This window comes from Myxocyprinus asiaticus, chromosome 20 (assembly GCF_019703515.2).
Source record: "Myxocyprinus asiaticus isolate MX2 ecotype Aquarium Trade chromosome 20, UBuf_Myxa_2, whole genome shotgun sequence".
In the NCBI taxonomy this organism is placed as follows: domain Eukaryota; kingdom Metazoa; phylum Chordata; class Actinopteri; order Cypriniformes; family Catostomidae; genus Myxocyprinus; species Myxocyprinus asiaticus.
The window spans coordinates 3,627,269-3,678,795 of NC_059363.1; the positions used below are offsets into that span (position 1 = coordinate 3,627,269).

Genomic DNA, 51,527 nt, shown 5'->3' on the forward strand with positions numbered 1-51,527 from the left:
GAGAAGTATTTCTAGCAAAAAAATGACATAAATATTGGTCTGTTTCTCACCCACACCTATCAAATTGCTTCAGAAAATATGGATTAAAACACTGGAGTCATATGGATTACTTTTATGATGCTTTTATGTGCTTTTTGGACCATTAAAATTGTGGCACCCATTTGCTTGCATTGTATGGACCTACAGAGCTGAAATAATCTTCTAAAAATCATAATTTGTATTCTGCAGAAGAAAGAAAGTCATATACATCTGGGATGGAATGAGGGTGAGTAAATAATGAGAGAACTTTCAGTTTTGGGTGAACTATCCCTTTAAATAAATGATTAATAAAAACCAACTATATTATTAATTGAAACGTTTAGTAAAACATACAGATAAAACATTTACATACGATGGACATTCAATACCATGTAAACATTCCTTTAAAATATATATTAAAATAATTTTAAAAAAATGTCTATTTATCTTCCTTAACCAAAGGCAGTCAAATATTTTTTTCCATATACATATTTAAAGTTGCCATATTTAAAGAATTAATTTTTTCCAAAAGAAGGCATGTTTTGACAGATTTATGTTACTAGTCGTAGCAATCACTGAGTATGAGACATTTTTATTTGATCCTTGTCAGCTACACGAACGTTACTGAGAAACATCTTGTGACTTAATTAATATTCATGAGATAAGCCTTCGCCATAGTAGGATTCGTGGCGTACATCCGGTTCGGTGTGTACATCTGCAGATACATGTGGATCGTTGTTTTGAACGATCTGCTAAACAACATCTAGGTTCTTGTGATTGGTCCAGACCACAAAAGGAACCCCCGATCCCTTCAACCAGTGACTCCACTCACCCAAAAGCCAGCCATACTGTCAGCAACTTTCTATTGCCGATGTCATAATTCCATTCCGCTGGAGATAACCAATGAGAAAAAAAAAAGAGCAGGATGCAACTTCTCATCCGACGGGGAATTCTGAGATAAAATAGCTCCAACCCGACCTCCGATGCGTCAACCTCCATCACAAACTGGTGAGACGGATTGGGACTTATCAGAATGGGAGCTGAAACAAAGAAGCTTTTGAGTTTGGAAAATGCAGACTGAGCCTGCGAGGATCAACAGAAATGCATTTTGATGGAGGTTAGACTTGTCAGAGGTGTGGCGATTTGGCTGAAGTTTCGAATGAACCAGTTATAGAAATTGGAAATCCCCAGAAATCGCAGGACCACTTTGAGAATCTGGAGTTGGCCAATCAACAACAGCTTTCACCTTATCAGTGTCCATTCAGATACCGTCAGATGAGAGGATGAAACCCAGGAACAGAACCAACCATGTGTGAAACTCACACTTCTCCACCTTAACGAAAAGGTGATTCTCTAGCGGTCGCTGAAGCACCCGCCTGACATGCTGGGCATGGTCACTAAGACTACGAGAAAAAATCTAAATGTCGTCAAGGTATACAAAGACAAACTGGTTAACCATGATGGCTGGGGTGTTGGAAGGCCGAACAGCATGACAAAGTACTCAAAATGCCCAGTAGGGGTGTTAAAAGCCGTCTTCCATTCGTCCCCCTCCCTAATCCGGACCGTGTGGTAAGCATTGCGTAGATCCAACTTTGTGTAGACGGTGGCCCCCTGAATAGTTAGAAAGCCGACGACACCAACGGCAAAGGGTAACTATTCTTCACCGTGATGTCATTCAACCCCCGATAATCTATCCAGGGTCACAAAGAAGCCATCCTTCAAACCAACATAGAAGAACCCCTCCCCCTGGAGAAGAAGAGGAATTAATAATACCTGCTGCCTGGGAATCGCTGATGTACTTATCCATGGCCTCCCTCTCCGGAGCCGAGAACGAATAGAAACGACCTCGAGGTGGAGAAGTGCCAAGCAACAGATCAATCGCACAGTCGTACGGGCGTTGTGGAGGCAGAAAAGCAGCCCGGGACTTGCTGAACACCTCTCTCGTCATAGTAAACCTCAGATAACCCAGTGACATCCACCGGTTCCTCCTGTGGCATAAAACAGGACAAGACTGGGGAGAGAGCAGAAACAAGACAATGAGACAACAGAAAGAACTCCACGACAAAACAGAACTATCTGCCCAGTTGACATAAGGTTATGGTTTACCAACCATGGGTGTCCCAAGACCACTGGAGCTGAGGGTGACCGTATGACATAAAAAGTTCTCTCTTCAACATGGTTGCCTGAAATAAGTGTGAGAGGTGTCATAACATGAGTAACCATGTTGAGAGGTGTTCCGCAGAGAGTTCTGGCTGGGATGGGTTCCTTGAGAGGTGATGGGGTATAGACCTTTTGGAAATTAATTCAGAGTCCAGAAAATTACCTACAGCTCCAGAGTCCACCAGAGCAGTGATGGAAAACACAGAGTTGGAGTGATGTAATCTGGCTGGTAGAAGGGTCTCGTTACTGGGGGATTTTAGCAAAGGAGTGACACTCAGCAGTAACCCCTGTCCTACTGGTGAGCTTGGTCTTTTAACGGACCTGATGTGGCTGTGTGCCCCGGTCGTCCACAGCACAAGCATAAACCATTGACGAGGCGATGGTAGCGTTCCTTAGCCGAGTTTTCCCAACCTGCATGGGCTCATCCTCCGACATGGGTTCAGATGGGCCGGTCGATGGTGGAGACACAGCAGAAGCAACCGGAACCTCCTTAGGTGGAACAGCTCTACGATACCTGCGTCAAATGGAAAGGTGGTTATCCACTCTGAGAGCCAAATCAACTAGGTCACTGAAGCTCTTAGGAAGGTCCAGAGCATAAATCTCATCCTTGACCCTATCGGAGAGCCCATTCTGGAACCGATCCCATAGTGCCTGCTCGTTCCATCCGCACGAGGCAGCAAGGGTGCGAAACTTGATCAAATAGTCCGAGACAGATCCTTCACCTTGACGGCATTCAGACAGGACCCTCGCTGCCTCCGTTCCCGTGGTAGAATGATCAAACACCTTGCAGAGCTCATCGGAGAAAGTGCAGAAGGATGAGCAGCATGGGTGTTGATGATCTCACAACGTTGTTCCCCACTCCCTAGCCCGACCGGAGAGGAGGGTGATGAAGTAGCCACTTTGGAATTCTCAGTGGGAAACGAAGATAGCTGGAGGGCGAAAAACAAGGAGCATTGTGACAGGAATGATCTGCATGTCTTGGGCTCACAGGAGTAGACATCTGGCGGGTTCAGTCTGGGCTCGTAGTGTCTGATGGACGAGACAGCTGTGGGAAGCGCGGTGGCGGCAGCGGTGGTGGTGAGATCGATGCTGGGAGAGGCTTGCCGGTTCTGAAGCATAGATGCTATTTCAGCTATTCTCCCCACCATCTGTTCAATGCCGTGACTGGTGGTGTTGAGTTGATCCTGCTGATGACCGATGGGCACCCCCTGTTGGCTGAGGGCAGCGCGAAGTGAAGTGTCTTCCGCTGAGTCCATTCTTGGCCAGATTGTTCTTTTCACGGTTAATAATGGAGGACCCAGGGATGCAGAAAACACAAAATACAGTTTATTGAAAATAATAAAGCAAATGGCAGTAATGAAAACATATGGCAGCAGATGCAGGTGGCTGGAGATGATGACAGCGGCGGTGGTATGATGTCAGTGATGATCAGAGTGGGTGAGAAGCTAAAGATAAACCAGCAGGTAGATAATCCAGGTAAGAGTTCCAATAAAGAAAGCCCACAAATCCGTAATCCAAACAGGTGATGAGGGCAGGAGAAACGGGAGTGCACTGGGCAGAAAACAAAACAAAAACAAAGGAAAAACACAAGACTAGACCGATTACAAGGGCGAGACTGCAGCGACAAACTCAACGAACAATCTGGTACTGAACTGGTAAAACAAGAGGCTATTTATAGACAGGGTTAACAAGCTGCAGGTTACACTAATGACTTGTGATCGGCGTGAATGAGCGTTTCCATGGAAACATCAATTGCACTGCTCACGAGGCAGGGAAACAATCACCACGAAGACACAAAGGAAAAAACACAGCGAACCCACAAGAACCATGACAATAATTTTATAAAAGCACTTACATTAACTCTTCTGTTAAAACTCATGTATTATTTGAGCTGTAAAGTTGTTTAAATGGTCGTTTTTATGGACGTTGTAGGGTTTACGGCATTACGTTGTCATTGCAACAAAGTTGTACAATTGAAAATAACTTCTTGTGGGTATATTTTTGAAAAAGTGAGTATTTTAACGTTTACTGATTGGCCCCAGTCAAAATTAATTTTTGTGGTAAATATGCCGCAAATGCTGTCGATTGAGTTTATCTTGTATTGAACCTGGAATATTCAGAACACCATTTAAAGGGTCATGACATGAGCAATTACATTCTCCTTGATCTTTTGACATGTAAAAGGACATTGTTCTATTAAAAACATAATGTAAGTTACGGAACTCAAAACTTCCTCCTCACTGCAAAAAGAGCATTTGTTGAAACCAAGCTGCCAAAACGACTCGTTCTCTGCTTCCTCAACATTGTGATGTCATACTGTGGAAGACATTTGTGACCGCCTCCACAACAACACATCAGTGCCTACTTTACCTTACTACTTCAGTAGCCCCGCCCAGTAGTGGTGAACATTGAGATGGCAAGTAGAGAGAGAGCAGGTCAGTCAAGTGTAGAGACAGTGGGTGTTTACTGTCAAGTCTTAAAGGAGAAGCAGCACCAAAACTAGCATTTCTGACAGAGGGTGGAAAATGATCATGTTTTACAAATATATGACTGTTTTTTGTGCAAAAAAACTTTACTAATATTATAAGTGAACCTCAATGAACATATTAAAATAATAATAAAAAAGGCATGTCATGACCCCTTTAAAGTTTTAACATGTTGAAGTGTGAATGAGATTTCAGAGCTTCGGTAGAAGATTTTCAATTTATAACTCATATTTGGATCTGTTCCTCACACAAAGCTATTGTATGGCTTCAGAGGACTTGGAATATATCACACAAATTGTATAGCCTATTTAGGGGGTACTTTTATGGTTTATTTTTTAAGCTTGACAGCATCTGGTCACTATACAGTGTGCTTTCATTAAATGGAAAAGGAGCAGTCTGTGTGAGTTAACTATCATAGAAATCTAACATCAGTCCATTGGGTCCTGGCACTGTAAACAATAGGCCATGCCATCAGTTTAAGTCTCTATTTGAATGGTGATATTTTTGAATCCATATTCAGTCTGTAGTAGTTTGGTCATATCCATCAGAACAGTCTGTGGGTTGGTCTGCTCATCTGAAAAATAATCCGGTCATTTGGGTTAAAACTACTGCGCATTTTAGTAATGTTCCTGAATGTTAACAAATATTAAAATACAGCATATATCTTGCCTATGACAGCATGCACTGAGAGCTGTGTTTCACTCATGGTAAGCGACCACATGTGTAGACTGTGTGTAGATTTAACGCCTCCTACTGATAACAGAACTTCCTTCACAGAGTCAAAGTCAACACCACCAGGGACTCCTACCGATAGAAATGAACAAATAGCATACTCACGTGACAACCATTTCTATATTTGTGATTATACACAAGTCAATCAATCACTTGCCTTCCATGAGTATTTTGAAGATATCTTTCAAGATGGTGAATGTCGTTCCAAGCACAAGTATTGAAAACAGAAAAGTGCATATAGGGTCTGCTATTTTCCATTCAGGCTGTTTGGGCAGAAAGGCAACATTAATTCGTGCATTTTTATTGGGTTATAATATGTATTGCATATACAGTGGCCCCAAAAGGTATTTGGACTCTTAAGACACACTTAAAGTAATTTTGTTAGACAAAATATGGTGGTATTTATTTTAAAGAAAGATAAGTACACTTTTCAGGCAAAACATTTCACAAAAGAGGTTTGTTAGGTTTTAAATGATAAACCAGTAGATAAACTGTTAAAACTATTGTGACACTTTTTTGTTGTCAAATGTTAGTGGAACATGTTGATAGTTAATGTGCTGAACTGGAACTGATTTCATACATTTCATTCAATATGTTTTGATATTTTGTTATCTGTTCAATGAAATTCCTATGTTTTAGAGTGTGTCTTAAGCGTCCAAATAATTTTTAGGGCCACTGTGAAGAAGAGAAAGTCTTAGAATGTTTCTGTATGTCTAAAAAAAGGTTCCAAAGGTAACGTTACCAACCCAAAAGTAAATGATAGTTGCGGCAACCAGCACACCAAAACTTTGCAGTAGATCTCCCACTACGTGAATAAAAGCGGCCCTCACACTGGTGTTTCTGTGCCCTTCTGTGAGGCTGTGAGAGTGACCAGTGCCACTGTCCCGAGAAGAGGTGGCGTGGCTGTGACAGTGGTGCCCCGGGGACTGATGAAGAATCAAAGCCAATCTGATAAAAAAACAAAACAAGGGAACACTGTACAAGATAATATATTGTCCCTGCAAGGGTTTCAAATTAAAGCTGCATCTGTGTCATTTTTCTACCACTAGTGGTGGCACACTCCCCCTGTCTGCCATTGGGTGGGTAAACAGATAGTTCCGCCCCACATTCACGCTATTGGTTGAGTCCAGATTTACTACCAATTTAAACAATCTAGCACAGAAGTGAGGATGTGGGGAATACCCATAAGACCTTGGTCAAAAGCAACTTATGTGGGCATTTAATTACCTGTTAAGAATTCATAGAGATTTTAGTTATTTTTAGTATTATTGATGTTGTTTTACTGTAAATAGCTGTTTCACATAAAGTCACCATTAGTGGTCAAGTTGGATCATGTTCAGTCCATGTAATTACACCTCACAAATGTCAATATGCATAGCCGATGTGCAGCTTTATGTGCATTTATTTGGGGAATGAAGTTTAATGCCTGACCTCAGTTATTATTTTCTTTAGAGCCAAGTAAATTAAGTAGACAGAGTGATATAAACGTTAATTTTAAAACAACTTGCTATTTGTTTGCTGAATCTTATTCGTGACAAATTTTTATGTAAAGTTGAATGAATTGATACATTTGTGTATAGCTAATAAAGGTTTTCTAGTGCTGATATAAAATTACCAAAAGTTGAATGTACTTAAAAAACATGATGCAAAAATGCTATGTATATATTTCAAAGGAATATTCTGGGTTAAATACAAGATAAGCTCAGTCGACAGCATTTGTGGAACTACACAGTATGTTGATCACCACAAAAAATTATTTTGACTCATTCCTCCTTTTCTTCAACTCACCACGTGCCCCACCGAGAGCGAGAACCACATTATAGTGACCACGAGGAGGTTACCCCATGTGACTCTACCCTCCCTAGCAACCGGGCCAATATGGTTGCTTAGGAGACCTGGCTGGAGTCACTCAGCACACCCTGGATTCAAACTTGCGACTCCAGGGGTGGTAGTCAGCGTCTTTACTCGCTGAGCTACCCAGGCCCCTGGGTAATCAATATTTTGCCACATACGCTGTTGATTGAGCTTAACTTGTATTGAACCCGGAATATTCCTTAAGTAATTCCAACACACTGTTGCCCAGGTCGGGGCATTCACATACTGGAGAGATTGTTTTGGACAAAAATGTGTGTACACCCGGGAGTGCAGATGATGTCATCAATATTTTTGGTTCGTTATCCTGGAAGGCAACAATTTGATAAATGCCCATACTGTATTTGCTAAAAGTTCATTTTGCCAACTTTAGGGAGTACACTTGCAAATAGATGAACTCAATTTTAATTGATGATAAAAGAATAAGGATGATAAAATATCAACACTCACATGATGTTCAGTACCACAGCACATCCAGCTGTGATAAGCATGACATCACTGTGTACCTCATAATCATCACTGAAGATCCTCTGAACAGCAAAGAGAACAAGAACCACCGTCACAACCCAAATGAACAGCACAGACACAAGGGCCCCTAAAACCTCTGGACAAGACAAGAGAAATAATGTAGAATGATTTAGAAAGGAAAGAGACAGGCATGAACTGTATAACATGAATGAACGGCAGCACTTACTATTTATCAATAAACCAGTTGAACGGGTCCTACCTGAGCGATGCCATCCAAAAGTGAGATGTTTGGATGGGGGTCTGGAGGAGATCCACACAGAGAAGAGACTGATCAGAATGCTGCTGAAGTCAGTGAGGAGATGAGCAGCATCGGTCATTATAGCGAGACTGTGAGCGACATAACCACCTACAAGAGCGACAGACTATCAACACAATATACAACCACTCCTGCAACACATACAGATCAATTCATATGAGCAATAACATTGCTTGAAAAGTTGGTCTCAAATGCACGTAAACGGAATGTTATTTAAATTTGACATTCTATACACCATATTAAACTATTTTACAGTGTTTTCCCTAATTCTTTAACAGTTTTAGCCTACATGTAGCTTTTAGGACCAGATATTAAATGAAAATCATGGACTATTTGTATTTTCAAAAACCAGTTTGTCACATTGCAGAACTATTTAAATGAACAAAAAGGTATTTAAAAATATACACGTTCCCTTGGACATTTGCATACATTTTAACCTAAAATGAGTTATTTGTGAACTAGCTATTTGTTATCAGTATTAATTTGGTTTCATGAGACAGCTGACTAACAGTTGTGCTTGATTAAAGCCAAAACCTTCAACCAATTGTTTTTTTAACTCTCACCAATGGCTTCTCCGATCATAAAGATAAAACACAGAAGAGATGTAATGAGTAATTTCCTGCAGGCCTGTGTTTTGTCTTGACTCTTGAAGCAGGTGTCTTTAAGACTGTGACACTGAAGCGCTGATGCTTGTGTGTCACGTTCACTCTCAAACTGTGTACTGAGGTAATCATCATCTAAATGATCCAACAGACTAAAAGAGAAAAAAAGAATATTAAAACATTAAAAACAAAGAAGCCAAATTATCAAATTACACCGTAAAAAAAAATATTTTGACATTTAGTTTTATCATGTGGTTTTTTGAGTTGACAGTTGACACAACTAAATTTTCCAGCCAACTTATGTTGCTAATGTTTGTCACCTTAACTCGCTAATCAAAGTCATCTGAACAAACAAAGATCTGGCAGCTAATAATGAGATTAAAGTTGTATTTTATATATATATATATATATTTGCTATTTGCAGGCTTTATTTGTGCTGTTGTTGTATTTGTCATCACTGTTAGTTAATAGTTGTGGGGTGATGTTTAGATCTTATCTTTTACTTGATGTTTGTTGAGTGTCATCATTACTGAGGTTTGTGTATCAAGTGTTGACATCTATGTGCCTCTTCTCTAAGCTTTTGTGTTGCAGTTCTGTCACTCAAGAAGAGAACATCTTACATTGCAAAGAATGCAGGACTGATATGGTATGAAAGTAAGCATCTCTAATTATTAGAGCAACACAGTGACATGCCCTCTAGGTCCGTACAATGCAAGTGAAGCTCCAAAAAGCACATAAAGTAATCCATAAGACTCCAGCGGTTAAATCCATGTCTTCAGAAGTGATATGATAGGTGTGGGTGAGAAACAGATCAATATTTAATTCCTTTTTAACTATAAGTTCACCTCTCTACCCAGTAGGTGGCGATATGCACAAAGAATGTGAATTGCCAAACCCAAAATATGAATGTGAAAGTGGAGATTTACAATAAAAAAGGGACTTAAATATTTATCTGTTTCTCACCCACACCTATCATATCGCTTCTGAAGACATGGATTAAACCACTGGATTACTTTTATACTGCCTTTATGTGCTTTTTGGAGCTTCAAAGTTCTGACCACCATTCACTTGCATTGTATGGACCTACAGAGCTGAGATATTCTTCTAAAATATTTGTTTGTGTTTTGCAGAAGAAAGAAAATCATGCACATCTGGGATGGCATGAGGGTGAGTAAATGAAATCAGTAGTCATTTAAGTCAGTCAAATTCATAAAAAGCCTATGCAAAAAAAGGCACTAAGTATAATGAGCTGAATCAACACACTTTTTTAAAAGTGCATGGCAAAACAGAAAGATTGATTGTGCATTTGAGAGACTTACCCCAAAAGTTCAAGGGAGTCGGTTAGGGCATTGTGCTGCCTGGTGAGTTGAACTTTATCCAAATTCACCATTGAAGTTACTAACAAAATATCCTTTGGAAATATTACAAATAAACAGCGCTCCACTGAACCAATTAAATTCCCAAGATGTTTTTAAAGCATCAAAAACTCTGGTTCCATTTACTGGAGTGGAACACACTGTCTGCAATCAATCTAATGCCATATGCTGCTTCACATGCTGTTGGTATGACGTGAACAATGTGTTGGTGCAGTGTAACCATGTTTAGTGCAAGGTCACATTTCAGAACTACTGATAAAGTAAGGTAACAGTAAGATTTAGAGAACTTGGAAACAGACTTCAACCAACTTTTAACACTTTCAAACCTTTTTGCAACATACACTACCAACATTTCACCGTAAAAAATATCCTGTTCAATTTATGTTAAAAACTGGCAGCTGTGGTTGCCAGAAAATCACTGTAAAAAATCTGGTAACCACGCTTCAGGCTTTACGGGATGTAATTCTGATGCCTGTGTATTTACGGTGCATTACCTTAACTTAATACTTTAACCTTCTGAAACTGTAAAAATCTGCTTTTCACTTTATAATGTATCGTTACTCACTGTAGTAACTACGGAAGGGCACATGATGACATGAAGTTCATCAATAGTGCCTCTTACAGGAGCATTGACCAATAAACATGTAGAGACAGTGCTCGGTGTCACTCACAAAAATACTAAACACCATCAGGGTAACACATGTGAAATTAAAATTATGCAGTAAACATTAATTAAACTACATTAAATATAACACAGAACACCCCAATGTACATAACTGATATTAAAAATTAGAAGAAACATAAAGATTCCCATAAAATATAATGAAATGTGATGGATAACGCAGGGAATTCTGGGAACGCCTGATTATTGTTTTTTTTTACCGTAATTTTAAAAATAATGTACAGTAAAAAGCACATGTACTCTCTTTTTAAACATAATATGAACGTTTACCATTAATTATACAGTAAAATCATATTTTTTTCATGTAAAAAAGTACTTTTTTCAAGTACTGTAAAATTACATGTATTGTCTTTTTAAATATATTATAATTTTTTACCGTAATTTTAAAAATAATGTACAGTAAAAAGCACATGTACTCTCTTGTTAAACATAATATGAATGTTTACCATTAATTATACAGTAAAATCATATTTTTTTCAACATTGTACTGTAAAATTACATGTATTGTCTTTTTAAATATATTATAATTTTTTACCGTATATTTTAAGGTAACTGCCCGTTTACCAATTAACGTTTTTTTCCTGTAGCATTTTTGCAGTCTTTTACCGTTAAAGTTACGGATATATTTTTTTACAGTGTTGGACACACTTGACTTATTTTATATTTGATCCTACAAACCTTTTGTTCTAAAGGCATATACTGAAATGCTTGAAATTAGTAGACGCATATAATGTATATAATATAATATAGTGTGCCGATGAGACTATCTAGAAACACGGCTTAACATTGTTTAAACACAACATAATTCCCATACTCCCATTTGCATTATTTCATAGTTTTGATGCCTTATTATTTTTTCATTATTCTAAAAAATGATATTCTAACCAATTCTGAAATGAGTGTGTGTGTGTGTGTGTGTGTGTGTGTGTGTGTGTGTGTGTATATATATATTTATATATATATTAGTTCACATGGATACATTTAGAAATTCATATTCAAAAGTTGAGTTGATACAGTAATTAACTATATTTATTTATTTTTCATAATTCCTAATCAATATCACAGCAGCAGTTGCATTAAGTTGCCAATGCCAACCATTTCAATTATACACAAAAATACATTCAGATCAATTTATACAGAAGATACGTCAAAACAATTCCTGAGAAATATTACCATAACATTAGCAACAAAAGATTAATCTGCAAATTACCATCTTAATTATCAGACGCTGCATGATGCAATTAAAGTGGAAGAATTACAGCACTATTTTTAGACAAACAGCACCTGTGTTGTTGCTCTATGATCATGTGGCTGTAATAATTGATATGTATTCCATATGTATAAAAATCTCTAACTTCATTTGAACATAAAAAGATCAACATCATGGTACATTATATATATGTAGTTGTGATAGGATTGATTTATATATATATATATATATATATATATATATATATATATATATATATATATATATATATATATAGATTTTTTTTTTTGCCATTTATAATTAAAAGGTTACTGCAGAAAGGCTATTTGTTAAGTTAGCTATACCCTAAAATTTTGTTATGACAAAATAAAGGATATAAAATAGTACTTTTCATTTCTTCTGAGAAATGAAATAATGTTTGATAAAGTATCACTGTACATACAGATGGTAAGGACTAATGTTGGTTTTGTTCTTTTCCATACCGCATTAGAGACACAACAACGTTCCAGTGTATTAATAATGTCCAGTGTAATCTTAATGTCACAGTTCACCCAAAAAAAGAAAAATATGTCATCATTTACTCACCCTCAAGTTTTTTCTTTTTTTTTTTTTTATCCAAATCTGTATGACTTATTTTCCTCCACAAAACACAAAAGGACATTTCTCAGTTACCATTCACTTTGATTGCATCTTTTTCCACACAATGAAAGTGAATGGTGACTGAGACTGTAAATCTGCCCATCATCTCCTTTTGTGTTCTGCGGAAGAAAGAGTTTCATAAGAGTTTGTAACAACATGAGGGTGAATAATGACACAATTTTCACTATCAACAGGAACTGTTGTGCAGTTTAGACATTTGGCACATAAAAACTAATATCACTTAATTATGAAAATCTACCTGTAATTATGGTTCACACATAACATTGTTATTCAGCATATGAGAGATTACAACCAGAGAACTGATCAAAAAAATGGAATGTAGTGGTTGCTGATACTATTATAAAAAAAACGTACGCTTCCAGATAACATTTTATATCATGAGGTCATTTGCTGAATTTTCTATTTTGTCCTCTAGATCAGTGGTTCTCATTTTACACTGGACGTCAAATGGCGAACCAAATATTGTTTATAGTACATAAGTAAACATAAATGCCCTTAAAAGTCCATTAAACATTAAATCCATAACATTAAAATGTATTTGTATTGCCGACCGTATAGGCCCAACAATATGCAAAATCATTAACATGACATTGGTGGAACAGGAAAATTAACAGTCTAGCAAATGGATCAAATAATGGGCTAGTTAGATGTTGTATTAGTATTATATTACTAAACAACACATTTCGTTGTGCCAAAATACGGCAGAGTTTGATTGGATGCAGGATCTTGGATGTCAACTAAAAGATATGGCTATTTTCTCCTGCCTTGTAAAAAAAGGCTATTCATTTTGCTGGTCCATCTATGCACATTAATGGATATTTGCATTTTATTATTTGCATTTAGCAGTGTATCTTTCCCTGCTGTTTGTCAGAGCATATGTGCAACCCATCAGTTGAGAAACACTAATTTAGAAGTATTAGAAAAATAAAGTGTCTCTGCAATTCAAGCAAACATAGGCAATTATAAAATCATGTAAACATAAACTGCATTATTGAGATAAAATGAGCCACACGTATTGCACAGACACTGTGTACTACAAACCACTGACGTACAATTCAACAGCGATATCCTCACCGGGATAACATTTCTACACACCTCATGCTGAAAACAAGGACTTAACAGGGATGTGTCAGTCTTCTTCGAGGGATAGTTCACCCAGCCTTTAGTCAACACTCTTTCATTGCATCATTTGTTATGTTTTTTGAAAAGGAAAAGGAAATGGTGACTGAGGTTGTCATTCTGCCTAACATCTCAATATTCTCCCAAACATCTCCTTTTGTGTTCCACAGAAGAAAATCAAACCGATTGTTTTTGGGTGAACTGTCCCTTGAACAAGTCTTTAGACTTGTTGTTTGTAGGTTGACTAGTATCTTGCCATCTCCACATGTGTGTCTGAAGTTATCAGTATAACAGTGTCTCCATCTACAGGAAAACACAGATTATGAGCATTTTACAGCCTCGTATTTTACAGTTAAATGTTGCAGATACAACTTTGCTGTCCATACTAGAACATCATATGCACCGGTTAATAATTCAGCTGATATTTACCTGAGTTTCCAGTGCTATGGGCAGGAATGGGCATTCCAACAATCACATTGTGTTCTGTTGAACGACACACAAAGCAAGAATATCCATTGACAATGTTAGTGTGTAAAAAGAGCTGCGGCATGGTGGATTGTTCACGTGCTCTGCCATATTGAGCTGTAGTTCATGTGGGTTTGAATCTTACAACATTTCCCGATCCCATTCCCTCTAGCTACATCATTTGCTTTCCTCTCTCTACTGTTCTCTACTGTACTTTCAATAAAAGTGGCCAAAGCCCAAAATCTATATAATTTATTCTTTTCCCTTCTCCTTTTGTTTAAAGATGGCAAATAATGAATGTGAAGAGAGTGAAATGTTCAGTTGTACGTGCAAAAAAGAAAATAAAAAAATCTGATAACATAATAAAATCTGATAATAAAAGTATCATAATAAAACCATATAAAGTCAAACCATAAAAAACATACAACCATAATATTTTACATTTATTATTATAATAAATGTCTGATATTTTTTATATAGTATAATATATTATAAAAATGTAACAGTCAAGAAAACAAAGGTAATTATGAAAATATTTTTCCCTTTTAATCTTACATAAAACAGCATATATTGAAAGTGAAGAGAATTAAATGTTCAGTTGTGTTTGCAAAAAATATAAATAAAAAATCCAATAATATAATACAATATGAGAAACAAATATAATAAAAGCATATTGTTATTATATTGGTATATTACATTTATATATACATTTCATTATTATTACTAAATGTAAAATAATATGAACTACATATATCAATGTTTTCGGAAAAAAAATGGGCTACATTAGTGGACTTTTTTGAGAGATTATTTGAGATTAAGGTTAAGGTTTTATTTCCACTTTTATATATAAATATACATATATATATACACACACACAGGGTTGGGGGAGTAACGGAATACATGTAACGGGATTACGTATTTAAAATACGAAATATAAGTAACTGTATTCTACTACAGTTACAATTTAAATAATTGGTATTTAGAATACAGTTACATTCAAAAAGAATTTTGATTACTGAACCGATTACTTTGCATTTTTATATAATTTGTTTCATTTAATATTTAGACTATTCAGTTGGAACTATTTATCCATATAATTGATGCAATCTGAGGAGCTTTCGAACAGCAGTGAAACACTTTCTTAAGATGTGTTAAGTTCATACTGAAAAGGTGGATATGACGTCATTGAGGAATTTTCCCTTGGGAGCTTAATAGAGTTTCTACAGCTTAACAAGAAAACAGTTAGAAACGCTTTGACAGATGAAACAGAAATCCAATAAATACAAGAATACACACCTTGTCAATGTTTTTTATGAGGTTAGGGTATTTTTACAAGAAATGCTAACCAATGTAGCCTTTAACATCGTATAGAAAGCTACAACCAATATATGACGAAAATGCACGTTGGAGCATAACTTTTTTCTCTAGTAAGACCTTTGATATTAGAGCAAAGATGTACTGCAAAAATCTTATTCTTAATGAGAATTTAAATATTGTTTTTCTGTAAAAATATCAAAACATCCTTAAAACAAGATAAATTTAAGTGCATTTTCTTACTTTATTTACTTGTTTATTGTCAAAACAAGTGAAAAATTTGCCAGTACTGAAGTAGTAATCCAAAGTATTTAGATTACGTTACTGACTTTGAGTAATCTAACGAAATACGTTACAAATTACATTTTACAGCATGTACTCTGTAATCTGTACTTTTTAAAAGTAACCTTCTCAACCCTGTATATATATATATATACTGTATATGATTTGTGGTAATAAGTCTTAGTGCTGTGTTTTATTTATTTTTTATTTTTTAAAGAAAGATTGTTTGGTTAGTGGTCTAAAAATCATATAAACTCAAAATTTTGTAAAAATCCAAATAACTTTACAGATCTTTATTGTAATGGGTTTAAACAATGTTTTCCATACTTGTTCAATGAACCATACACAATTAATGGTCGGGGCCTGGGTAGCTCAGTGGTAAAATACGCTGGCTACCACCCCTGGAGTTCGCTAGTTCAAATCCCAGGGCGTGCTGAGTGACTCCAGCCAGGTCTCGTAAGCAACCAAAATCGGCCCGGTTGCTAGGGAGGGTAGAGTCACATGGGGTAACCTCCTCGTGGTCGCTATAATGTGGTTTGTTCTTGGTGGGGCGTAGTGAATTGAGCGTGGTTGCCGCGGTGGATGGCGTGAAGCCTCCATGGTTGCGCTATGTCTCCGTAGCAACGCACTCAACAAGCCACGTGATAAGATGCGTGGGTTGACTGTCTCAGACGTGGAGGCAACTGGGATTCGTCCTCCGCCACCCGGACTGAGGCGAATCACTATGCGACCACGAGGACTTAAGAGCGCATTGGGAATTGGGCATTCCAAATTGGGAGAAAAAGGGGAAAAATCCCCCCCCCAAAAAAAACCCACAATTAATGAACATGCACCTGTGGAACGGTCGTTAAGACACTAACAGCTTACAGACGGTAGGCAATTAAGCTTAGGACACTAAAGAGACCTTTCTACTGACTCTGAAAAACACCAAACGAAAGATGCCCAGGGTCCCTGCTCATCTGTGTGAACGTGTATTAGGCATGCTGCATGGAGGCATGAGGACTGCAGATGTGGCCAGGGCAATAAATTGCAATGTCCATACTGTGAGACGCCTAAGACAGCACTATAGGGAGACAGGAAGGACAGCTGATTGTCCTCGCAGAGGCAGACCACATGTAACAACACCTGCACCGGATTGGTACATCCAAATATCACACCTGCGGGACAGGTACAGTATGGCAACAACAACTGCCCGAGTTACACCAGCAACGCACAATCCCTCCATCAGTGCTCAGACTGTCCGCAATAGGCTGAGAGAGGCTGGACTGAGGGCTTGTAGGCCTGTTGTTAGGCAGGTCCTTACCAGACATCACCGGCAACAACGTCGCCTATGGGCACAAACCCACCTTCGCTGGACCAGACAGGACTGGCAAAAAGTGCTCTTCACTGACGAGTCGTTTTTTTGCTGAGTTTATATTATGTAATCTGTGGTTTTGTTGTTTTATTTTCTATTTTTTGTGATAGTTTATAAGTTTCCTTTTACTTTTTCTGTTGTATGTGCAATGTGACTTAATAAAAATACAATAAATTAATATAAAAATCATATTATATATATTTTAATATAAACAGAAACAACAGCAGCATGTGAAGAAGAACATTTCCAACAAAAAGTGGTACAGACACAAAACTAACCAAAGAAAGCTGTATATGTGAATATATTTTCACCTGAATCTCCAGGGGCTGGACAGGGAATTGGCTGTCCAATGATAACTGTGTCATGGCCTAAAAAATAAAAAATAAAGTTTTTTAGTGGCAGGTCATAGAAATGTAACCAGTAGGCTGTTCAATTCAAAACTGCTGCAAAATGAAAATAAAAATGCTCCAAATATATACATTTAATATATTATTCTATCCATAATCAGCTCCCAAGAGTGCCCTGTAAATTTGTGTGCAGTCTCCAGAATTTAAAACACAACTGCAGAGGCACCTGTGTTCTGTTCCTCTGTCATCTCAGCCGCGAGTTCATCCGGATCCACATACTGAAAGTTGTCTTCGTTCTCTGGACCCCCACATTTTCCACAGCAGAAACAGCAGCAGCAACAGCAACAGCAGCAGGTGAAAAGCATGCCCAACACGAGCACAGTCTACAGGTAAAGAAGTGCTTATTATTATACCCTATATATACAGTGCTGTGAAATTTTTTTGCCCCCATCCTGATTTCTTCTGTTTTTGTGTATCTCTCGTACTAAATTGTTTCAAAAATTCAAACTAAATCTAACATAAAACAAAGGCAATCTGAGTAAACACAAAATGCAGTTTTTAAATGATAATGTTATTTACTGAAGCAAAACAAAGTTATCCAATACCAACTGGGCCTGTGTGAAAAAGTATTTGCCCCCATAGTTACTAAATCCCCAAATCTATAAAACTACATTTATAATGGGGTTCAGTTGGACTAGACTCACCCACGCCTGATTACTGCCAGCCCTGTTCAATCAAATCAACACCTAAATATAACTTTTTCAGCAGCATGAAGTTGGCTAAAAGGTCTCACCCAGTAGCACACTGTGGCAAGGTCGAAAGAAATTCCAGAAATGATGAGGAAAAAGTTGATTGAAATACATCAGTCTGGGACAGGTTACAAAGCTATTCAAAGGCTCTGGGACTCCAAAGAACCACAGTGAGAGCCATTATCGCCAAATGGAGACACCTTGGCACAGCAGTGAACCTTCCCAGAAGTGGCCGACCTTCCAACATTCCTCCAAGAGCACAGCGACAACTCATCCAGGAAGTCACAAAAAAGCCAAGGACAACATCCAAGGAACAGCAGGCCTCTCTCACATCATGACTCCACCATCAGAAAGACACCGGCCAAAAATGCCATCCATAGAAGAGTGGCGAGGTGGAAACCACTGCTAACCCAGAAGAACATTAAGGCTTGTCTGAATTTTACCAAAACACACCTTGATGATCCTCAAACCTTTTGGGAGATATTCTGTGGAGTGATGAGTCAAAAGTGGAACTGTTTGGAAGACAGCGGTCCTGTTACATCTGGCGTAAATCAAACACAGAATTCCACAAAAAGAACATCATACCTACGGTCAAGCATGGTGGTGGTAGTGTGATGGTGTGGGGATGCTTGCTGCTTCAGGGCGACTTTCAGTAATTGAGGGAAACATGAATTCTGCTCACTACCAGAAAATCCTAAAGGAGAACATCCGGTCATCAGTCCGTGAGCTGAAGCTCAAGCGCAACTGGATTATGCAGCAAGACAATGATCCAAAGTATAGGAGTAAGTCCATCTCTGAATGGCTCAAAAGAAGTTAAATTAAAGTTTTGGAGTGGCCTAGTCAAAGTCCTGACTTGAACCCAATTGAGATACTGTGGTAGGACCTTAAACAGGCAGTTCATACTCAAAAACCCTCCAATGTGGCTGAACTAAAGCAGTTCTGCAAAGAAGAGTGGGCCAAAATTGCACCACAGTGTTGTGAAAGACTGATCTCCAGTTATTGGAAGCATTTGATTGCAGTTGTTGCTGCTAAAGGTGGCACAACCAGCTATGAAGTTTAAAGGGGCAGTTAGTTTTTCACATGGGTGATATATAGGTGTTGGACAACTTTTTTGCTTCAATAAAAAAAATTAAAAAAAAAGATATATTTGAAAAACCTATTTTGTGTTTACTCATGTAGCCTTTGTTTTATGTTACATATTGTTTGAAGATCTGAAACAATTTAGTATGAAAAATATGAAAAAACTGAAACTATAAAATTCAAATGAATAAAAAGCACAAGGACCGCCTGACCTTAAACCAGCACTTGGACATGAGGAAATAATATTTAACGCTGTCTTCTCCAAACTGATCTGCAACGTAGAGGCCCATGGATCCGTACTCGTCATAGATCTGTCGTTTGGTCTCATCGTTGAGGATGGTGTTGGCATTGTTGATCTCTTTGAACTTCTCAGATGCTTCGGGGTTATTGGGGTTCTTGTCTGGGTGATACTTCAGTGCCAGTTTCCTTTAGGGAAAGGGTTTAAAAAACAGCTTTTACAGACAAGTAACATATGACATTGCTGACTGTATGTACCCAATTCAGATGCTGTCATTGTTGTTTTAGAAATACCAGTGAATATAAACCTATTTGGATATTTTAAATAATAATAACAATAAAAACTGATGAAAGACATACCTGTATGCCTTCTTAATATCTTCAGATGAAGCTCCTTTCTCCAGGCCTAATGTCTTGTATAAACTGTCTCCGGCTGTGGACAGCTTGCGTTGAGGTTTGTTTGAATCTGTCATTGTTCAATTCTGCAAAAAGCACTGACTGAAGACCACAAGTGAAGTGAGACATTCATTGTGTGCTTCAAGAAGTAGCTGGACATTTTAATCACACTTAAAATGTATGAATGTCATTGCATTAGGTACCAGAACATCAAGCCAAGGAAGGAAAACATTTCACAAAATGAAGTTTGCTACAATTTAAAATGAAGACTTAAAGTTTTGACTTTCTTGTTGTCAAATGTCAGCTGAACATGTTCATATTTAATATGATGAACAAGTAATCATTACAGTATCTGCTACTTTTCTGTATGTACTATTATTCCAGTTACTGATCACCATAATAGACTCAGTTATTGTTGTTGTTGATGTTCCAACCACATATTCCCCCAGTTTGGTGCTCTGAATACATTTCACTTTAGAAGTGCAATAGTGCTGATTTCAGGTCAGGCCTGTCAAGAGTTCATAACTAGAGAAAATGAGTCCACTTACCGTTTATAAAGAGCAGCTCAAATTGGTTTTTGAGAAGGTTATGCAAGCATTCATTTCCGATATTTACAACTTTTAAACAGCGCAAAGTTGAAATGAGCCATTGATCATGTCCGAGGTTTACACCAGGAAGTAGATTAACTTTCTCTTACGTAAAGAACGCAAAACTGAGAGTGAAACTCTCTCTCTCTGTTTGAGAATACTCTGCTGACTGTATTGAATATAGCACGTTTAGTGAAACAGTTGTCACGAGGTGTTCATACATTTTTGGAAAACATTTACAGCATTAAATAATAATAATAATAGAAAAATTACTTTGAAAATGTCAAGTGGTGTAACATCAAGTAAAATGTTTTAAAATACTCGTAACTGAACACAACAATCATTAATTTTAAAAAGTTTATATAAAAATACAGTACTGTGCAAAAGTTTTGGGCACTTGTGATAAATGTTGCATAGTAAGGATGTCTTCAAAATAATGCCATAAATAGTTTTCATTGATCACTTAATGTCATACAAAGTCCAGTAAACATAAAAAAGATAAATCAATATTCGGTGTGACCACCTTTGCCTTTAAAACAGCCCCAATTCTCCAAGGTACACCTGGACACAGTTTTTCTTGGTTGTTGGCAGATAGGATGTTCCAAGCTTCTTGGAGAATTCTCCACAGTTCTTCTATCTATTTAGACTGTCTCAATTGCTTCTGTCTCTTTATGTAATCTCAGACTGACTCGATGTTCAGTGGGGGGCTTTGTGGGGAACATGACATCTGTTGCAGGGCTCCCTGTTCTTCTATTCTAATCTTTTCTATTTGCAAAAGTAATGTTTGGGAGTCTAACATTTATATTTCCTATTGACACACTAAAGCTGAAGATATAAATAACCATTTTAAGACAAATGTTTTTGTGAAACATCTTATGTGCCTAAGACTTTTGCACAGTACTGTGTATATACAAATATCATGAATTTTCAAGTCAGGAATATCAATTAGTTTTCTTACTCCATTTGACCTAAACAAAATGTAAAACTATCACTTTTGTTTATTTGTTTTCTGTTTAACTTCAAATACAATCAGAAGGGTCTAAATGGGTCCTCTCTTGTTTGTTTGTTTTTGGCCACATAACAATAACTGCTACCTGCATGTTGGTTACACCACCTGCCTTTGATTTGGTGGACAAAGGTTTTTCAAATATTAATATTAGTTTTAAGCTAAATTGTTTCACTGCTTATTTTTATTTTTTTATTTTTTATAAATAATAATAAAGTTTATTCCAAACTAGTTAAGCAAGGTTTTTTTTCTTCTTCAAGAATTTCAGACTTTTACTTTTTTTTCCCCCAGCTTTTTTCATTTACTTAGATATTTATTTTTACTGTCTCCAGAGGGTTATACCATCTTGCCACAGTCACCTTTGGCTTGCTCTGGGGACTAACTAAGGGATAGTTCACCCAAAAATGAAAATTCTCTCATCATTTACTCACCCTCATGATATCCCAGGTGTGTATGACTTTCTTTCTTCAGCAGAACACATTTGAAGAAAAATAGAAAACTATCTCAGCTCAGTAGGTCCTTAAAATGCAAGTGGATGGTGATCAGACTTTTAAAGCTCCAAAAATCACAGACAGTCAGCATAAACGTCATCCATACGACTCCAGCGGTTAATGTCTTCTAAAGCTACATGATCACTTTTGGTGAGAAACAGATTTATACTTAAATACTTTTTTACTGTAAATCATCACATCCAGTCAGCGGCAGTATGCGTGCTCACGTCACGAGAGGGCTGAGTTCACGCAGTCTCTCGTTTGACATATTCGCGTTGGCATGTTATGGATGTAATCTCATGTTTTTTATTGGTTGAGACATCCAGGATAAGCACACAAACACACCATTGTGAGTAAACAAACAGATACAACTACAGATCTAAACCAAAACCAACAAAGCTTCTGTACAGCGTTACTCCTACTAAGTTTACTCAGTTTTAAGCAGCGCTGCTCTTCCAGGTGGGTTGCATGTGCGTCAGTTCTCGCATGAACATGCCAACGCGATTACATCACATGCGCATACTGCTGCTGACTGGAAGCATTGGATTATAGTTCAAAAGTACTTAAATATTTGTCTTTTTCACACCAAAAGTGATCGTTTCACTTTAAAGACATTAATTTAACCGCTGGAGTCGTATGGATGTTGTTTATGCTGACTTTCTGTGATTTTTGGAGCTTCAAAAGTCTGATCACCATCCACTTGCATTTTAAGGACCTACTGAGCTGAGACATTAGAGAGAAAGTCATACACATATGGGATGGCATGAGGGTGAGTAAATGATGAGAGAATTTTCATTTTTGGGTGAACTATCCCTTTAAAGAAAAAATCTTAAGGCATGATTTTCAATTACGCTTTTTATAATGAAGCCCTTCACTGGGGACTTTATGACATTTATTACGCTACGGATATTACAATAGGATTTTCTGTAAAGCTGCTTTGTGAAAAGCGCCATACAAATAAACATGACTGTTACGGACTGATCCAGAAAAAGAAAAATGACCCACATACAAGTAAAGCAAATGAGATCTTTGATCCTTTTTCATATCTTCAACAATCACTCCACAGCGAAGCATCATAAAATAAAAAAAGCAATCAAACTCATTTTAAAATGAGACTGTTTATAACAAAAGGATTAGCTCCCTTTAATAGTAAAAGACTCTTTAGAGATTTTCCTAATGGATTAGGCCTAAACTAAATCATTATAAACCATGGCCATACAGAAGCCTACTGTAGATTAAACAAAAACAAACATATTCCTGCACCTTTTGACCAATTCATTTCCATGCCTTTTCCAGTGGCTTGTATAATGATTTTGAAAAATCATATTATAGATTACACACAAAGTGCAATTACTAGTCACATTACATTTTTTTTTTAGAGCAGATAACTGTATTTACAGCAATTTCCATGACTTTTTAAAATGTATCAATTTCCCAGGCCCTTATTTTCATTGGAAGCTGTGTGCCTTGGAGCTGTCATAAACCTTCCTAAGGTGTTTATAGGCTTTCAGATGTTTTTGTCTAATGTTTAACATGGGCCTTCATTTTATAAGTGGTCATAACCACTGAGGCTTTCTTCTTTGCATCACTCTAAAGTTACACCCACTATATGTGAGTCGTGTGATGTCTTATGATGTCATAAACTTCATATCTCTTCTTCATTCTGTAGCCATGACAATTAACTTCCCCTAATAATAATTACTACAGTATCTGAATAACTGACACTGTGCTGACTGTTGGTTTATATACTGTAAATCCATAGGTATCCTAATGCTAGATAGTGTCACTGATTATACATTGCATAAATCTATGAGGAATACTATCAAGAGGTTCCTATTTTTATAATTATTTTCCCAATATTGTTGTTTTCCTCCATGTGTCGATGAGCCTTTTCAATATCCTCCATGTTGAATGTGCTGTCAATCACAGGGCACAGGGGTGAATCTGTTGACTTAAAGAACGGCAAAACCTGCTCGGTGAAACTCCGGACGAGCTCTGCTTTATACTAGAAATAACAGTACAAAGTAACCTTTAATACATCAACTTGAACATTATTCTACATTATCAAAGGAATAGTTCCAGCAAAAAAGAAATTCTGCCATTATTTACTCACCCTAATGTCATTCCAAACCTGCATTCAAACTGGCATGTTGTGTTTTGGTGTCCATGATGTCAAATCTGGTGTGACGCATCAATGCACCATTATTTGAGTCTGAACTTGAATGAGATTTCAGAGCTTCAGTTGAGGGAAAATTATAAGTGATTATTAGTAACGACTTTAATTTTTTATTTGTTGCTTTTACAAAGCTATCGAATGATTTTAGAGAACTTGGAATATAGTGCACAAGTTTCATGGAGTATGTGGTCACTATAAACTGTTGTTGTACAGAAAAGATGTGCATGAAGATTCTTCAAAAATTCCTCTTTTGTTTTGTACAGATAAAGGGTTTGGAACATCATGAGAATAAATAATGACACAATTTTCACTTCTGGGTTTATGCAACATTAAGTATTCGTGTACAATTACTGATCTTGTCAGAAACATACTTAATGCAAGTATGCGAGCGCAAATGCGAGCGCTTGGCCAACGCATTGCCAACGTGCAGTCCGGTTGAACACGCTTAACATCTGTTCTTGCATTACCGTGGCAGTAACAAACCTCAGTACTCAAGGGGGCGATAGAGTTACCTTCAAAAGTTTGTGCCATTTAACTGGATGTGTTATTATTCAGGTGATATTGACTTTAACTTACACGCTCAGCAATAATCTCTTTGTAGAAGCGGACAGTTCACACTAATGTCTGCTATAGCGCCCCTTGTGGACATGTTGAGAACGCGTACTTGCGTTGTGTTATGAATTGCTTTCTGAAACATTTTAGAACATACAAAATCGAACTTGCGTAGCTAGAAGCATTTGTGTCCGCTTACTTGCATAGAGTATATTTCAGCCTTTGGAGTTTGTAATAAAGTAAACCACTTTCATACTTGTAAACTTCTTGATCTCAGGAGAGTACAAAGAAGATGGCCTCTCTTCCTTAAAAGCTTGCCAAGCAAGTCTCCATCCACTGTTTTACCTCCCAAGGCGCCATATAGCACCCATCGTCCATCTAATGCAAGGCTAGAAACATTCTTTTCCCAAGAAGATCCACCAATGCAGTCTAGAATTATGTCAGCTCCCCTGCCTTCAGGAATAAACCCAATTAAATGTTAAATTATTAATGCATTCAGTTCTGTTTTTAATGTAGATAAATGAGATATGTAAAAAAAAAAAAGCAGACACTAAAACACAAAATGACCAACCTTCAGTGAATTGCAGTACTTTTTCAGAGAAATTATCTTGTTTATAATTTATTCCCAAAGCTGCTCCCAGTTGCTCAGTGAATTGTAATTTTTCAGGGCTCCCGGCAGTCACTATTGGAACAGCACGACACAACCGAACCAGCTGAATGGCTGCAGTGCCGACTCCACTCGCTCCAGCATGAATCAACACCGTCTCATTTGGCTTCACTTTAGCTGGAAAAGACCATGCAGAATGTACTGTAGCAAAAACACATTATGAGAACTAACTTTATTTTTATGACTTTTAATCAACTGGTGTCGAGGTGATTTTTAGTGGATAAATGAAGTCAGTTTCCCTCATGTTTACACAGGTGTAGTTCATCACATTAACTATTAAATATTCTACATACTGTACATTGTTTGTACATAATATTGTACAAAGAGTAAATACTGTTTGACAACCACGAGTGTCCAGATACTTTCTGCCTTCCTACTGAACATATATTTATACATATACAGTGTATATATACATATATATACACTATATTGCCAAAAGTATTCGCTCATCTGCCTTTAGAAGCATATGAACTTAAGTGACATCCCATTCTTAATCCATAGGGTTTAATATGACGTCGGCCCACCCTTTGCAGCTATAACAGCTTCAACTCTTCTGGGAAGGCTTTCCACGAGGTTTAGGAGTGTGTTTATGGGAATTTTTGACCATTCTTCTAGAAGCGCATTTGTGAGGTCAGACACTGATGTTGGACGAGAAGGCCTGGCTCGCAGTCTTCGCTCTAATTCATCCCAAAGGTGCTCTATCGGGTTGAGGTCAGGACTCTGTGCAGGCCAGTCAAGTTCTTCCACACCAAACTCGCTCATCCATGTCTTTATGGACCTTGATTTGTGCACTCCGCAGTCCGCAGTCATGTTGGAACAGGAAGGGGCCATCCCCAAACTGTTCCCACAAAGTTGGGAGCATGGAATTGTCCAAAATCTCTTGGTATGCTGAAGCATTCAGTGTTCCTTTCACTGGAACTAAGGGGCCAAGCCCAGCTCCTGAAAAACAACCCCACACCATAATCCCCCCTCCACCAAATTTCACAGTTGGCACAATGCAGTCAGACAAGTACCGTTCTCCTGGCAATCGCCAAACCCAGACTCCTCCAACAGATTGCCCGATGGAGAAGCGTGATTCGTCACTCCAGAGAATGCGTCTCCACTGCTCTAGAGTCCAGTGGCGGTGTGCTTTACACCACTGCATCCGACGCTTTGCATTGCACTTGGTGATGTATGGCTTGGATGCAGCTGCTCGGCCATGGAAACCCATTCCATGAAGCTCTCTACGCACTGTTCTTGAGCTAATCTGAAGGCCACATGAACTTTGGAGGTCTGTAGCGATTGACTCTGCAGAAAGTTGGCGACCTCTGCGCACTATGCGCCTTAGCATCCGCTGACCCCGCTCTGTCATTTTACGTGGCCTACCACTTCGTGGCTGAGTTGCTGTCATTCCCAATCGCTTCCACTTTGTTATAATACCACTGACAGTTGACTGTGGAATATTTAGTAGCGAGGAAATTTCACGACTGGACTTGTTGCACAGGTGGCATCCTATCACAGTACCACGCTGGAATTCACTGAGCTCCTGAGAGCGGCCCATTCTTTCACAAATGTTTGTAGAAGCAGTCTGCATGCCTAGGTGCTTCATTTTATACACCTGTGGCCATGGAAGTGATGGGAACACCTGAATTCAATTATTTGGATGGGTGAGCGAATACTTTTGGCAATATAGTGTATATATGTTTATAACTTTTTGATTGAAAAGTGTGATTGTGCTATATCTATCTTTTGAATAAATGCCACATGGTTTCTATTTATTTTGTATTTTATTAAGTGCAGCTTAAGTGTTTAAATTCTTTTTAGGGCCTATGCCATCTGTATATTAATATGGTCAAATTTGACCTGTGGGTCATTGACAAATATGGTTGTCCCGGTTGATAAAATATTTTATATATTTAAAAAATGTAGTTTATAACATGTGTGTCAAGTAAAATGTAATATTTGTGTCCATGTTGGTTATACAAATTTCTGATAACATTTATTATATAAATAAAAAATAAATAAAAAAAAAAATTATTTGCAAGCTAAGGTAGTGTGCGGGATTTTTTTCTTCTTTTGACTTTATATAGTGTATGTCCTAAGCACCTACCAACTATTATTTTAGGTGAGCGAGGTTATTTGGTTATTGTTTTTATTTTTCGGACATTAGTGACTTTAAAAACATAATGTTGTGTAACCATCAAGTAAAATGTATTAAAATACTTTACATGAGTGTGCACACAACTTAATCATCTTTGATTTAAAAATAAAATAAAAATCATATTTTTTTTTTACAAATATCAGGAATTTTTGAGTCAAGCATATCAAGAAGATTTCTCAGGGTTACTCCATTTGACCTGAACAAAATGTGCCTTTAAATAGAAATGTAAAAATGTAAAAACTTCACACGAATATTCTTGAGGATCTAAAGGGTTCCTCTCTGTTTTACCATTTTTGGTCACACGACAACAAATTGTCTTCCTGCATGCTGGTTACACCATCTGACTTTGACTTAGTGGTCAAATGTTTTTCAAATATTAATCATATTTTAAACCAAAATTTTTTGACTACTTTTTTTTTTTTTTTAAAGAAATAATAAAAGATTATTCTGCACTACTCATGCCAACATATCTTTTTTATTTATTTATTTATTTTAGGAATTTCAGCTTTTAATGAGGCCTTTTTTTTTACCGCCACCAGATGGTTACATCACATTAAATTGTTTACTTTAACCCCCAGAAAAATGATCAAACTCAGATACCAAACTTTGAACTCAGTAATTGTAAACATGTTCATCTTAGAAGAGGTGTTTTCAAGTAATTGCTTGGTTTGAATTGCATTTCTAAAGCATTTTAAAATAATTTTATAAGTCTGGACAAAAAAACTAGAGTCATGTCACTGACTCCTGTATTATATATTTCATACAGTACATTAGCTTTGTCTTAAGTACTAAATACACCTGGAGTTGAGCATATGTCACAGGTTCCCTCTCTATTCGACCCAGGAGTTCCCATGGGTTTGTAATGACTAGATAACGATTATTAAAAATGTGTAAATATATACACACATTTGGAACTCTACATCTTACTTTACCTATGAAATGCAGAAGTTGGTAGGCAGTGAGCCAGGTCTCAGGTATTGCTGCGGCCTGATAAAGTGTGAGGTGGGATGGAACAGGCATGACGAGTTCTTCCGGAACAGCTACATATTCTGCATAGCCACCTCCACTGAGCAAAGCCATCACTTCACTTCCCAGCTTCCAGCTGCCCTTGACTCCAAGGCCGACGGCAGCGATCACCCCGCTGGCCTCTAGACCCAAGATTTCACTCTCTCCATGCTCAGGTGGATAAAGACCTCTTTTCTGTCACAGGAAATAAAGCATCCATTGGGATGAAATAGTCCAGGATACAAACTTGCACAGCACTTGTGCATGGTGTTTACCTGTAGCAGGTCAGCCCTGTTTAAAGCAGTGGCAGTGACTTGGATTAGCAGCTGCCCATCTCTGAGTTCAGGCCGAGGAACATGTTTCAAAAAGAGTGTTCCTGTTTCATCAGTGCATACTGCCAGCATCGGCTAAGTGAGATGGGAAAAACAGCTGTTTGATTGTAAAACACTTCTGAAAAAAGTTTTGTTCCCATTAAGACAGAATTAATGCTATACTTACTGTGTCTTCTTCAGGCACTTGCATGATGTACTGACATTTGGTTGTGCTCTAGCAACAGTTTTCCTCTTAATTTAATAGCTAAAACAAACATTTAGTTTAGCACCCTGAGATTAAAAGAACAATACAAGAATACACAACAGAAAAGAAGAGGTTTGAAATGCAGATGGGCTTATTGAAATATACCCAGGGTCAGAAATTAACTTTTCCATTAAGGGGCAATATCTGGGGCATTTTATACCTTTATAGGGCATTTTTTTCTAGCCAAATAAAACATATAAGGTTTAATATAAAGTGTGACATTTTCCTTTTATGTCTAATACTTCAATTTAAGTAATTAATTAACATACAGGTGGCCTGGGTTGCTCAGCAAGTAAAGACGCTGACTACCACACCTGGAGTCGCAAGTTCGAATCCAGGGCGTGCTGAGTGACTCCAAATAGGCTTCCTAAGCATTTGGCCCGGTTGCTAGGGAGGGTAGAGTTACATGGGGTAACCTTCTTGTGGTTGCTATAATGTGGTTCGATATCAGTGGGGCGCGTGGTGAGTTGTGCGTGGATGCCGTGGAGAATAGCGTGATGCCTCCACATGCACTAGGTCTCCGCAGTAACACGCTCAACAAGCCACGTGATAAGATGCGCCGATTGACGGTCTCAAACACGGAGGCATCTGAGATTCGTCCTCCGCCACCCGGATTGAGGCGAGTCACTACGCCACCACGAGGACTTAGAGCGCATTGAGAATTTTGCATGCCATATTGGGGAGAAAAGGGGAGAGAAAAATAAATTATTAACATACACTTTTAATATGAATAAACTAGATTGAGAATTTATTAACTCTTACCAATAAAATTAAATTAACATACAATCATACTTTATACAGTATTACATATGTACAATTAGATCTAAATAGAGGAACTCATTATGGGGGCATTATTTTCCCCTATATTTTGAATTTCGGGGCATTTTTGTCACTTTCAGTGGCACTTTTGCCCTGAGCCCCCATTAATTTCTCACCCTGAATCTACCTAACCTTATTTATAATGACATACATTTTTTACAGCATTTTTTCAATTACAAGTAAATAAGTAAAAAAAATAATAAAAAAAAAATTAAAAAAAAGATTTTAAACAGGAGACTTAAAAGTGAAACTTCACATTACATCTCAATGTCAGTACAATGCTAAAAAATATACTGAAATATACACTTGGATTGTAACTGATATTTATTTAAGGTAATCTAACCTTTAATTTTAGTGTCTGCGCAATTTCAGCGCATTTATGATTCGCGCCAACATAAATAAAATTACACAATTTGCTTTTGTGGTAAAAACACAAATTATGACTCAACTTAAAAAATTTTTTACATATTTTTCTTGTCAGGATGGCTACAGCTGCAACACATTTTTTTTTTTATCCAAGAAACGTAATTAATCTTCAACAAATTTAAGAGCTAGCTGACATAATCTGTAAATGGCTAACTTTTATATCGATTTGTCAAACATTTACACTCGCTGTGGAGGAAAAACAGCTACGACACTTAAATTAGAACAAAATGTACCTGATTAATTTACTCCTTTAAATCAATGTTGAATGTAGTTGAACTACATTCTACAGTTGAAAGATGAACTACAGTTAAAAGAGACCCTGTCCCAATCCCCACACTTGCGGTCTTGGCCACTTGAGTGCGCGTGCACGCGACAGGAAGTACGTGTTCAAGACCGTCCCGTGTGTAAAACATGCCAAAGCTCAGTGCACTTAACCCACACTAAATCCACACTAGACACGATCAGGATTTATTTTATTTATTGTTATTAATAGTTTATACACAATTATACAAAATTCGTACAAACATATACAAACCCCGCCTACCCGAGCGATCAGTGTATTTTCGCCATGATGACGTCAAGGGAAGCTTTTCAACATAGGTTTTATATATATATATATATATATAGTTATCCTTCTTGCCCAGGAATCACTTTATTTTGTTTGTTCTTGTCTAATACTGCTGGTGATTTATCAGACAGTGTGGCAAACAATATGCGGTCTAATAAATGTTGTTTTAAAATTAAAACTGTATTAACTACTACCACAGTTTCTCATTTTTATGTATTTAAAATATACATTTAATGCTTTTTATTTGTTGTATGAAACCACATAATGATTAGTTGTGTAAAGCAGTCTTTGGTTGCCTTTTATAAATTACAAGCCAAAGCATATAATTTAAATGTCAGAGTAGCTATTAATGGATCAAACAGGCTTATAGAATAACATTTATATTTTATTTTTAATTAAGTTTTATGCAGTGTATTGTGAAACAAAGTAGAAAGAAATTGCTTATATTTCATATTTTACAGCAGTTATGGACGACGTAATTTTACAGTTAAACATTTTTTTTTTAATGTGCAAAGTATTGAAAATCGAAATGAGTAAAACTAATTAACTTTTACAATTATTTCACGCAATAAAAACATTATACAATTTTACTTAAATATTTTCTACAGCACAATACACTTCCAACAACCAGTAGTGTATTAATAAATAAAAAGATGGGTAACATTTTCAGTTATTTATTATTTTAAGTAGGCTATAACAGTCACTGTTACCAAAAACAGCTGAGTGAAAATACAAAATCAGCTGAGTGTCCCAACATGCAATCAAAAGTCATCCACACACTCACAGTCTTAGTCTACTTGCACACTAGTGGCCAAACACCGGAAACAGGTAAGACAAGTGGGTAAGTAGGCAAGACCAAAACCGCAAGTGGGGGTATTGGGACAGGGACAGAACTTGTGTGTTCCTCCCTTCAATTTTTTATTTATTTATTTATTTTTTACCATGGCAACCAAGTTTCCACAAAAGCATTGGTACTATAGTAATACTGTGGTAAATCACCACTGTCATCCAAAAAGATGTACAAAATGACAAATAATATGAATACATTTATTATTATATTATTAAAATTATACTCACATTATATTTTCAAGTTAATAAAAAATAATTAATAAAAAATAATTTGTTATGTACAACTCTCTCTCTCTCTTTCTCTCTCTCTCTATAGATATATATATATATATAAATATATATACTGTATACACACACACACACACACAAGCTACACACAATCAAAATCTCAGGCTAGCTTTATTTCACTTTATTTCCTCACTGTTTAGAATCCAGGAGACCCTTTCGCTACACAAACAAATAATCATAGTAATTTCAAATGTAACCACAATTTTGGCTTCGGTACAATACCAGCCCTGGTACCTCGGTATCGATACTATAATCAACAAATAAAAAGCCTCAGATTTTTGATGAAATTACACAGAAAATGACTTGATTAAAAGAACTGCATAAAGTCTCACTGAGACAAATTATGCTTTTTCCATTAAAATTTTTCTGGATTCCATGTTAAATGTTTTAATTGAATATTACGATCAAATGTTTAATCAAATTGATACATACAGCTTAATTTATATATATATATATATATATATATATATATATATATATATATATATATATATATATATATATACACACACACACACACACACACACACACACACACACACACACACACACATATACATATTTTTATTGTATTTTTTTACAAAAAAAAATTATTTTATTTTTGGTCCAAAAAAATGCTGCACAACAGAGCTTCACAGTATTAAAGAAAACATTAATGAAGTGATATTTCTTACAGATGATGATAAAAATAATGATACAACCATTTAATATTATACAATTGTTATTATGAGTATTATTGCTACTTTTTGAATATACAATTTTTATACAGTAGTTATATTTTTCTGTCGATAATTTCACGCATAGAGCATTCATTTTAGCGGGATTTTTATTTTGATAGACCTTTGAGTTTTTCCTGTTTTTGACGGGTTAGTTATATCAAGCTTCCCATTAATGTTGCGATAACCCTGTCACGACTCTCGAGCATAAATCTCTGAGCTGCACCGGAGTTCATTTATGTGTTAACAGCTGTTTATACTCTAAACACACTGCATGAAAATTAAGCACAGTTAATGTGTGTGAAGCAAAGGACAGAACAGAGCGGCACCTCTCGTTTACTCTGTAGGGGGCAGCGCATGAGACTGTATATTGTTTAATTAAAGTACATCCTTCTGCTGTCTAATGATCACACTTGGCCATATCCAGAGTTTTTTATTTTATTTTCAAATTGTCATTGATTTCATCACAAAACTGTAATTTATCATTTTGCTAAGGATAGCATACTGTAATATGGTACCAAAATTAGCAACAAGATGATATCATACAGTTTTCATTTTTTAATTTTTTTGTTATCGCGATACTTCGTTAGTACCGGTAAACTGCGCAACCCTACATTCAAGTAACATTTGAGTTTTATTTCGGGGTCTCTTGAGACACAATGTATTTAGAAAATATTTCCTGTTGGCTTCCTAAAACAGTAGTGAAGTATCAATGTTAATTGTTTTTGCGTTATTAAAGGTGCACATACGTAGTCTTGGACTAACAGTGACACCTAGTGGCGTGGATGCAGCATCATTCAAACGCAATAGTTTTTATTACCGATGCCATCCTAGAAATTCACTATTCGTAGTCAGCCAGGACTAATTTAATCCCTGAGTGTCCAATAACAGGGCGGTTACTGAGATTAAGTGAGTAGTATTCGGCTGGTCATGTGATCCTAACATGGCAGCCCCCATGAGGGGACCCACTCCATGTAGAATAAAACAGCTTTTATAAGGTTCATGATATGACTGGAGTCTTCTCATGTGAGAATTATTATTATTTTTTTTTTATGTTTCAAAATTACAATTTATTTATTTGAAATAAATAAAATGAGGGAAAAAATTACTGAGTGTTCCTTTAAAAACTAAATTGGGTTTTGGGTCTTTCAGACCACAAACAACCATTTTTATGCAGTGCTATGCATTTCACTGTACTATAGGTTTAAAAAAAATTATAAAAGATTTGATGAACTAAAGAGCTGAAAGTTACAGCTCTACCCTGTTATAACCAACACAATAGTGGTCATGTGACTGGGTGGCTCTGAAATGTAATGCCCTGAAACCGGACAGAACTAAATACATTGTTTATATGTTCAAGTGTCATAGCAGCGGATTATTCGACTACAGGCTCTGCAAGACAAGAAACCATTGCAGTAGTTTGAGGTACAGTAAATTTACATGTATTATGTATATACACAGTATCCATATTTATGTGGATCTATGTGTATTTGTTAAATAAATTAGCCTTGAAACATACACTGGGGTCCAGAACACTGAGACCACTAGTAAAAATGCATCTCTTCTGCCTTCTTTCCTAATTAAGTAAATTTTTTCATAACAAACTACACTGAAAAAAATAAAATAAAAATAAATAAAAATGAGTTGGATTTACTTAAAATATATATGTAGCATTTTTGCATCACACTTTTTAAGTAAATTCAACTTATAGTCATTTTGTCAGCACAACTAGAAAACTTTTGTTAGATTTACACAAAATGTATCAGTTCATTCAACTCTATTTACTTGAAAAGGTATCGAGTAAATAAGATAAGATTGAACAACCAATAGCAAGTTGTTTCAAAGTAATATTTACATCATTGCTTCTTAATTTAATGGACTTTAAAGAAAATAATGACTAAGGTCAGTCATTAAACTTGATTCCCCAAAAAGTGCACGTTTAAAGCGGCACTTTAGCAACGCACATTCACATGCACAAGTAAAAATTACATGGATTGAACAGGATCCCACTTCACCAAAGGGAACAGTAATCACCCTAATGGTGACTTAACACGAAACATCAGTAATACTAAAAAGATCAGAAATCTCTATGAATTCTTAATAACAACTAATTAAATGCCCACATAAGTTCTTGTAGACCAAACAAACATGCTTAAATTAAGTACAAGAGCTAATGGATTTCCACACAACCTCAGTTCTCTACTTGATCCTGAGTTAGTCGTACTTAAAACCTTAATTTTAGGGATCTTTAAGCCAAAGAAGTTCAAAGAACTCACAATTATTCATTAAATTTATGTATTACTCTTAAGTTCACCTTAAAATGTATATTTTGTGTTGTACATATTAATACAAATTAAGTTTTAAATATGTACATTTCTGAGTAGAAGCTATTTCTATACGTTATGGTCGTTGAGCGTACTCAACCATTTTCAGTGTATGTATTTGCATAAATTAAGTGAAATGCTGAATTGAAAAATGTACATGAATTTCATGATCTCTTAGTATTTGCTATGTGTTTGTATTCATTTAACTTTTCTTTGTTTAACATTTTCCAAAATCCTAAAGCTTTGTTAATTTCCAAGATTTTAATTGTGGTTTCAGACTTTTGGACCCCATTGTACAGGTCTATTTTCGAAAATAAACAAGCCTTGAAATAAATCTGTATCTGTGTTCCATTTCATTTATTTGTTTAAAGGTAACATCTCAACATGACAACACAGTCAAACATTAAGAGACCCAAGTCATTCCTTCATACGGACGTAAGACTAATGAACCACAGAGAGGACGTCCATCTTCAGTGGAAATTACGCAACATCAGCGCCAAATACAGACTCAACCTCAGACTGCTGGAGCATGAGCGAGAGTTAGTGTTAAAGGAACACAAAAGACTTCTGCATTTAAGAGTTTGTGAACCGCATGCAACAATAAACAACACAATGAGGGCCATATCAGAGGTCAGGATGGCGAACAATGCTCACGAGATGCGGTTTTCAACATCTGCTCCAACTTTCAGAGCCCTATCTTCAGCGAAAACTTTTGAAGATGATACAGACCAGAGATTTGCTAAATCGGCAACATTGTTTGGCAAGCAAGATGACTCATTTCTATCTATAGAAAAATGTAAAGCTTCCAAAAGTGATCAGCTTTCCATTCTGCAACTGAAAGATCTGGCGTTGATTGACAGCATCTCTCAAAAAGAGCTCATGTATCAGGAAGCGTATTACCGCTGGTATAAAGAAAGACTCAAGCAACTTCAGAGAGAAAAACTACGACAGAAAATACAAAGTTTTCTTGAGACTATAGAACATATTTGAAAACATTGTGTCACCATTTTGACCTCTCTCAACTATGAGCCAAGGATATTATTTCTATTATGGTATTAATTTAGTCACGTTCTTTAAACAATGCTGCCCATCCTTCTCATTGTCAGTAGAGCGGTGTGCGCAGGAGACTCCAGAAGCAGCGACTGGTTTTTCTTCCATTGTGGAGATTCTGAAAGTGTTTTATCTATAATCATAAAAGTAAAGAAACACAAATTAAAGTTATTTCAATTTGCTGTTCAAATTTCCAGTCATAACTCTCTCACACCAACAATGTCAAAGCAACTCAAGCATTGAAACTTTTTTGTGTGAATTTTTGGCTTGAAAAGTGTGCTTGTGCTATATTTCTTTATAATAATGGCACTTTGATATTTTGCGATCTAATTCTATGACATTCATATATATTTTAATAGGGCTGTCACTCAATATGTCCCCTTTTCTCCCCAATTTGGAACGGCCAATTCGCGCTCTAAGTCCTCGTGGTGGCGTAGTGACTCGCCTCAATCCGGGTGGCGGAGGACGATTCTCAGTTGCCTCTGCATCTGAGACCGTCAATCTGTGCATCTTATCACATGGCTTGTTTTGCGTGTTACCGCAGAGACGTAGCACATGTGGAGGCTCACGCTATTCTCCACGGCATCCACGCACAACTCGCCACGTGCCCCACCGAGAGCGAGAACCACATTATAGCGATCACAAGGAGGTTAATCTGACATGACTCAACCCACCCTAGCAACTGGGCCAATTGCTTAGGAAGCCTGACTGGAGTCACTCAGCACGCCCCGGATTCGAACTTGTGACTCCAGTTGTGGTAGTCAGCGTTTACTTGATGAGCTACCCAGGCCCCCCCAATCTATTAAAATTTTTTATCAAATTAATTACATGATATGCTTACTAATTAATCGAATTAATTGCATATCAATATTTATAGGCCCCCAAATAAAGATAATTCAACATATAGTTATCAAAATAATTAAATATACATATATAATAACTCATAATTCAATTCAAAGACATTAGATTGTCATGGCAGACGAGTAAAGCATTGATTAGACGATTGGATTACAGCTAGTAAAATGCTAAATTTTGATGTCTGTAATTTGTTTTCACTAGTGGAATTACACTACATTATTTTCCAATTTCTTCCATGTTATTGTAACTAGTATAAAAGTGCCTGAAATACAAAATCGAACACGTTCAAATAAATTTATAGATATCAAACATTAGCATGTTCAGATGTAATTCAATCGTTGATATCAAGAATGGATGTTTGTACTAGTAACAATGTAATCATTCATTTAATATATATATATATTTAGCATTTTTCCTAGTAAGAATTAGTGATACTGTGTGTGTATTTGGAATTTCAACTAGTAAGAAATTAATTAGAGGGAGTGAATGACAGATCATTTTGCAGTTCTGCTAGTTAACATAGTTAGAGATATCAATAATTAGATTTTATATTCATTTCCATGAGTACTATAATTTTTGATATCAAGAATTAATGTTTTTACTAGTGCAAACCTAATTACTGATATAAAAAAAAATGTAGCATTTTCACTATAAGCATTATTTTAAATATATAATACTCGCACTGACTAAACGTGTTAAATCGACAGCGTTCATTTTTAAATGTGTCCAAATACTTTCTGGGGCCACTGTGAAATTACTCCAGTTCCTGTGATAAGCCGTACCTTCACTCTCAATGCGGACATGTGTAGGCAGACAGAGTGTGAGATCTTCATACTCCAGTGTGCACAGAACAGCCACAGGTGTCTCGCCTTGAGCTTTACACATTAGCACTAGAATATTACACAACTGATTGCTCTCCATCACCTCCACTGAACCAATGAGCTCCTGTTGCAAAGAGAAGACACCTCTGGAATAAACACGCTACACAACTGAAAAATCAAAAGCATTGTGAGACCATTGTGAGAGGTCTTAATGGAGCATGCAAACATTTGAAGCATTAAAAACAGGTAGAAATGGAGGAAACACAGGTTGAACCTTGATGAGCGTGATCTGCTGTCTGCGACCAGCTAAAGCATTGAGGTTTTGGCTGACGGTTTGCAGGAAACCTTTGAGGTCCTTCTGCAAGTTCTGTTTGGCAAAACTCTCGAGTGGGAAGGACCGGGGGATGTTATGACGAGAGATCTGCACGGTGCGCATCAGGTCCAGCTCCATGTTATACGTGTCCAAGTACACACCCTCAAAGGCCGTGTGAAAAGATACGCACACACTTTTCCCTTCTTTACTCTCCACCAAATCATAGCCACCTATGAAAGATAGCACAACTGATCAGGCCTAACATGTTATGCTGAGACTATCCTGATAAGTTCAAGTTACCATGAGTTCAATAACAACAATGAAATCTGCTATATAAAAATACCAGTTAAGTGATGGGCACGCTGAAGGTCTTTTAACTGCATTCGCCAAGCAGTTAACAAGGACTGTTGTAGTTCTACAAAGCCGGCAGCATCAACATCATCTTCTAAAGGGAGATCTTTGTTGATTTTATCTTTTAGGATCTGAAATACAGTGAAAATCACAATTATAAAGATTATAAGGAATAAAGAATTCCCAACAGGCCTGCCCCTCTAGAATTAAAATAAATGTTAACAACGCTTGTGCATGCAAAACTCGCCGCCATGATGTCAGGGTGTTTCTACACAGTTGCTAAGGTGTTCTGAGTGCTTTTAAAGCATTGCTATGTGGTTACTAGGGATGTCACATTGTGAGACTTGAGGACAGAACTGTTACTCTCAAAAGTGTAACTCAAAAAACCTATATTACAAACAGAAATGTTCACTACGTCTTAAGGGGTTATTAATTTCCATGACTTTCCCGAGCCTGGAAATCATCATTTCCAGATTCCCTGATATTCTCAAGTTATCCATGACTATAGAAAACACTACGAAAAACATGCAATATTTAGAGGCTAAATGTAACAAAGACTGTGTGGCTGAAGCTGTGGCTCTTCTCACCTTGATGGTGTGTGTCTGTTGTTTGAGTTTATCTCTTTTGGCTCTGAGGGTCATAGCTGTGACTTTAAGCATCTGTAACTTCTCTGACTGAAGATGGTCATGTTGCATCATGCCACTTCTTTCTAAAGCCATCAAATGACTCAGGACACCTTACAGGAGGTAAATAAACAAAAGTAACAGGGTATAATAGAAATGCAGGGTGTGAAAAAAATACCAGTCATAGGTTTGGATACACCTACTGTAATTCACTCTTAATTACTGACAATTTCCAAATTATAGAATAATGGTAAACTCATTAAAACTATTAAATAATGTGCATGGGAGTATGAAAATGATTAGAGTCAGGCCGTTAGATATTGTATAAAATAATAATTATTATTATTATTTTTCACTTCCCAAATTTGTGCACATCTAAATTTTGCTGTTGTTAAATTGTATTATGTATATCACCATTTATATTGGCCATACTACTCTCTAGATATCGGCATCAAAGACCTGTAGCGATCGACAAGAAATTATGTATAATAAAATTATACACAAATAATCTGTCTAGATTACATTTTTGCACACTCCTCCATTAAAAATAACTATATTTCAGTTTTGTAAAAAAATAAAAATTAATAAAAAATAAAAAAAATTAACAGACGGACTTTTTACACATTTTGAATACGCCTTTAGATACTTTTTTAATATTATGAGAAACATAAATTCAGTCAAGTGAGTCCAACCTTTTGACTCGCTTTGTGGATTAAAACAAAAGTGACACTCAATCTATTTCCCAAAATATATTACCCATCGATATAGTAACAGACTCACTCCCATAAACTTACCTTGTTCCCTGGGTTCTCTTTGGCTCTCCATCGCTCTTTGACTTTCACACGCGTATTTTCAAAAATGCGAGTTACTTTGTTTCTTCCTAAATTAAAACGCTTCAAAAAGTGGCGCGCTGTTTAATCATACACGGAAGCTCAAAACCAAAACAATCCGCTCTTGCGCATCAACACTGCGCGCTGTTTGCGCAGCCCGATAATCTGCGCTACTGAGTAACAGGGGCGGTTCTAGAGGGGGGCCCGGGGGAGCAATGGCCTCCTTGACAGAAGCCTGCCACCATGGCCCCTGATATTCATGTGTCGCCCCCCCCCTCACAGTTTTCTGCCTCCAATGACACACATGATGTCTGAAGCTCCATCTGGGAATATCTGAGCGACTCTTTTAAGTAAGAAAACCCATATGTCTACCAAACATCTGTGCATCTGTTGTGTTTTTGTTGTTTTTTTGTTGATCATTAACAGGGATAATTTGTAACAACATGTATGTTCTGTCAATTTATAATAAAGAAGTGAAATCGCACAAGCTAGGCTGTAGGATAACTTGCTAGATCAGTGAAAATATTTACCCAAATGTAAATCTAGTAATGCATTTACATGAAATGTGGTCTCGAGGCATAGATTTGGGGTAAAGTTGAAACTGAAAAACGATTGTAGCAACTCAGTTTTCAAACCAGTCACAACTGCCAGGAACTGTTAAGACTTGCTTTAGTGTCTGGCAGATCAGCCCCACCCCTAAATTAACCCTTTAGACCCCTACAAAAAAATTGTGGCTAGTGATGAGCTGTTGTGGTAGAGTCTTGACGCTCTGGACCTAGTTAGTTATTCAGAACAAATTGCAATTACTTAAATACACCTTTCCTATGATGAACATGTATTCAGTTACTGAGTTCAAAGTAATTTTGATATTTTTCTGGGGCTTAAAGGAATAGTTCACCCAAAAACGGAACTTCTGAATTCTCGCGTGAACACGCCAACGTGATGACGTCACACTACAGCAACGTGAGGCATTGAGTGTTTACAGGAAGCGATTTTTTAAAGTTAATAAAGTTTTAATTAGCGATTAGATTTCACACAAACGTATCGATTCACTTCGGAAGACATTACATGATCGGCTGGAGTCGTGTGGATTACTTTGATGCTGATTAAATATGCTTTTTGGACCATCAAAAATTGGTGTCCATTCACTTGCATTGGATGAAGCGAAACACCTGGGATACTTTCCTAAAAATCTTAAATCCTGTTCTGATGAAGAAAGAAGGCCTTATACTGTACATGTTGGATGGCCTGAGGGTGAGTAAATTATCAGCAAATTTTCATTTTTGGGTGAACTATTCCTTTAAATATAAAAATGTCATGTTGGATAACTGGACGGAGACAGTAAAAAACATCATGGTAACATTAAAAAAAATCTGAAATTCTTTGTAAAAGAAATTTTGATGGGATCAGATGGTAATACCATGGTATTATAAAATGTACCATGATACTGAATGACTACTAGATTCACATACCATGGTTTTTCCATGGTACTACCAGTACCTGTCCAAAAAACCATGATAGAACCAAGTCCGAAAATCATGATATTGCCATGGTACATACATGTCCAAAATAACATAGGAGCACCATTGTGTTTTTTTGTTAGTGGAAGTTTCATAATGTGAACATAATAACATAACACATACTGAATATACTATGTAAGAATAATGTACAGTCTCAGTTGGATATTATGGCAAAAGATTAGACCCCTGTCACCCAGAATGGTTTTGTTTTGAGATAATGAGTCTTACTGTACACTATTCCATTAATTACATGATTACTTGCCAAATAAGTAGATAAATGGAAATATTGATTTTGTGTTGTATTTTTTGAGACAAAAGAGACCATAGAGGTGTACAAGAGACATGAAACTAAGAAAGCTATGGAGGAAATGTAATTTACACCATTTAGCAGTCAGTATACAAATATATTTGCCTGCGATTGATCAGTCAGAGTAAAGTTGTTCAGAAAGCCATGCAATAACATGAAATTATGACCTAAAGTATTGACTTTAAGTAAAAGTTCACATAATGTTAATTCTAACTATATATGAAATGTTTTAGGTTGTCATGTCATAGGAGTCCATGTGGATGGCCATTACTATTGCCCTCACAAACTGTAGACTCTAATATCAGTCTGAACTCTCAGTATGGATCCCTCAGGCCACAAGTACTTCACTACATTTGATTATGTGATATTTGCTTTGCTGTTGGTGGAGTCTACGTCCATTGGTTTGTACTACGCGTTCACCAGAGGACGTCAGAGCACCAATGCGAGAGTTCCTGTTCGCCGACAGGAGTATGAAGTGCCTGTCTGTCTCTCATGGCCACCTTCCAGTCGGCCGTGGCCATCATCGGCATACCAACTGAGGTGTACCCCAACAGCACACAGTACTGGTTCATTGGCTGCTGTTATATTCTGGGTCTCCTGATTCCAGCACACATTTTCATTCCTCTGTTCTACAGACTGCACCTCACTAGTGTTTACCAGGTAAACACCCTTCCTAGTGCCAGTTAAAATGACTCAAACAAGTGATTATTTGCAATAACAAAGCACAGCATATGTGTCATATTTTTCTTTCCCAGTATTTGGAACTGCGTTTGAGTAAAGCTGTCCGCATATGTGGCAATGTAACATTTATTTTTCAAATGGTAAGTTATTTTCCACATGTAAACAATGTAACAAGGTTTTCATATTTGTTACATTAACTCTTACATTATGGTGCTATTGGAAGAGGTACTTTGTGGCTCTTTTTGCAGGTTATTTATATGGGAGTTGGCATCTACACATCTGCTCTTGCACTAAATGCAGGTATTGCTACAGAAACTTTCAAAGACACTTCATAAATACATTACGATACGATAAACGTAAATACGATTGGAACGTATTCTTATTCTGCATTACATGCCTGTCTCTAGTTACTGGGTTTCATTTGTGGGGAACAGTACTGGTGTTCATAAAAATGTAATTATTTGCTCCGCCTCTTTTCATCTGACTTCACCTAATGTCAGCCAAAATCCAAATAGTTTCACACGAAGAGTAGTCCTCTATAATTAACAGCAAACTTTCATTCAGATCAGCTTCTGGTATGAACGCCCACTTTTCAACATCTAATCAATTCCCAATGGATTAAATTAAATAAAAAAATATAATAAAATTAAAAAAAATCCCTGACTGAATATCATATTTTTGTTATTTCATGTTGACTTAACCTCTTGATTTTGTAATATTTGTGTTATTATTATGTTGGCTTGACAAAGCCAACACACTGTTATTCTACAGACATATAGTGCATCCCAAACCGCACACTTCTGCACTACTCCATGCCATTTTGTTATGTAAGTACTGCACATAGTGTGTTAACATTGAAGATGCAACAAAAGAAGTGTACTACGAGTACTAGAGGTAGACTGATATTAGAGCTGCTCAATTTTGGCAAAAATCATAATCACGATCATTTTGGTCAGTATTGAGATCACGATTATTTAACACTCGTTGACTTTGGAAACATCATGCATTTATTGAACTTTTAAAAATAATTGCCTTTTTAACAGTGGATTTCCTTGAATGTGAAATGTAAACTGCAATGGGTAGGGAAGGAGGCTATTGTCATATGATAATTATTTTATGCTACATATGGTAGTCAAATAAAGAAAAGCCTTCATCACCATCATTTACAGCAGGGGTGCTCACACTTCTATGGAATGAGATCTACTTTTTCATCATGTTATTGCAGCAAGATCTACCATGTACAATAAAGGCTATACATTATCACAATACCAAAATTTCAGTAGTCGGTAGTGAACGACGATTGACAATTCTCAATTCCAGCTTCAAAACCACAACAAATAAGAACACTAACTAGTATGTTAATTATGGAAGAATGGTTTCAAGTTCTTAAGTAATTTTTCAAGACTAGTAAACAGTCAGTAATAAAATAACAATAAAAAATAATAATAGAACATGAGAAACACTCCTCCAACCCCTAACATCCTGAAGGTGTGTACAAATTAAGAAAATTCAGTGCTTTTTTTAACAGTTTAAAAAAAATTAAAAATAATAATTCTCCCCAATTTGGAATGCCCAATTCCCAATGTGCTCTAAGTCCTTGTGGTGGTGTAGTGACTCGCCTCAATCCGGGTGTTGGAGGATGAATCTCAGTTGCCTCTGTGTCTGAGACCGTCAATCTGTGCATCTTATCACATGGCTTGTTGAGCGCGTTACTGTGGAGACCTAGCACGTGTGGAGGCTTCACTCTATTCACCGCGGCATCCATGTACAACTCACCACGTGCCCCACCAAGTGCAAGAACCACATTATAGCGACCACGAGGAGGTTACCCCATGTGACTCTACCCTCCCTAGCAACCAGGCCAGTTGGTTGCTTAGGAAGCCTGACTGGAGTCACTCAGCACACCCTGGATTTGAACTTGTGACTCCAGGTGTGGTAGTCAGCATCTTTACATGCTGAGCTACCCAGGCCCTCTAGCTTTAAAAGTTTTTAACAGCAGTAGGCTATCAAAGTCTTCAGTGCATGATATTCCAAATAATTTATAATATTTTATCCAAATCATCCAAAAATATCAGTCAAAGGAAACTTTCTTTTTTTTAGCAAGCCCTCTTATTTTAAAAATATTTTAAAACTCCATTTTGGTATTTAACAACCAGTTTTCACAATCCTATCAATTCCCAAATTTGTTTGACTTGGTAAAACGCCAGATTGCGGAAGTTAAACGGGTTGCGAATGTATTTTGTCATTTTAACTGCAATAATATTTACAGTTACCATAATCAACCCATTGGTGGTTTTAAATACATTGTAGGTTTTCTACTTTAATGTTACCTTTGTGCTGAGGCTCCAAGACATTTATCGAGTTTGAAACTCTGTTTGTTCAGCCTCAATCCAGACCCAACGGTGAGACACACCTTCAGGATGTTAGGGGTTGGAGGAGTGTTTCTCATGTTGTTTCTATATGGGGTGAACCAGGCACAGTGTCAGAGTTACCCCAGTTCTCATACGGAGAGAGAAGCCGTCATGTGAGTTCACATTAATAACACATAGACCCCAAAGTGTCTCAGGTGAGCTTTTGAGCAATACTACACCAGCTGTTGTTGTCACAAAACATAATCAGCTTTCTTTCAGGTCCTGATATATGGTGTTTCCCTGTCTTCAGGTTGCTTTAATGCTCAGTTGTGTTATGGGCCTGGTGATGTATGCTTGCTATGGGGACAGCAGCCCTTCAGATCAGCAGTACATCACATCCAAACATCAGGTTAGTAGTAATGAACTGGCACTGCTCCATTACTGACCACTTTTACAATGCTTTCATAGCAAAGGTGTAAATAGCACAATTCACAATATAGCACACCCGTAAGTACCTTTTTGGTACAGATGGTCTTGTACTTTGTTATGGACATGTTGCAAGACTTTCCTGTTCTGCCTGGCTTGTTTGTGGCATGTTTATTTAGTGCATCTCTAAGGTAACAACCACCTATTGTTATAGGGGTTATATCATAATTTTTTCATTATATATTTTTTTTCTCTGGGGTCCACTTATACTAATGTAAGTTGATTGTTTTTTTTGTTTTTGCAGCAACAGAATTCGAATTAAACGGGACTTTTCTTTCTTTCTTTTTTTTTTTTTTCTTTTTTGTTTTGTTGCTGTTCTGCCTTCAGGACATTTACTGTATGTAAACACTTTCTTTGCATATGAAATGAGAAACAGTTCTTTCTGTCGACTCCAGTATAGTTTTTAACTGCTCCGTCCTTCAATATTGGCATCATTGCAAAGCCGCATTACACTGTGGCAGGTTCACAAAACAATCCACACTGCAACGTGCTGCTCAACCTACTGTTAAGAACAGACGGATATAATTAAGGATCTTGTTAAAAATAAACGTCTAATGGATCTGCTGAGTTGCAGGTTCTACACACAGCCGGAAACATCAAAAGGTTTGACAGATTTCCCACATTTTAGTCATGCGATTAGTTCTTCTGGTGTTTTCAAGTATTAACATCTAGCCGATCAGCTTACTTTCAATAAATGCTCTTTTTCTCACTGGGGTGGAAGTTTCAAGTTCTGAAAGTTACAGTATACAGTATACTCTTATCTTAAAAGATATTTAATTCGATTCATGATATGACCCCTTTAAGACATTGATAACTGCTGGGTTTATTCTGTTTGGGAATCTTTCTTCCATGTGCCAATAGCATTGTAAGTACCATCCATTTATCCAGTGCATGTATATCACCCTGTTTACACCTGTTATTAACATGCATATTGGGTGATCCGATCACAAACGGTCAGATGAGACAGTTTAACGTTTTCACCTGGTATTAGAGGAATAGTTCACCCAAAAGTGAAAATTCTCTCATTTACTCACCCTCATGCCATTTCAGATGTCAATAACTTTATTTCTTCTGCTGAACACAAATGAAGATTTTTAGAAGAATATCTCAGCTCTGTAGGTCCATATAATGCAAGCGAATGGTGGCCAGAACTTAAAAAGCATGTAAAGGCAGCAAGTGGTTAAATCCATGTCTTCAGAAGTGATATGATAGACGTGGGTGAGTAACAGATCAATATTTAAGTCCCTTTTTATTTAAATTTTTCTCCTTGCCCAGTAGATGGCGATATTCATGAATAATGCGAATCACCAAAAAAAAAAAAAAAAAAATAGAAAAATGTGGAACTGATAGTGAAATGATATTGCTTCTGAAGGTATTAATTTAACCACTGGAGTCATATGGATTAATTTCATGCTGCCTTTGTGCTTTTGGAGCTTCAAATTTCTGGCCACCATTCACTTGCGTTGTATGGACCTACAGAGCTGAGATATTCTTCTAAAAATCTTCATATGTGTTCAGCAGAAGAAAGAAAGTCATACACATCTGAGATGGCACGAGGGTGAGTAAATGATGAGAGAATTTTCATTTTTGGGTGAACTATCCCTTTAACATGCCTCTCCTGTAACCATTTGTTACCGGATTTAGAAGGGAGTTCTTGTGCCACATATGTGTTTTTGACTGCCTCCAGATGTGGTTTGATTGGATCACAAAACATTTTCAACCCCGTTTTACAACTGTAGTTAGAGCTGTCCACTTGTGATCAGATCACTTAAAGAAGAATATTCTCACTTATAACACTCTGGGAGCTGTAACAGGACTCGTAGGCATTGGTGGCTTTTTGGCTCGGATGTCAAACCCCTCAGCCAAGTTCCTCCACTCAACTCCACCAACACAACACCAGCTGTCTCTGACATCATCACCATAACAGCTGCAATGCTGCCAATCAGAAAACCAGGTGAGTAGCAAATCAGTGCCTCCATGAATTGTTTTGGGCTGTTTTTCAGCAGAGCTTTAGGACTGCATAAGCTTTATTCTCTGTCATACATGTGGTACTGTGTGCTCAACTCCTGCACTGTGGTACTTATCGGACTCATCATTAGCTTTATTACAGGTGAGATCCTGACCTGACACTGTTTACAGTATTCATAATGCATAGGTCCTTACATCCCTCAAACTTAAACGCACTTTTAAACTCTTGGGCAAGGCTCTGTCGAGCCATCATCAACGTTTTTATTTCATAATGTGACGCTAGACTGAAAATTAGGCTGAAAACATAATGCTAAACCTGTATTTTTTAATTATAAGGCCCAACGAAGGGAAACGATGTGGCTTCTTCTACAAAAGCATACAAAGCCGAACTCTTGCTGCAGATCCCCTCCTTAGCACAAGGTAAGAGGGTTCTGAGGCTTTACAATGAAATGCATTATTACTTTGTGTTATTTTACTGTAGTAAACTGCTTCGAACAGATCACTGGTCATAAAGAAATAAACGGCAATGTAACAGGATACTGGGACACAGGAAGAGAGAGAAACATGTCTCCCATTAATTCCAATGTCTTATTTGAAGCACAAAACATCAGTCTAGAAAATGCAAAGAAAACAAGAATGCCATAACAGTGTTCAGGGTTAACCTGCAAACTAGCACTATATACTGTATATACTTTATTTTGTACATTGATTGTATCATTATTGCTGATTACAGACATGTAGATTTCAGTCCTACTGAAATTATTCAGAACAAACGTTTGTGCCTGGATGTACATTTTTACAATATACTGTCTGTTTTTGTCATGTTTGTATTCTTTTGTATTTGTCGTTATATATAAAACCAAAGAACATTTTTTACAACATGCACCAAAGTGTAATGCATGTAATGCAGAAGGACAAATCCAAAAGAGAATGTTATTTTAATCTGCTTTTCAAGGCATTTTTTCAAGGTGTGCATCACTGGCAGTTGATGGTATATATTCATTTAATGTCATTTTTCGACTTGTACCAAATTGGCTGATGCATGTGATTGCAGCAAATGAAGCTTTGTTAGATGTTTTGAAAAAGTTAAAAGTTTTGGTGAGTCCACCAGATTGGCAACCAAATCTAACGGCCTGCTTGAGCGCTAGTTTGGACGCAGACCTTTTGTTTTGTTAGTACATGAAAATTAAATGGAAATGGATTGTAACCTTTAGCTATATTGGTGTGAAAACCTGAATATAAAGGCCTCCTTAAATATAAATGGCTGTATATTCTACTTAAACAGAATCATCTGAAATCTCAGGATTTTGATGCAGGACTAACTCACCAATTAATGATTATTTACACTTTTCAAAGCAGTTATTAAATCCGGTCTTCCCACATTTGACCAGCAATTGTCACCAGTGTGCGGTGTTTTGAGGCGAGCTATTGTTTGGAAACGCAACTGCATTTACATACACACTCTTACACCAATTATGCTAAAAGGAATAGTTCACCCAAAAATGAAAATTCTCTCATCATTTACTCACCCTCATGCCATCCCAAATGTGTATGACTTTCATTCTTCTACAGAACACAAATGAAGATTTTTAGAAGAATATTTCAGCTGTGTAGCTGAATGCAAGAGAATGGGGTCCAAAACTTTAAAGCATCAAAAAGCACAGAAAGGCATAAAATTAATCCTTATACGACTCCAGCGGTTAAGTCCATGTCTTCAGAAGCGATGTGATAGACGTGGGCGAGAAACAGATCAATATTTAAAGCCTTTTTTTTCTATAAATTATCCTCCTGCCCAGTAGGTGGTGATATGCACGAAGAATGCAAATCGCCAAAAACAAAAGAAGAAGAATGTGAAAGTGAAAGAGCACAGTCAATAACTCAAAAAACAGATTGTGGTCGGCTCAAATAACATTTATCCTCATCGAAAGTGAACCTGTTATAATACTTTTTGACACTACACAACACTTGGGTGGCCAGATATTTTTGTGGCATGTTCTCTAGGCACAGAGATTACTGGGAGATTCTGGGTAATCCTGATAATTAATGCAAAAGATATGCAAATATATTTAGTCGTATTCACTGCAGGATACCAGACCTTTTAATTTGCTCTTCCTAATTAGTTTTTGACAAGTGATCATTCTTCAGTCTATTTTTAATATCTGTTTTGAAAATGCAGCTTTATTCAGTAAACAGGCAAAACATTTTTTTGTAAATATAAGCTATTTCTTTGCTAAATGTGTGTAGTAGGATCAGTTCTTTTAGGCAATGGAGGAGTCAGGAGACAACAAAGCAGTGCAGGCAAGTCTTCTATTTTCTGCCTTCAGGTTCTTGGATTTCTTTAATGCACTCAATTCACAACACTCAATAAGATAACAAAAACTTTGTCAATACACTCAGTTAGCGTTGAGTTTGTACTCTCAGGTCGCTCTCTCTCTCCCGAACTGATGCGCTGGTAGCTTTTAAGTCTCTCTCCACCATCACTATAACAAAAGACAGGGATTAGGGATATTTACAACCCAGGTGACGCCCCTTACCGCTCTCTCTCTCCCGCAGACAGACACACGACCATGCCCCCATCACTACAATGTGATTTACGTATCTGACTGTAATATTCTGGCAGTCCAAGGCTACAGTAAATCACCCATGTAATTACATCACAGAGAGCTTCATGCTGAATTAAGCTTCCAGCAACAATTTCTGGTCCAGTAAGGACGCCTACACCAGGAAGAGCCAAAAATAGGCAAAGAAGACCTTCTGAAAACTACATCATAGTGTAATTGAATTATGTTTTGTAGTTACATTTATTAGCAGTGTTTGCTAAGGCAAGCCTACTATTCCGCAACATTTGTGGTACAGATTAATGTGCTAATCAAAATAATAGATTTCATATGATTTGTAGCATGCCACGGTTAATGAGCCAATGCCCACGCCTGCCACGGTCAACGAGCTAACGCCCACGCCTGCCACGGTTAACGAGCTAACGCCCATGCCTGCCACGGTTAACGAGCCAGTTCTTGAAGCCTCGTCCATCCCAGAGCCAGCGTTGCAAGCCTCTTCCGTCCCAGAGCCTGTTCCAGCCCTAGAGGAATTTTTGGGGAGGGGCCCCACTATGGCTCCAGTGGTCTCTGAATTCCCTTCAACGGAGACCATTTTCTCCCCAGCCTCGGTGGTCCTGGAGCCTTCCTTCATTGAGCCTCCCACGGCTCCGCCTTCCGAGTCTCCCACAGCTGTGCTCCTGGCCGTCTGGAAGCGGAAGAGAAGGGCTGTTACTCCCCAGGCACTGCCCGTGCGCACAACCATGGAGGTCGTTCCCTTGTCACTGCCAGTCCCCATGACCACGGAGACTGTTCCCCTGTCACAGCCAATCCCTGAGACTTCCATGGCTCTGCCCTCTGAGACACTCCCTCCTGAACCCTGTCCAGCAGCCGCAGCCCAGAACTCTGTGGCCACCTCCCAGGTCTCCTGTCCCTGCCCTGAAGCCACTTCTCTGGCCATTGGCTCTGCACTGGTCTCCTGCTCCATATCCTGTCTTGCCAGGCCATGCCTCACCAAGCCAAATGCTGGCTCCGCCTTGGTCCCCTGATTTGCCCTGGTGTCTGGGTCCTTCGTTGGCTCCACCAATGTTTTCCAGTGCCCTCTGGCCCCCTGTGGTCTCTAGCCCCTTCTGGTCCCTTGTTTCCCTGCCACACAGCCCATGTCCACCCCTGCCCCAAGGTCCAGGTCCACCACTGCCTCCAGACCCGCCTTGGCTGATAGCTCCCTGTTGGAACTCTTGTCATGTTTTTGTTTTGTTGTGGGGCGTCGGGAGCCGCCCCTTGTATGGGGGAAATGTCACGTTTAAATGTGTTTTTGTTCATGTTTTCTTTTCATGTCTTATTTTGAAAATAGTTTACCTCCTGTTTCTGGTCGTGTGTTAGTCATGCGGTTTCCTGTTTTCCTCATGTTTTATGTGTATTGGTCTTTTTGGTTCTTAGTCTTGTCTTTTCATTGGTTCATGTTTTAGTCTTGTTATCTTGTTTATCAGTTCAGTTCTGTCATTGGTCCCTATGTTAGTTCAGTCTTGTCATTGGTGGTTTTGTTATCTTGTTAACCCTAGTCTATGTATTTAAGCCCTCATGTTTGCCTTTGTCCTTTTGTCGAGTGTTGTGATTGTATTATCCTGTAATGTTATGTCATAGTCTTTGTTTTCATTAGTCAAGTCATAGTTTGGTTCATGTTTAGGTTCTGTTTTGTTTCCTTCACGTTTTTTGGAT

The 51,527-nt window shown here is 37.3% G+C and overlaps 4 protein-coding genes and 1 pseudogene across 8 annotated transcripts; 1 reads left to right on the plus strand and 4 right to left on the minus strand.

Moving 5' to 3' along the window:
* Nucleotides 1–4,981: 4,981 nt before the first annotated feature.
* Nucleotides 4,982–10,177, minus strand: LOC127411176 (zinc transporter 2-like). The gene is made up of 8 exons (XM_051646553.1): nt 9,974–10,177; nt 8,616–8,806; nt 7,996–8,142; nt 7,719–7,872; nt 6,143–6,344; nt 5,554–5,659; nt 5,334–5,468; nt 4,982–5,238 (listed from the first exon to the last, which is right to left on the minus strand). The coding sequence occupies exons 1-8, from the start codon at nt 10,042–10,044 to the stop codon at nt 5,141–5,143; spliced, it is 1,104 nt and encodes a 367-aa protein (XP_051502513.1). The 5' UTR covers nt 10,045–10,177; the 3' UTR covers nt 4,982–5,140.
* A 1,554-nt stretch (nt 10,178–11,731) lies between these two features.
* On the minus strand, nt 11,732–21,959 carry LOC127411415 (dnaJ homolog subfamily C member 5-like). Of its 2 annotated transcripts, none has more exons than XM_051646960.1 (7): nt 20,474–21,959; nt 19,890–20,027; nt 19,505–19,718; nt 17,690–17,846; nt 17,428–17,484; nt 14,131–14,184; nt 11,732–14,004 (listed from the first exon to the last, which is right to left on the minus strand). In XM_051646960.1, the coding sequence occupies exons 2-7, from the start codon at nt 20,000–20,002 to the stop codon at nt 13,946–13,948; spliced, it is 654 nt and encodes a 217-aa protein (XP_051502920.1). In that variant the 5' UTR covers nt 20,003–20,027; nt 20,474–21,959; the 3' UTR covers nt 11,732–13,945. The 2 variants fall into 2 exon arrangements, with proteins under 2 accessions (XP_051502920.1, XP_051502919.1); XM_051646959.1 differs by having other exon boundaries at nt 14,131–14,187.
* An 861-nt stretch (nt 21,960–22,820) lies between these two features.
* Nucleotides 22,821–30,734, minus strand: LOC127410676 (quinone oxidoreductase PIG3-like). Of its 4 annotated transcripts, XR_007892150.1 has the most exons (9): nt 30,604–30,734; nt 29,440–29,769; nt 29,048–29,125; nt 28,825–28,956; nt 28,477–28,744; nt 25,309–25,521; nt 24,994–25,190; nt 24,123–24,221; nt 23,876–24,014 (listed from the first exon to the last, which is right to left on the minus strand). XR_007892150.1 is itself a non-coding variant. In XM_051645829.1 (8 exons), the coding sequence occupies exons 3-8, from the start codon at nt 29,069–29,071 to the stop codon at nt 23,832–23,834; spliced, it is 1,017 nt and encodes a 338-aa protein (XP_051501789.1). In that variant the 5' UTR covers nt 29,072–29,125; nt 29,440–29,769; nt 30,604–30,734; the 3' UTR covers nt 22,821–23,831. The 4 variants fall into 4 exon arrangements, 3 of the variants coding, with proteins under 3 accessions (XP_051501789.1, XP_051501790.1, XP_051501791.1); XM_051645829.1 differs by lacking the exon at nt 24,123–24,221 and having other exon boundaries at nt 22,821–24,014; XM_051645831.1 differs by lacking the exon at nt 23,876–24,014 and having other exon boundaries at nt 24,121–24,245.
* A 1,951-nt stretch (nt 30,735–32,685) lies between these two features.
* cenpo (centromere protein O) lies at nt 32,686–40,079 on the minus strand. Its single transcript, XM_051645834.1, has 6 exons — nt 39,926–40,079; nt 39,096–39,244; nt 38,501–38,639; nt 38,119–38,387; nt 37,806–37,968; nt 32,686–36,298 (listed from the first exon to the last, which is right to left on the minus strand). The coding sequence occupies exons 1-6, from the start codon at nt 39,954–39,956 to the stop codon at nt 36,189–36,191; spliced, it is 861 nt and encodes a 286-aa protein (XP_051501794.1). The 5' UTR covers nt 39,957–40,079; the 3' UTR covers nt 32,686–36,188.
* A 2,028-nt stretch (nt 40,080–42,107) lies between these two features.
* On the plus strand, nt 42,108–47,890 carry LOC127410776 (sodium-dependent multivitamin transporter-like; annotated as a pseudogene).
* The last annotated feature ends 3,637 nt before the right edge of the window (nt 47,891–51,527 follow it).

Coding starts and splice junctions, on each gene's coding strand:
- LOC127411176 (XM_051646553.1), bottom strand. CDS start 10,044: ATGGTGAATTTGGATAAAGTTCAACTCACCAGGCAGCACAATGCCCTA. Junction 8,143..8,615: donor TATGATCGGAGAAGCCATTG/GTGAGAGTTAAA, acceptor TCGCTCTTGTAG/GTGGTTATGTCGCTCACAGT. Junction 6,345..7,718: donor GCTGTGGTACTGAACATCAT/GTGAGTGTTGAT, acceptor TTTTTTTATCAG/ATTGGCTTTGATTCTTCATC.
- LOC127411415 (XM_051646959.1), bottom strand. CDS start 20,002: ATGACAGATTCAAACAAACCTCAACGCAAGCTGTCCACAGCCGGAGAC. Junction 17,847..19,504: donor TGTCCAAGTGCTGGTTTAAG/GTCAGGCGGTCC, acceptor CTTTACCTGTAG/ACTGTGCTCGTGTTGGGCAT. Junction 14,005..14,130: donor CCATAGCACTGGAAACTCAG/GTAAATATCAGC, acceptor GTTTTCCTGTAG/ATGGAGACACTGTTATACTG.
- LOC127410676 (XM_051645830.1), bottom strand. CDS start 29,071: ATGCAAGTGCCTGAAGAAGACACA. Junction 28,957..29,047: donor AAGTGCCTGAAGAAGACACA/GTAAGTATAGCA, acceptor CATCTCACTTAG/CCGATGCTGGCAGTATGCAC. Junction 25,522..28,476: donor CCAACTTCTGCATTTCATAG/GTAAAGTAAGAT, acceptor GGTCTTTTCCAG/CTAAAGTGAAGCCAAATGAG.
- cenpo (XM_051645834.1), bottom strand. CDS start 39,956: ATGGAGAGCCAAAGAGAACCCAGGGAACAAG. Junction 38,640..39,095: donor AACAGACACACACCATCAAG/GTGAGAAGAGCC, acceptor ACTGTATTTCAG/ATCCTAAAAGATAAAATCAA. Junction 36,299..37,805: donor TGTCCGCATTGAGAGTGAAG/GTACGGCTTATC, acceptor TTATGATTATAG/ATAAAACACTTTCAGAATCT.